Here is a 72,089-nt window from a genome sequence, read left to right as displayed (position 1 = left end):
CACTATGAGTGTGATTTGTTCCATACTTTTATGGACAAGAGTGTGATTTGTGGTGCCACTAGGCTCTTCTAAATAAGCAAGCTCCCTTTGGTTTGTAACTTTGTATGGCTGGTAGGGCAGGGCATTCAGTTTAAGCCGAAAGTTCGGTTCAGATTTTTTCAGTTTTATAAAATTTTGGTATTCTAAAACTCCGAACCAATCCGTATGCTGCGGAAACAAAAAACCGAGCAGTTTGGTGTTTGGTTTTTCGGTTTAAACCGGAAAACCAAACATCTAGATTGGTGCGTGTGCACATCCATCTAGATTAGTACGTTCGGTTGATGTAAACAGCGGCAACAACAGCTATGTGCTGCTGGTATTACAGTATCTTGCATGAGGATACGCAGCCACTGTTTAAACCACACACACAAGTCAGGTCCTGCCCGAACTTATTATATAATTCAATAATCTTTTGAAACTGAAGCTAGGAGGGACTGGCGGAGGCCCGACGAAACCAAGGCGACGCCATCGACGAGCTCAGCGACGCCGGCGCCGTAGCGAAAGCACCCACGCTCCGTCGAGGTTCGGTCCCCCAGACTCTCACCCGTGCTTCTCCCCGTCTGCGCTCTGCCCCACCTCCTACCGCTCCCCCCCCCCCCCGACGTCTCCCGTTCCCGTCCGTTCCCGCGCTGTTCGGTGGGCTCGCTCCTGCCGCCCACTGCTCGTCGTTGTCGCATCCCCAAGTGGCTTCCGCCCCCATTCGCCATAGCCGCTAGGGCGAACAAGGAAGTCGGCGAGGTCGTGGGGGATTGGGCGTCGCTGCTGGCATAACTGTGGGTGGGTAGCGCTCTGCCTTTTCCCCCATTGGTGAGTTTTGGGGTCCGTTGTCTCCTTGGGCGCTGCTGAGGGGTCCTTGGTGCTGGGTAGCGGTGGCTGCCGTTAGGGGTTGGGAGATGGAGTTTGGGCCTGAAGATGACAAGGTTGATGACGATTTGGATTTCACATTCTCAAGGGTGAGAATGATGGCAAAGCCAAAAACTGATATAGGCCATTCATGCAAGGATGCTCAACATGGCCTAACGATTTCCAAGATGGAAGTCGGTTCTACCACCAGGGATGGTCGTTTGGAAGTTGGGAAGGAGAAGCAAGGTTGTTTGGGCCTCTCCCTGGCCCAGATGTTCAGACATTCCTGGAGGCCCATTAACCCGAAATGGTTATGGGTGCCCAGGTCCAACATTCTCTTAGGTAAAGGATACCAGGCAAGACCAGAAGAGGTTCGCCGGCTAGGGCAAAGGGCTAGACGTATCAAGAGAGTTGAGACACCGACGCCATTTGTGCGATCCTTTTCTCAGGTGGTTAAAGAGGGAAGGATGGCGTGGAGAAGAGAATCAGGGGGAAATAGCTGGAAGCGACCCCCAAAGGATTGGATGGAAGAGGATGACTTACTGGATTCGGAGTTCAGCAGGGAGGAAGACCTACGATCCAAGCTCCAGAGGGCCCCAGGGGAACACACTGAGCATGATCAGCAAGATATGGGGCATCATCGTCAAGGAAGCTTTACAGGTAACAAAATTCCTCGGAGGGGTGGTTTCTGGAGAGGGCGTGGGAATTTTGTGCCAGCCAGGGGTGGCTTTGGGGGTTTTCGCTCTGTTGATAGGAATGAGACAGGGGGTAGGGGAAGCAAAAACCAAGAAAATCGTGATAGGGAACAAGGCTCTCAGCCATGTTCAGAGAGGGGAAGACCTTCTGGTTTTGGAGTTGGCATGCAGCAGGGCCTGGATTCTAAAATCCAGGAAGGTCTGGTCAAGGAGATTAGATGCTTCCGTTGCTCTCAATCTGGACACCATCAAGCTGACTGCCCGAATGACCCTCTATGCTACAAATGTAAAGAGTCTGGGCATATGGCGGCGGAATGCCAAAATAACAAGAAACTTAGGTTGTTTGGATTTGAATTCCGGAGCAGGGCTTCTTTGGTTTTGATATTCCTGAGAAAAAAGTGCAGGTGAATATGTTGAATGCTGTTATTCACATTCTTGAGGGGGAACCCACAGAAGAGAAATTGGACAGAGAGCTTAAAAATCTGGTGCAAGCTAACTGGGATTTTAGGGTTAGGAGGATGGACAAACATGATTTTAGTGCCTCCTTTCCGGACAAAAGCTCGCTGGAATCATATGCTAAACTGAGCAGTCTTGAGTTGCCTTTATACAGTTACAGAGTTCAAGTTACCAAAGCCAACTCAGATCTGATGGCTTCATCGATGCTTCAGTGTGTTTGGATCAAAATTTACAACCTGCCGGACATTGCGCGCGAGGAGGGGATTATAAGAGAAGTAGCAAGCCTAGTGGGTAAGCCTGTGGTGGTCGATGAGCTAAGTATTATCAAGGAGGGACCAGTTAGAGTCAAAGTGGATTGTCGGGACCCCTCTCGAATTAAAGGTTTCATTGAAGTCTTCTTCAACAAAGTGGGATATGAGCTGAAGATTGTGGCTGAGGGAGTTCGTACTCGATCTCCTTACTTGTCAGGGACGAGTGGATCTGGAAAACAAGATGATAAAGATCAAGATAAAGACAGGAACAGACCTGGGAGGAATGATGAGAAAAAAGGGGGGAAATTTGAGAGGAAAGGGAAGGAGTTAGAGAAAAATCAAGATTGTAGTTTTGGAGAGTCTCAGGAGGACATGGAGGAAGATGCTGGGGTGGAGGGGACACTGCAAGAGATTTATGATGAGATACCCATTGCGGCGTTTCATCCCACAAAAGGATTCTTTTCATCCGATCTAAAAAAAGTTGAAGATCACACTGATACGGTGAACTCATCTGAAGTCTTGATGCTTAATAAGGAAATAGAACAAAAAATCATCTCTGATAGTCAACTTTCTGATGTGCTGGATAATGAAGGTTCGGTGGATGATCGGGCCAAGGTGGCTCCAGAGAAATCTCAGATTGAAATGATGAAACAGAGAGTGGATGATCAGACTTTCTGCTCAAACAAAGAGATTAATACAATTACAAACAGTCGGGTCAACAGAAACAGTATTGGGCTGGATGGTATGAATCATTTTGGGGGAAGAATTAACCTTCAACTTGCTAACCAGGAGAAAAGGGATCAGGATTTGAAGCTCATGCTCGATGACTTTCCAACAGAGGACAATGAGGAAGATTGGCATGGGAACATAATGGAGCAAGTTGAGCTTTATCACACAGAAGAAGATGGTGAACAGGAATGGGAGAAGGCACTAAGCAAGAAAGGGAAGAAAAAAAGTAGAAGGAACTTTCCAGTGATAGCTACAAGAGCCAGCTCGAGAATTGCCAGAGATGGAATTCCCATACTTGAGAAAGCCACCAAAAGAGCTCGTGAGAAAAATCAGCTACAAGGTACTTCACGTCCAAATCCTTTTCTCATTCTGAATAATGAATCTAATGAAAACCTGTCTACTGTTATGAAAGATATAGGCATTGTTCTAGAAAATTATGACAATCAAATAGATTTGTTCAAAGCTGAAGAGCGGGTTAGAGCCACTATAGCTGAAGCTAACTATAACAAGTATGTGGATAAAATTAACAGTAAAAATGCCCCTCAAACTGAAGAGGACCTGCAAGAATTAGCCATGGAGGCTATAACAAATAAAGAGAGATTGGAGGCTCCTTTAATTTCCCAGGAAGGCCCAGGGGGGGCTGAACCTGAGAAAAATAAAAACACTACAGGAAACACCTAAATTTTCGTGGGCCAAAAGCCCACGAAAATAAGCCTAAACCGACGAAAATAGACTATTTTCGTCGGCAGACCGACGAAAATAGCCGCCGAAAATAAGTTCGACGAAAATAGGCACCTATTTCCGTCGGTACCGACGAAAAATACCTATTTTCGTCGGCTTTCCCGAGGCCGACGAAAATAATTGGTCGGACTGACTATTTTCGTCGGCCTTGGGAAAGCCGACGAAAATACGCCCAGGCTATTTTCGTCGGCCCGCTGATGGCCGACGAAAATATGTTCCCAGGATATTTTCGTCGGCCACCACCGAGGCCGACGAAAATTGATGGTTCCCCCCCCCAAACAGATTTTTCTGCACCTATTAATAATTCACAGCAAAATACACAATATCACAATTCACATATATACAGATTCACAATCAAAATACATAATTCACAAAACACATTCACATATACATATCACAAAACACATTGACATATACATATCACAAAACACATTCACATATACAAATAGTCCATAGTCCATAGTCCATACATAGTTTCAATACCATAAGTCCATAGTTTCAAACAAACTCACTACTCACTAATCACTCCTGCGGGCTATGAGAGTTTTGGCCACTCCCTCCTCCACCACCAGGAAGGTGGCCACTCCCTCCAGAACCATGGACGAGGAAGTCGTGGACGTTGACAGCACCCTCCTGAGCATGTGACGCTGAACCCTGCAATTCATCAATCATTCAAATAAGGCTGTGTTTTGCTATCCCTATACCTATACTGGCTATGTTTGGTCACTATTTGCATAAAACTAAACATGGAACGTCACCTGTGATCCATGGTGATAAGGAGGCTGTGCATGCATCCACGGGTACTGTTGTGCTGGCCACCCCTGAGGTGGTGGCACCCACCCCGTCGGTGGCGGTGCCATCCACGCTTGAAATGGCTGCGATCCTTGGGGTGGTGGAGGCGTCCAAGTGCCTGGAGGTGCCTGCGTCCACCCAACACCGGTCCACTGTGGCTGCGACGCTGGAGCTTGTCCTGGCCATTGTCCCCATCCTTGTGCCTGCGATCCATTTTTGATAATAAAAAAAGAGTTGCTATGGAATTGAAGTGTTCAGATAGTGTTACCTGGGGAGGGCGAAAAGCGGGCAAGTTCATATCAGGGCCGAGTCGAGTAGTCATTTCCTGCAAATGGATGAAACGTTAGAATCGCAACACTATACATTGAATTCAATGACACGTGATGAGATAGACGAATTACCTGAAAATAAGAAGTCATATACTGCGTCAGCTGTCCGACCTGCTCCTGCGCTGCTCGAGCCTGCTCCTGTGCGAGTCGAGCCTGCTCCTGTGCTGCCCGAGTCTCCTCCTCCAGCTGAGCCTCTCGAGCAGACTTGGAGCGAGAACTCCCTGCCGAAGACGATGCCTTCCCTTGACCTATGGTCCTGTTGTACTCCACAACGCCGGTGCCAAAGGCAAACCTGCATGATACACATAGTTGAGCCATTAAGTGGACACATTCTTGTTAATGAAATTGTCGAATCAAAGACAACCACCTCACCTGCCATGCTTTCTACCCCCACCACTGTGGTACAACGCCGAGGCATCTAAGTCTGAATGCATCCAGTCGAAATCAGGCCCATGGCGTTGAGTCATTTCCTCCCCATATGCATTCTGCAAAGAAAGTTAGAGTTGGAGTTAGACACAAATCATGCAATTTAATTCGTAAATACAAACTTGTTTACCATTTTCTCCCTTGCCGCCTCGCTGCATAGCTCATCAGGGTTCGCTGGATCAGGCCCACGGTGACCACGGACGTAAACCTCCATAAAACTTGGAGCAACTCCACTTTCAGCTTCCTGCATGAAAAAGAAGAGTTAAACCATAGAATTGTAATAGATGTAACATACAAGTTTGATTTATACACTTACCATGCGGCGTGCGGTACCAAGGTGTCCATCGGCGCCGTACCTATGCCCCGGTCCTTCAGTGCCACGGTTGGCACGGTGCTTGTTGGACTCTGCAATCCACTCAGGCGACGCCCATCTCTTAGCCAACCACCTCCAGGCTTCCATGTCCTTCGCCAGCCAATCCACAACGCTCTCCAAGTACTGCTCCTCTGTGAGGTAGATCTCATTGGCCCCTAATGCTTTGCTCATTTTCTGCCCCTTTATCTTCTTGTAGTAGTAGTTGACGGCCGCGATGCGAGCATTGTACATGGCATCCTTGATGACCTTATCAGCGCACTTCCGAAAGTGTCTCTTCACACGTGCCCACTGAGCCTGATCCGCCTCGATGTCATCCGGCAATTGGAACCTCCCCTACATATCAATGGAGAAGTTAAGTTAAAGTAAGATTAGGAGAAGCAATAATGCAGTGAATTGCTTATATACGAAAGTAAACTCACCCAGAACTCGTCCCACACAGCCACCTGACAAGTCCTTGGTTTTTGTTCTGAACTTCCCCCTCCGCTACTGCTTTCCCCTGGCTGGACATAGTCCTTCAGACCCCAGTCGGCCCACTGCATAGCCGCGAACCTCTCGCCATTGAGCTCCACCATGCCAGGGTAGTAGAAGCGACAGAGGCTACCCAACACCGCGTTCACCTTGGGACGTCTGCCTGTACCGTCCCAAGTCAAGTCTTCCCATGACCTACAAACATTAATAAAACAAGTAAACCAGTGCAATCACGTTCATATTAAAAAATTAACACAACAGAAATAAGCCCCACCATTCTCCATGCGGCCGGATGAGCCTCCTCTCAGCAGGCCTCGGACCAAGCGCATTGCTCTTCTTATACCTAAGTATACAAGTAAATTAAATATGATGAAATGATTTAAAATTAATATCAATTAAACTAATATGCATAATAATACCTGAAGGATGTAGAACCATCTGACGCGTCGCCCGCGCTGCCTGCCCCCATAGGGTCAACCTCCTCATCCTGCTCACCCTCCTCATCTTGCTCACCCTCCTCACCCTGCACATGAGCATCCTGCTGAGGAGCCTCCTGCTCACCCTCCTCACCATGCACTTCATCTAGACAGTCGAGAAGTTGCTGCTGCCTCTGTCGGCTCTGTGAGGTGCCCTGAAAAAGCCCACTGCCCGAGCTGTCCTCGCTGGCCGCGCTGCCCCCACTCTTCCTCGATCTCCTATGCTTGAACATGTTCAACTGTAGATAAATTAATGTCAAACCACAGTATATGAAACAAATAATATGAAAATTAATAATGTGAAAATTGGAATACATAGCTTAATTGATTAAATAAAAGAAACATACTAATCAAAAGTCATCTGCATCCGATGATGCTTCTTCGGCTCGTTGTTTATTCATACGCTCTTGATTTCGTTGGATCCTTACTGATCTTCTAACGACGACAGGTCGTTTGCGCTTTGACCTAGGTTCTTCAATTAAGTCGCTTGAATTGTAACAGAGATTTTCAAGGCCTTCTCCATTGGTCACATGGAATCGGTGAGCTATGTCTTGATTCGACACCGCTTCTGGTTGAAAAACAGCGTCATCGTTGTCCCTGCTCGTATTCACGTAGTCAGCACTCTCTGGAGCGACGACTTGTGGGTTGACTTTGATTGCAACCCACCAAGCCCTAAGGCTTGGGTGAGGATATGGCAGGTAGTACACTTGTTTTGCCTGATTTGCAAGGACAACATCGCTCATACTGCTCGGAATCCTAGAGCTATGCTTCACCTCGACATTACCATACTTGTCGACACGAGTCCCACTATGAGCATCAAACCAGTCGCACTCGAAAAACACGACTTTAAGTTCCTTGGGGCCATCGAAAATCAACTCTACAATGTTTTGAAGAACACCGTAATAGTCCACTACTTTGTCATCGTCAACATATGAACTTGCCAACACACCACTATTGGTGGTGGCTGCCAATGGTCGACTCTTCTCCAATTTCGCGGTTCGGAAGCGATATCCATTTACATCATAGCGAGTATAGTTCCGGACGGACACAGAGGTATGTGCCATTTGCTGCAAGTCCGGGTGCACAGAGTTTTTGGAAACCTATACAAGGAATTAGTATATGCATTATATCTTCGAAGTCCAAAATTCAAAGATTAAGTATGGACAATGAGAGAACGACAATTACTAACATAATTACGAAACCACTGCACGAAGTTTGGTCCACCTTTCAACCCATCACGTCGAAGATTTTCTAATTGGATGGCCGTAGGTTTACTAGTAGATTTCCAACATTCTTCATCAAACATGCTGGACATATTAGAAACATGGAGATTACACACTATAGAAATTATGAGATGAGAAAATGGAAGTAACTATGAGGAAAACTTACTCGAACGCCTCCTGTGTGCTGTCAATATTGCTATACATATATAGCATTAGCGTGTTCAAATCTGATCCTTCAATGTGACGTACACTCCCTTTTCCAACTGCTTTACCCGGATTCGCAAAAATTTGAAGGGTGCTTTGGGGCGATTCATTTTCGACATGAAGTCGCACTGAAGGAGCAAACACATTGTTGGCTCGAGCGAAATACCTGGTTGAGAATTGAGATATCTCCTTAAGGGCAAAAGCCTCCGCAATACACCCTTCGACTCTAGCCTTGTTGCGAACAGACGCCCTGAGCTTTTTCAACGCCCTTTCTATAGGATACATCCACCTGAATTGCACTGGTCCGCCTACCAAAGCTTCCCAAGGCAAATGCACAATTAGATGTTGCATCACATTGAAGAATCCTGGCGGGAAAACCTTTTCAAATTTACAAATAAGAATTGGAATTTCTTTCTCAAATTTCTGCATCAACCTCTTCGATACCGTCTTTGCGCATACTTCCCTATAGAAGAAACTCAGCTCTGCAAATATGCTCCAAAGCTCATCCTTAAAATAGCCTCGAAACATCACGGGCATCAGCCTCTCCATAATAATATGGTAGTCATGGCTTTTCAAACCGATCAATTTACCGGTCTTCAGATTGACTGCCCGTTTCAGATTTGCCGCATATCGATCTGGAAATTTCAGATTCTTCAACCACTTAAATATTTCTTTCCTTTCATCTGGCTTGAGGCAGTAATCAGCTCGCGGCCTACTCTCATGCCCTTTATCGCTTACTTTCAACTCGAGCATCGGTCTCTTACAAATTTCAGCCATGTCTTTTCTTGCCTTCATATTATCTTTCGTTTTATCAGTCACATCGAAACATGTGCTTATGATGCTTTCAGCAACATTACGCTCTTGGTGCATCAAGTCTATGTTGTGCGGCATGATCAAGGCTTTTGCATACGGAAGGTCCCATATTGATGAAATATGGGTCCAGTTGTGGTCCTCCCCGTAGCCTTGAAACCTATCATTTTCTCCTTGCTTCAGACAAGCATGCCATGCCATTATCTGCGGTGCAGTTTGCCTCTTTGGTGGCCCATTTCTGATTTTGGCTCCACTTCTGAATGCAGTAAGCGAATTCCTGAAATCATGCTTGAATGGAGTCCAACGTCGATGAGCATCAAAGAATGACACTTTCCCACCATGCTTCAATCTGAATGCATCCGTATCATTCATACATATGGGACAGCACAACCGACCATGAACACACCATCCAGACCAATCTCCATACGCCAGCAGATCATGCACTGACCACAAATAAGCAGCGCGCATGGTAAACTCCTTTTCAGTATGGCTGTCATAAGCCTTCACACCTCTCCACAATTGTTTCAGCTCTTCAATTAAAGGGCGAACAAACATATTCAGCTTTGGCCCTGGATGCTCGGGGCCTGGGATGACTAGTGCAAGGAACATGAACTCTTCTTTATTGACCAACTCAGGAGGAAGATTATATGGCACAATGAAGACAGGCCAACACGAGTAAGGGCTTGCACTGGTATTGAAAGGTGTGAATCCGTCCGTCGATAGACCAAGCCGTACACTCCTAGGGTCGTTTGCAAATTCGGGATCAAACTCGTCAATTGCCTTCCACGCATCACCGTCCGACGGATGGACCATTATGTCTGGATCAGTGACGAGACGTACACCATTCTTTGGCCATGTCATATGCAGAGCTATTTCCTTGTTGAGGAACAACCTTGAAAGCCGAGGAATGATGGGCAACCGACGAAGTTGCTTAGCTGCGACCTTCGTAACTACCAATTCACCCTCATCATTTGTCACCTCGACATATCTAGAAGCTTCACAATGCTTACAACGGTCCAGCTTGTCATCCTCCTCAAAGAATAGCATGCAACTGTTGGGACACACGTCGATCTTCTCATATGTCATCCCAAGACCAGCCAACATCTTCTTTGCGAAGTACATATTCTTTGGCAACTTATGATTCTCCGGGAGAACCTCGCCCATCAGTTGGACGATGTCGTTGTAAGCACTGTTTGAAATGTTGTGCTTCGACTTTATCGCCATTAGTCTTGTGAGAGTCCCAAGAACTGACATCTGAGTGTGCTCGTGCAGTCTCTCTTCCCCCGCGGCGAGTAGCCTGAAGAATTCCTGAGCATCGCGTGGAAGCTGCCCCGGCTCCTCAGCGTTCATTTCAACATCCCTACCAAGATCATGCAACATGTCGTCCATCCTATCATGATCGTCATCAAGTTCCACCTCCGCGTCAACGTGTTTAATAGACTCTCCATGCCGGTACCATACAAGGTAGTTCGGCATAAACCCACTTTTGCAAAGGTGTTTCTCCATTTCTTCCTTCTTCTGAGGCCACTTGTTCTCGCAGCGATTGCAAGGACACTTCACTAGACGACCAGTTGCATCTTTGAAAGCGTGCTCAAGAAAAGCCTTTGTTACACCCATCCATTCATTCGAATGTGCCCCATCCTTTCTCCACCCGTCATACATCACCCTCCGATCACCGTCCATTTCAAAGGCTAAACAAAACACAAAGAACATCAACGATCGTCCGTGGCTTAGGTGAACTCCCTATTAGGTAAAGGCCCTAAACCCACCCAAGAGTGTAGGCCGATGCTTGTGATTTGTGACATGTATCCTACGATTGCCGCGAAATTTCGGCAGCATAACCTCGCTGCTCTCCAAGCACACGCCTGAACATGGTGTGTTGGAGAACAACTGGGTTACACAACCGAAATTCCGCGTCAATCATAAGGCACATGTCACAAATCACAAGCATCGGCCTACACTCTCAGGCTGTCCAAAATACGTGGACAATTCCGGAACGGCGAACCTCACAAGCCAATGTGACGTTCGCCGTTCCCGAACGGGTGACGCATACGGTTCGCTATGGTTAACGATTAAAACTAAACTATAAACATTAAAAAATATCTCGGAGATTAAACAAAAGACATCACCCTCCGATCACATTGAGGATTAGACAAAGAATGCAACGACACAACCATAAGATAGAAGTGCCCTATACGCCAATGGCACAACCATAAGACAGAGGCTCGTCACGGCCGCCACGGCACGCGCACGGCACGCCACGGCACGCCACGACCGCCACAACCGCCATGAGCATCAAATATGGTGTGATAACAATCTTACAAACAATATTATATACGGGGAGGCTCACCGCGGTGAACGAGGGCGGCGTGGACGAACGGCGAGCGCGGCGTGGACGAACGACGGGCTCTCTTCTTCGCGACGGCGGCCACGGGCTCCCTTCGCGGACGACGGGCTCTCTTCTTCGCGGGCGGGTGAGGACGCGCGGGCTGCGTGCGGTGTGCGGCGACGTGGGGCTCGGCGGGGCGGGCGTGGTGCTCGGCAGGCGTGCAGGGGTGAGGGGCGCGGCGTGCAGGGGCGGGCGGCGAGGGGCGCGGTTGCAGGGGCGGCGTGCAGGCGTGCAACGGCGTCGTGGGGGCGCGGGAGCTCTGCGGGCGGCGTGCAGGGGTGCAGGCGGCGTCGTGGGGGCGCGGGAGCTCTGCGCGGCGGCGAGGGGCGCGGAAGCTCTGCCGGGCGGCGCGGCGGCGTCGTGGGGGCCGGGCGGCACGGCGGCGTCCTGGGGGCCGGGCTACGCGGCGGCGTCGTGGGGGCCGGGCGGCGCGGGACCTTGGGCGGCGTGGGGCTCGGCGGCGGTGGCGTGGGCGGGGGGCGGCGTGCGGCGGCGGCGGCGTGGGCGGGGGGCGGCGTGCGGCGGCGCGGGGCGGCACGGCGGCGTCCTGGGGGCCGGGCTGCGCGGCGGCGTCGTGGGGGCCGGGCGGCGCGGGACCTTGGGCGGCGTGGGGCTCGGCGGCGGCGGCGTGGGCGGGGTAAGGCGTGCGGCGGCGCGGTGGTGAGAACCGTTTGAAACGAGCGAGAGAAGGCTGGGCCCGACGATGTAGGGCCACTATTTTCGTCGGCCTCAGTGAGGCCGACGAAAATAGTGGTCGGTCAACGACGTATTTTCGTCGGTTTGGCCTCGGCCCACGAAAATATAGCTTATTTTCGTCGGCCTAGTGGCCGACGAAAATAATTTCCGTATTTTCGTCGGCCTGCCGACGAAAATATTAATAGGCCTACGAAAATACGTATTATATTCGTCGGCCACTAGGCCGACGAAAATAACTTCCTTATTTTCGTGGGCCGACCGACGAAAATATACCGGCCCACGAAATTTTAGGCTTCTCCTGTAGTGAAAGAAAGGGAGACCTGAGAAACAGTCTAAAAAAGGATAAATGAAATTTCTTAGTTGGAATATTAGGGGAATGGGTCAGTTAGGGAGAATCAATCAACTTAGGGAATTTCTGACTCAAGAAAAAGTGGACATAATTGGGATCCAAGAAACCATTAAGCAAGAATTTTCGGTTAGAGAGCTTAACTGGATCTTCTCTAATGGTTGTTTCTGAAAGGGAATTAGGCTTACACCTAGTTCCTAAATAATTTTGGTGGTTGAATTGCCCAACACAAATATTGGACTGATTAGTTTGCTCTAGTGTATAAGTTATACAGGTGCAAAAGGTTCACATCTAGCCAATAAAAAGATCAAGTGTTGGATTCAATAAAGGAGCAAAGGGGCAACCGAGGGCACCCCTGGTCTGGCGCACCGGACTGTCCGGTGTGCCACCGGACAGTGAACAGTACCTGTCCGGTGCACCAGGGAACTCAGACTCAAACTCTTCACCCTCGGGAATTCTCGGAAGCCGGCGCGCTATAATTCACCGGACTGTCCGGTGTGCACCGGACATGTCCGGTGCTCCAAGGAACCGCGGCCTCCGGAACTCGCCAGCCTCGGGTTCGCGCGGCAGCCGCTCCGCTAAAATTCACCGGACTGTCCGGTGTGCACCGGACTGTCCGGTGTGCCAGCGGAGCAACGGCTCCCTGCGGCGCCAACGGCTCCCTGCGGAGCATTTAATGCGCGCACAGCGCGCGCAGAAGTCAGAATCGCCCATGCCGGTGCACCGGACATCAAACAGTGCATGTCCGGTGTGCACCGGACACCCAGGCGGGCCCACAAGTCAGAAGCTCCAACGGCTAGAATCCAACGGCAGTGGTGACGTGGCAGGGGCACCGGACTGTCCGGTGTGCACCGGACTGTCCGGTGCGCCATCGAACAGAAGCCTCCAGCCAACGGTCAAGTTTGGTGGTTGGGGCTATAAATACCCCAACCACCCCACCTTCATAGCTATCTAAGTTTTCCCACTTCTCAACCACTTACAAGAGCTAGGCATTCAATTCTAGACACATACAAAGAGATCAAATCCTCTCCAATTCCACTCAAGCCTTTAGTGACTAGCGAGAGAGATTTGCCGTGTTCTTTTGAGCTCTTGCGCTTGGATCGCATTCTTTCTTTCTCTTTTGCTCTTGTGATCAACACTCAATTGTAACCGAGGCAAGAGGCACCGATTGTGTGGTGGCCCTTGTGGGGAAGTTTTGTTCCCGGTTGATTGAGAAGAAGGAAAGCTCACTCGGTCCGAGGGACCGTTTGAGAGAGGGAAGGGTTGAAAGAGACCCGGCCTTTGTGGCCTCCTCAACGGGGAGTAGGTTTGCAAGAACCGAACCTCGGTAAAACAAATCCACGTGTCACTCTCTTTATTTGCTTGCGATTTGTTTTGCGCCCTCTCTTGCGGACTCATTTATTATTACTAACGCTAACCCCGGCTTGTAGTTGTGATTATTTTTGTAAATTTCAGTTTCGCCCTATTCACCCCCCCCCCTCTAGGCGACTATCAATTGGTATCAGAGCACGGTGCTTCATTAGAGCCTAACCGCTCGAAGTGATGTCGGGAGATCACGCCAAGAAGGAGATGGAGACCGGCGACAAGCCCACTACAAGCCAAGGGAGCACCTCATCGGAAGAGTCCCGCACCAAGAAAAGGGAGAAGAAGAAGAACTCCTCCAAGCGGAAGGAGAAAAGATCTTCCTCTTCTCACCACAAGGAGAAGAAGGAAAAATCTTCTTCTCACAAGCCACATCGGAGTGGGGACAAGCACAAGAGGATGAGGAAGGTGGTCTACTACGAGACCGATACTTCATCGACATCTACCTCCGGCTCCGACGCGGCGTCCGTCACTTCTAAACGCCAAGAGCGTAAGAAGTATAGTAAGATTCCCCTACGCTATCCTCGTGTTCCTAAACATACACCTCTACTTTCCGTCCCATTAGGTAAACCACCAACTTTTAATGGTGAAGATTATGCTATGTGGAGTAATTTAATGCGATTTCATCTAACCTCTCTCCACAAGAGTATATGGGATGTTGTTGAGTATGGTGTACAGGTACCATCAATAGGGGATGAGGACTATGACACGGACGAAGTGGCCCAAATCGAGCACTTCAACTCCCAAGCCGCAACCATCCTCCTTGCCTCCCTAAGCAAGGAGGAATACAACAAAGTACAAGGATTGAAGAACGCCAAGGAGATTTGGGACCTACTCAAGACGGCGCACGAGGGTGATGAACTCACCAAGATCACCAAGCGGGAAACGATCGAGGGGGAGCTCGGTCGCTTCCGTCTTCGCCAAGGGGAGGAGCCACAAGACATGTACAACCGGCTCAAGACCTTGGTGAACCAAGTACGCAACCTCGAGAGCACAAAATGGGATGACCACGAAGTGGTTAAGGTTATTCTAAGAGCTCTTATTTTCCTTAACCCCACTCAAGTACAATTAATTCGTGGGAATCCTAGATATCCACTAATGACCCCCGAGGAAGTTATCGGGAATTTTGTGAGTTTTGAATGCATGATTAAGGGCTCCAAGAAGATCAACGAGCTTGACGAGCCTTCCACCTCCGAGGCGCAACCGGTGGCCTTCAAGGCAACGGAGGAGAAGAAGGAGGAGTCTACACCAAGTAGACAACCAATTGACGCCTCCAAGCTCGACAACGAGGAGATGGCCCTAATCATCAAAAGCTTTCGGCAAATTCTCAAGCAACGGAAGGGGAAGGACTACAAACCCCGTTCCAAGAAGGTTTGCTACAAGTGTGGTAAGCCCGGTCACTTTATTGCAAAATGTCCTATGTCTAGTGACAGTGACAGGGGCGACGACAAGAAGGGAAGAAGAAAGGAGAAGAAGAAGTATTACAAGAAGAAGGGCGGCGATGCCCATGTTTGTCGGGAGTGGGACTCCGACGAAAGCTCAAGCGACTCCTCCGACGACGAGGACGCCGCCAACATCGCCGTCACCAAAGGCCTTCTCTTCCCCAACGTCGGCCACAAGTGTCTCATGGCCAAGGACGGCAAAAAGAAGGTAAAATCAAGGTCCTCCACTAAATATGAAACATCTAGTGATGAGGATGATGATAAAAATGAGGAGGATAACTTGCGCATTCTTTTTGCTAACCTTAACATGGAACAAAAGGAAAAATTAAATGAACTAATTAGTGCCATCCATGAAAAGGATGATCTCTTGGACTCCCAAGAGGACTTCCTAATCAAGGAGAATAAGAAACATGTTAAGGTTAAAAATGCTTACGCTCTACAAGTTGAAAAATGTGAAAAATTGTCTAGTGAGCTAAGCACCTGCCGTGAGATGATTGACAACCTTAGAAATGAAAATGCTAAATTAATTGCTAAGGTAGATTCTCATGTTTGCATTGATCCTAGAAATGATAATGTTGATTTACTTGCTAGGATTGATGAGTTAAATGTTTCCATTGCTAGCCTTAGAAATGAGAATGAGAAACTGATTGCTAAGGCTAAGGATTTTGATGTTTGCAATGCTACTATTTCCGACCTTAGAACTAAAAATGATATGTTGCATGCTAAGGTTGTTGAACTAAAATCTTGCAAACCCTCTACATCTAATGTTGAGCATATTTCCATTTGTACTAGATGTAGAGATATTAATGTTGATGCTATCCATGATCACCTAGCCTTAATTAAAAAACAAAATGATCACATAGCTCAACTAAATGCTAAGATTAGAGAGCATGACTTAGAAGATGAAAAATTTAAATTGGCTAGAAGCATGCTCTATAATGGGAGACGCCCTGGCATCAAGGATGGCATTGGTTTCCAAAGGGGAGACAATGTCAAACTTAATGCCCCACCTAAAAATTTGTCTAACTTTGTTAAGGGCAAGGCTCCCATGCCTCAGGATAACGAGGGTTACATTTTGTACCCTGCCGGTTATCCCGAGAGCAAAATTAGGAGAATTCACTCTAGGAAGTCTCACTCTGGCCCTAACCATGCTTTTATGTATAAGGGTGAGACATCTAGCTCTAGGCAACCAACCCGTGCCAAGTTGCCTAGAAAGAAAACTCCTAATGCATCAAATGATCATGCCATTTCATTTAAAACTTTTGATGCATCTTATGTGCTTACTAGCAAATCCGGCAAGGTAGTTGCCAAATTTGTTGGGGGCAAGCACAAGGGTTCCAAGACTTGTGTTTGGGTACCCAAAGTTCTTGTATCTAATGCCAAAGGACCCAAAACAGTTTGGGTACCTAAAGTCAAGAACTAAATTTGTTTTGTAGGTTTATGCATCCGGGGGCTCAAGTTGGATACTCGACAGCGGGTGCACAAACCACATGACCGGGGAGAAAAGGATGTTCTCCTCATATGAGAAAAACAAAGATCCTCAACGAGCTATCACATTCGGGGATGGAAATCAAGGGTTGGTCAAAGGTTTGGGTAAAATTGCTATTTCACCTGACCATTCCATTTCCAATGTTTTTCTTGTTGATTCATTAGATTACAACTTGCTTTCTGTTTCCCAATTATGTCAAATGGGCTACAACTGTCTTTTTACTGATATAGGTGTCACTGTCTTTAGAAGAAGTGATGATTCAATAGCATTTAAGGGTGTGTTAGAGGGTCAGCTATACTTGGTAGATTTTGAAAGAGCTGAACTCGACACTTGCTTAGTTGCTAAGACTAACTTGGGTTGGCTTTGGCACCGCCGACTAGCCCATGTTGGAATGAAGAATCTTCACAAGCTTCTAAAGGGAGAGCACATTTTGGGACTAACCAATATTCATTTTGAGAAAGACAGGATTTGTAGCGCATGCCAAGCCGGGAAGCAAGTTGGCATCCATCATCCACACAAAAATGTCATGACTACCGACAGGCCGCTGGAGCTACTACACATGGACTTATTCGGCCCGATCGCTTACATAAGCCTCGGCGGTAGTAAGTATTGCCTTGTAATTGTGGATGATTATTCTCGCTTCACTTGGGTATTCTTTTTACAGGAAAAATCTCAAACCCAAGAAACTTTAAAAGGATTCTTGAGACGGGCTCAAAATGAGTTCGGCTTAAGGATCAAGAAAATAAGAAGCGACAATGGGACGGAGTTCAAGAACTCTCAAACTGAAAGCTTCCTTGAGGAGGAGGGCATCAAGCATGAGTTCTCTTCTCCCTACACGCCACAACAAAATGGTGTAGTGGAGAGGAAGAATCGAACTCTATTGGACATGGCAAGAACCATGCTTGATGAGTACAAGACACCGGACCGGTTTTGGGCCGAAGCAGTCAACACCGCCTGCTACGCCATCAACCGGTTATATCTTCACCGAATCCTCAAGAAGACATCATATGAACTCCTAACCGGTAAAAAGCCCAACATTTCATATTTTAGAGTTTTTGGTAGCAAATGCTTCATTCTTATTAAAAGAGGTAGAAAATCTAAATTTGCTCCTAAAACTGTAGAAGGCTTTTTACTTGGTTATGACTCAAACACAAGGGCATATAGGGTCTTTAACAAGTCCACTGGACTAGTTGAAGTCTCTTGTGACGTTGTGTTTGATGAAACTAACGGCTCTCAAGTAGAGCAAGTTGATCTTGATGAGATAGGTGAAGAACAGGCTCCATGCATCGCGCTAAGGAACATGTCCATCGGGGATGTGTGTCCTAAGGAATCCGAAGAGCCTCCAAGTACACAAGATCAACCATCCTCCTCCATGCAAGCATCTCCACCAACTCAAAATGAGGATGAGGCTCAAAATGATGAAGGATGCCAAACCCATCAAGACACCCATGGGAACTAATGGGCATCTCGACCTCGACACGGGAGGTAAGTCCGTGGATCAAAAGGTATACCGGTCAATGATTGGTTCATTGCTTTATTTATGTGCATCTCGACCGGACATTATGCTTTCCGTTTGCATGTGTGCAAGATTCCAATCCGACCCTAAGGAATCACACCTTACGGCCGTAAAACGAATCTTGAGATATTTGGCTTATACTCCTAAGTTTGGGCTTTGGTACCCTCGGGGATCCACATTTGATTTAATTGGTTATTCGGATGCCGATTGGGCGGGGTGCAAAATTAATAGGAAGAGCACATCAGGGACTTGCCAGTTCTTGGGAAGATCCTTGGTGTCTTGGGCTTCAAAGAAGCAAAATTCGGTCGCTCTTTCCACCGCCGAAGCCGAGTACATTGCCGCAGGACATTGTTGCGCGCAATTGCTTTGGATGAGGCAAACCCTGCGGGACTACGGTTACAAACTAACCAAAGTCCCTTTGCTATGTGATAATGAGAGTGCAATTAAGATGGCCGACAATCCCGTCGAGCATAGCCGCACTAAGCACATAGCCATTCGGTATCATTTTCTTAGGGATCACCAACAAAAGGGGGATATCGAGATTTCTTACATTAATACTAAAGATCAATTAGCTGATATCTTTACCAAGCCACTTGATGAACAATCTTTTACCAGACTTAGGCATGAGCTCAATATTCTTGATTCTAGAAATTTCTTTTGCTAAGCTTACACACATAGCTCTTTTGAATACCTTTGATCATATCTCTTTTATATGCTATGACTAATGTATTTTCAAGTTTATTTCAAACCAAGTCATAGGTATATTGAAAGGGAATTGGAGTCTTCGGCGAAGACAAAGGCTTCCACTCCGTAACTCATGCTTCGCCATCACTCCGAGCAACTCTCTCGTCTTTGGGGGAGAAATGAGCATCAAGGAAAAGGACTTCATCCTTGGGGGAGAGAGTAAAAGCTCAAACGCAAAAGGACTTCGTCTTTGGTATAATCTTAACTCACTTATTTATGACCAAAGGGGAAGATTGCACTTCGAGGGCTCTAATGATTCCGTTTTTGGCGATTCATGCCAAAAAGGGGGAGAAATGAGCCCAAAGCAAAAGGACCGCACCACCACCACCAAATTCAAAAACTTAGTGCTTTCCAAAAGTCTTTATCATTTGGTATCCTATTGTGTTCAAAAGGGGGAGAAAGTAGTATTTCAAAAATAGTATATCAAAACCCTCTTGAACACTAAGAGGTGGATCTCTTTTAGGGGGAGTTTTGTTTAGTCAAAGGAAAAGCATTTGAAACAGGGGGAGAAAATTTCAAATCTTGAAAATGCTTTTGCAAACTCTTATTTATTTACCTTTGACTATTTGCAAAAGATCTATGAAAAGGATTTACATAAGGTTTTGCAAAAACAAAACAAGTGGTGCAAACGTGGTCCAAAATGTTAAATAAGAAAGAAACATTCCTTGCATATCTTGTAAGTAGTTATATTGGCTCAATTCCAAGTAACCTTTTCACTTACATTATGCAAACTAGTTCAATTATGCACTTCTATATTTGCTTTGGTTTGTGTTGGCATCAATCACCAAAAAGGGGGAGATTGAAAGGGAATTAGGCTTACACCTAGTTCCTAAATAATTTTGGTGGTTGAATTGCCCAACACAAATATTGGACTGATTAGTTTGCTCTAGTGTATAAGTTATACAGGTGCAAAAGGTTCACATCTAGCCAATAAAAAGATCAAGTGTTGGATTCAATAAAGGAGCAAAGGGGCAACCGAGGGCACCCCTGGTCTGGCGCACCGGACTGTCCGGTGTGCCACCGGACAGTGAACAGTACCTGTCCGGTGCACCAGGGAACTCAGACTCAAACTCTTCACCCTCGGGAATTCTCGGAAGCCGGCGCGCTATAATTCACCGGACTGTCCGGTGTGCACCGGACATGTCCGGTGCTCCAAGGAACCGCGGCCTCCGGAACTCGCCAGCCTCGGGTTCGCGCGGCAGCCGCTCCGCTAAAATTCACCGGACTGTCCGGTGTGCACCGGACTGTCCGGTGTGCCAGCGGAGCAACGGCTCCCTGCGGCGCCAACGGCTCCCTGCGGAGCATTTAATGCGCGCACAGCGCGCGCAGAAGTCAGAATCGCCCATGCCGGTGCACCGGACATCAAACAGTGCATGTCCGGTGTGCACCGGACACCCAGGCGGGCCCACAAGTCAGAAGCTCCAACGGCTAGAATCCAACGGCAGTGGTGACGTGGCAGGGGCACCGGACTGTCCGGTGTGCACCGGACTGTCCGGTGCGCCATCGAACAGAAGCCTCCAGCCAACGGTCAAGTTTGGTGGTTGGGGCTATAAATACCCCAACCACCCCACCTTCATAGCTATCTAAGTTTTCCCACTTCTCAACCACTTACAAGAGCTAGGCATTCAATTCTAGACACATACAAAGAGATCAAATCCTCTCCAATTCCACTCAAGCCTTTAGTGACTAGCGAGAGAGATTTGTCGTGTTCTTTTGAGCTCTTGCGCTTGGATCGCATTCTTTCTTTCTCTTTTGCTCTTGTGATCAACACTCAATTGTAACCGAGGCAAGAGGCACCGATTGTGTGGTGGCCCTTGTGGGGAAGTTTTGTTCCCGGTTGATTGAGAAGAAGGAAAGCTCACTCGGTCCGAGGGACCGTTTGAGAGAGGGAAGGGTTGAAAGAGACCCGGCCTTTGTGGCCTCCTCAACGGGGAGTAGGTTTGCAAGAACCGAACCTCGGTAAAACAAATCCACGTGTCACTCTCTTTATTTGCTTGCGATTTGTTTTGCGCCCTCTCTTGCGGACTCATTTATTATTACTAACGCTAACCCCGGCTTGTAGTTGTGATTATTTTTGTAAATTTCAGTTTCGCCCTATTCACCCCCCCCTCTAGGCGACTATCAGTTTCCAATGGAATTGGATTCCCGCGAGAGGTCATTTTGGTGGTATTTTACTAGGGGTCAAGGAAGACTCTCTCGAGGTGGAAAATTGGGAAAACTTCAATTTTGCTATTAAGGCTACGGTCAGAAACAAATTCAGCAATTACCGTTGGGTGGTGTTGTGTGTTTACGGGCCTGCTCAGCACCACCAGTCTGCTAGTTTTCTGCAAGAGCTGTCGGAGATATGCGAAAGGGAGACCCTTCCTGTGGTGTTGGGGGGTGATTTTAATTTAATAAGGAATAGGCAAGAGAAGAATTCCCATAATATCGATCAGAGCCTCATGAACATGTTCAATGAATTTATTAATCTCTACAAGCTTCGAGAAATTGCCAGGGGGGCCCCTCAGTATACTTGGACTAATAATCAAGTTAATCTGGTGCTAGTTAAGTTGGACAGGTTCCTTGTTTCTACTGAGTGGGAGGAGAGATTCCCTCTTTGCTTTTCTAAAGGATTAACTAGAGTGGGGTCTGATCATTGTCCTATTGTGCTTGACTCTGGTGAGAATAATCCTAATAAATCTCATTATTTTTTCTTTGAGAATAACTGGCTTCTCCAACAATACTTCAGGGCTTTGATTTCGCAAAAATGGTCTGATTTTAAGGATCGTAGGCCTGAAGGTTCCTACTCGATGGATGGGTGGCATGGGAGCCTGGTTTCTATCAGAAGATTCTTAAGAGGGTGGAACAGACAAAAAAGAGGTGATCAAAATAAGATTAAACAAGATCTGTTATTAAAACTAAAAGGCTTGGATGATGGTTTGGTTATGAAGGACAATCTTCCCCAAAATTGGAACGAAAGATATAGAGTTGAGAAAGAATTAGAGCATGTGTATCATATGGAAGAAGTGTATTGGCAACAACGGGCCGGAAAAAACTGGATTCTCAAAGGTGACTCTAATTCTAGTTTTTTCCACCTGTTTGCTAACGGTAGGAGGAGGAAAAATAATATTCTACAGTTGGTGGCAGATTCTTGTACCTTGGTGGACCAGAAAGATATTAGCAATCACGTGGTTGATTTTTATAAACAGCTTTTTGGACCATCTACTCCTTGTGCGATGAAGTTACGCGAGAATTTCTGGGAAGGTAGAAGTGAATTATCAATTGAGGAGGCCATTCACCTGATTAGGCCTTTTGTTGAAGAGATAAAACAGGCGATTGACCTTATGCATGTTGACTCTGCCCCGGGTCCAAATGGGTTTGGAGTGGCCTTCTTCAAAAACTTTTGGCATATAATCAAAGGAGATCTTATGAAAATGTTTAGAGATTTCCATGGAGGAAATTTAGATATTCAGAGGCTGAATTATGGGGTCATCTCCTTGGTTCCAAAAATTAAAGATGCCACCTCGATTAAGCAATATCGTCCAATTTGTCTTCTTAACGTTGATTTCAAAATTTTCACCAAAGTCCTTTCTAGTAGGCTTGCCCAGGTAGCCAAGGTGGCTGTTGGGGGCAATCAAACAGGCTTCATAAAAAACAGAAACATTCTTGAAGGAGTAGTGATACTTCATGAGGTAATTCATGATTTGAAATTAAAAAAGCAGAGAGGTCTGATTCTGAAGATTGATTTTGAGAAAGCCTATGATAAGGTTAGATGGAATTTTTTAGCTGAGGTCTTAAAATTGAAGAAGTTCCCGGACAGATGGACCAATATGGTTATGAGAACAGTGGAGAATGGGAAAGTGTGTGTGAACATTAATGGTGAGAGGAGTAAATATTTTAAGACTTTTAGGGGTCTTAGGCAGGGCGACCCTCTCTCCCCTTTACTTTTCAATTTGGTGGCTGATGCCCTTAGTGTGCTGTTGGATGTAGGGATTGCCAAAGGGCACATCTCTGGAGTTTTGAACGATGTTCTACCAGGAGGTATTTCACATATACAATACGCAGATGACACAGTGATTATGATTGATGGGTCAAAAAAGTCAATTTTAAATCTGAAATTAATTTTGTATTGCTTTGAATGGTTATCAGGGCTGAAAATAAATTTTCATAAAAGCGAGGTCTTTGTGTTTGGAGCTGATGACCAGGAGGAAAAAGAGATGGCCAATATGCTTAACTGTTCCCTGGGATCCTTTCCAATGAAATATCTAGGTATATCTATCTCTGATCATAACATTAACTCAGTAATCTCGGAGCCTATTTTGGAGAAAATGAGGAAAAGGCTAGACCCATGGAAGGGCAAGCACCTCTCTTCTGGTGGGAGATTAATTCTAACTAACTCCTGTCTCAGTAGTCTACCTATGTATTGCATGGGTTTTTATCTTCTCCCTAAAGAGTTTCATTATAAAATGAATTCAATTAGATCTAACTTCTTTTGGCAAGGAGCTGAAAAGAAAAAATGCTATCACATGGCCAAATGGGAGATGGTAACTAGGCCAAAAGACCAAGGTGGTCTTGGCATCCTTGATAGCAGATTGATGAATGAATGTTTGCTGGTAAAATGGATATGGAAAATTGTTCAGGGGTCTAATGATACTTGGTTCAAACTTATCAAAGGAAAATACATGACCAAAGGAAATTTTTTCCTGTCATCGGATAGAGATGCGTCTCAATTTTGGAAAGGGTTGCACAAGGTTAAACACCTATTCAAATGGGGTGCTATTAATAAAGTTAGGGACGGGGAAGGTACCCTCTTTTGGAAAGATACCTGGTGGGGGGATGTGCCCCTAAAATTAGTATATCCCAGATTCTTTGACATATGCATGGACAAAAATGCCAGAGTTGTAGATTATTATGAGGAAGGGGAGTGGCATATCGACCTCAAGCGGCCCCTGACGATTGCTGATTTTCAGGTTTGGGATGAACTTGTTACTAAGCTTGTCGATCAGGAGCTCACTCATGGGAGAGATGAGGTGGTATGGGTACTGGACAAATCTAAAACTTTCACTACTCAGTCTTTGTATAGGTTTATGACTGATGGAGGGATTAGAAAAGATATATATAAAAATATTTGGAAGTCCAAGGTGCCCTTGCGGATTAAAGTTTTTTTGTGGCAATTATGTAACCGGAAAATTCAGGCAGGCGTGGTGCTTAAAAGGAAAGGTTGGAAGGGTAGTGATCGTTGTGCTTTATGTCAAAAGCAAGAAATTGTGGATCATATATTCTTTCAGTGCTCCTTGGCATATTTTGTGTGGAGTTGTTTGAGGCAGGTATTTGGAAGGAACAATATTCCCAGCTCAGTGGAAGAGATGTTCTGTTGCAGGGGTGAAGTGAAACCTAAGTGGACTTCTCTTTTTCGTTTATTTCTGCTTGCAGGCATGGTTTGGGCCTTATGGCGTAATAGAAATAAAATGGTGTTCGAGAGAGAGTTCCCCTGCAGCCCTTTTGTAATCTTCCGTGATGCTGTTTCGTTTTTGCAGAAATGGAAGGTGTTGCTATCTGAAGATGACCAAAGCATGCTAGAGAAGAAGGTAGAGGAGGTGCAGTCTTGGATCTTCAGCTTCAAGAGTGTTGATGGAGGGGGAAGCGACATAGTAGTGATTTGAAGTATTAGAAAAACTTTGTTAGAGATTTCTCAACGCTTTCTGGAGTGTTTCAGAGTGTTCTACTCTTAGCTGGTGGTTCAACTTTGCTGGGAGGAAAAATTCTGGTGGTTTTTCTTTTTCTTTTTGGAGGAGTTCATGGCTCCTGTGTGCTGTCTATATTACTTCTAGCTGATCGGTTCACTGGTTGAATCTTGGCTATGCTAGTCTATAGGTTTCTTTAGTTCTGGTGGTTGGTGGTCTGATGATTGTAAACTGGTATCCCCAGTATGTGTTTGAACATTGTTATATGCTTTCTTAAAAGCAGAGTAAAATCTCGTTTCAAAAAAAAAATAATCTTTTGAAACTTTTTTCTCCAGCACCTACAAGTTATAGGATGGTGTTGATGTAAGCAAACCTAGTTTGAGTTGGAGCATAAACGTTGGGTAATGCTGAAAACGACTGCGGGTAAACTAGCTAGTTCTGGTTACAGAAACACAGTTCAGTTATAGACTGAAGCCGCAGCGGCATCGTCTGCATCTACACAGTTATAGACTGTGCGGCTGTAGAAGTACTAGTATTAGCTACAATATTCGATAGTTCATCTCCTGCAGCTACATCCGAAGCTGTATCACAGCCGAACTGAAAACCATAGCATCGAGCGGCTGGCTATCCAATTTTGATAGCTCAGTAATTCTGGTAGTTCGGTTCAGTTCTATGGTAAAATCGAAGCCGTCACCATATACCGAAGTTCATAAAAACCGAAACCGAAACACCGAAAGTAGTTCGGTTCGGTTTTTCAAAGTTCGATTCGATTTCAGTGAAAAAAAATATCCACACCTAATGGTTAGGCTTCTTGACCCTGAAACCCACCTAACCAAATCACTCCAACACCTATAATTCACCAAAACGATTGCATCGAGAATTAACATACAATCAAAACTAACGATTTAGATCGCTAGATAACCCTCACTTTCTTGCACACTCAAATCCAAAAGATAATATTATTTGGCACTCCTCGTCCTCCCACTCCCCCACCACTTCGTCGCCTCCAGCCTCCCCCTCCCCCATGACAGCGCCAGCGCCACCCCTTCTTCCTCCTACTCATGCCGCTGTTACCGTTGACCCTTTTCCTTCCTTCCCTTTCCCTCGCGTTAACACTTTCTATATGCTAGTAAAAATAAGGGAAATTTGGATCCATACCATTAAAAGATAACCACTTTGGATCCATACGTACTATCTCACTTACATGTGGGTCCACATGAGTCAATGACATGTGGGGTCCATGGTATATATCTAAAGTTTGGATCTTTTAATGATATAGATCCAATTGTTCCTAAAAATAAAGTCTGGCGCTGAACAGTGAACATGCACTGCGCTCTCTTCCCCATTAGTGGATGGTGGGCCGGACTGGACAGTAGATTTGTGGCCCAACAAAAATACATAGCCCACAACCCTGACTTAGTGGGCCAGTATTGTCAGAGGCACCACCAGCCAAGGAGGGAGGGAGAGGGACGGACGAAGGCGAGCCGACCCGACCTCCTGCGGCGTGTAGGTGGAGAGAGAGAGAGAGAGTGACCCTACCGGGCGGGAGAGAGCCAGGAAGAGGAGGGCGACGATGGCGTCCGGCTGGGGCATCAACGGGAACAAGGGCCGCTGCTACGACTTCTGGCTGGAGTTCAGCGAGTGCATGAGCCGCTGCCGCCAGCCCTCCGACTGCGGCCTCCTCCGCGAGGACTATCTCGAGTGCCTCCACCACTCCAAGGAGGTGACCTATCTACCCCCCGCCTGTCCCTCGGCTTCCTCCGTTTCATTCGATTCGTCGCCTCCGACTCCGAACCCTAGCGTCAGATCCCCACCAATCCTCCCTCGTCTTAGCTGTGCGTGTTCGGCCGCCTAGATCTGCCGCGCTCTTGTCTTCCCTCCTTTGCCATGCGTGGTTTTTAGGTCTCCGTCGCTGTTGCCATCGTCTTTGTCACTGATAGTATGGAGGAATAGATGCGGCGTTTTGCCCCGATCTGTTAGCGGGATTTGATCACGAACTGACGATAATCCATTTTGGAGAGGTCTACTTCATGCCCGTTGTAGCGACTAGGGTACGGCATTTGTGATCCATGGAAGTAATCGGGCCTTCGGATTGGTCAGGAAAAGTTTGGATGATGTTTTATGCTAGAAGCTCGTGTCATTTGATAAACTAAAATTGTATCAAAGTTCTGATAGGAAGACTCTGCAGTACTATTCAGTACTTGCTTCGTTTCAAAATAAGTTTTTTCTAGCCATCTTTTTTCCGTTCACATTCGAATAAACGAGAATGGATGTAGACATACATACAAACCACATTCATAGTTTAATTAATGAATGTATGTTTAGTCTAAAACGATTTGTATTTTGGGACTGAGGGAGTATTTGCTGTAATTTTCCATTACTTAAACTACTTCTCTATGTTCATGCACTGGTAATTATAGTCGTTTCAGCCTCTTGCTTGAGTTGATCGGATAGCTAGATGATTCCCAAACCTTCTGTTTGAGAATGTGACTGGATATGAAAAGGTGCAGATGTGGAAATCACAAATCATACGTAGTACTCTCTCCGTTTCAAATTGTAACTTGTCTTGGCTTTTCTAACTCTGCATCTAGACATTGTATATATAGGTGCATAGCTCCAGATTGTAACTTGTTTTGGCTTTTCTAACTATGCGTCTGGACAGTATATCTAGGTGCATAGCAAAAACTATGTACCTAGAAAAGCTAAAATGATTTATAACGTAGATAGCTAAAATGATTTATGTACCTAGAATACTTCTTTCTCAACTTGTTCGATGACAACCTGCTGTCATGTTACTTTTTTCTGTTTTCGTTTCGAAGGATATGCATATGCTCCTGAGTCCACGTACCAAGAAAAGCTAGTGAAATATGTAAACGCTCGAATGAACTCTATATTTCTTGTTTATATCGTGTTGGGTTTACGTTTAAATAGCCGTGAGGAGCTTTCCATCTGGTAATTGATATTGGATGAAGTGATGGGAGAACATTGACTCTGGCTTTGTCATTCTTCTGCAGTTCCAGCGCAGGAACAGGATCTACAAGGAGGAGCAACGTCAGATCAGAGCTGCTGCTCGTAAGGCCAAGGAGGAAGCTGAGGGTGCCCCTGCTGTTGCAGCACACCATTAGTCTCCCTGTCTATTTTTTGTGTTGTTGTTTTCTGTTAACTCATCTTTGGTTCAGTTATGATGCTAAGGGCAAGGCAATAATCTCCAGCTGTTGGACTACACAGATTTTTTCCCCCATGACTTAAATATCAAGACTCATTTTGTGCTTCTGCTGGTTTCTGCTTGTTGGTTTACCCAATCGATGACATCTCTAGTCACCTCGTCTGCCCAAAATAGCTTGAGATATCATTTGATGGTTATAAAAAAGGCAATGTATCAAATGCACATGATTCATCTGGTGCACATATGCACATTAAATCTGAACCCTTTGTCTAAGGATCAACGGCTTAGGTGCGAAGGATTTTTTTTTTTTGCAAATATACAGCTACACGCGGATGAGTTAAGTGTCGAAGGGTTTTTTTTTTTAATCAAAGCACGATGTCATATAAAATAAAACAACTGTCGTTTTTTAGTTCGGATAGTTTGTCTTTCCTGCGTTAATCGCCTTTCTAGCCTTACCTGTTTATTGAAATCATAGCACTTGGGATGTAATTGAATCAGATACAGATCAATATTACTGAATATTACTCGTTCATCGCTCTATATTTGATTTCATATTTCATCTTTGAATTTGGATTGAATATTATCGAGTTGTGTCGGATAAAATTTGAATAGATGTCGATATCTTAAATATTCAATTTTAAGTATACGGATACAGTTCAGATATGAATCAGATATAAATACCCAAACTTAGATATGGATCGGATCTCATGTCCCTTAGACGAATCGAATGGATAGATAATATTTATTACATCTCTTTATAGCAGTCTTTCAGATTCACTCAAACAGAGATAGAGACGTAATCAACCTGAACTCAAATGTGGATCGAATCTGACCTCAAATGTGGATCGAATCGAATCTTAGCTTCGAATTTGAATACAGAGATCAAATTTGAATACAGACAGATAATATTTATACCATTCATATCCCTACTAGTCTTTCAGATTCACTCAAACAGAGAGAGACGTAATCAATGCATTGCAGCTGAGCCCGTCTAGTCCTGAATTCAGTGCTCAACGACGCTAATTGTAAATTATCTTCACATTCAGTAACAATTTGAAGTATGCGACACCTGCACTGCTAAAGAAGCAGGTTTTAAGACCTGTTGACAGTCTTACCCACAGTTAACATCAGGAAGGCAATGGCACTTGAAAAAATCTATATCGTTACAACTATAAGGAGGGATCAGGAACCAGTCCACGTGTCTATACCTTCATGTACAACATTTCCTTTCCAAGCAGGATTTGCATGGATCTTATTCTAAAGCTAAGAGTTACAAGTCGAACACTGTACTATCAGAAAAAGAGTAACAAACTACTACCGTCTTCCATGTTTCGCTTTATTTTGCTTATAGTATGAATGGCTTGCCAAACTATACAAAGGGATTGATTTCTATCTCGGTGGTTCCTACAAATTGCTAACTAACAAAGAACGCTGGAATTCCCTCACAGAAGCTTATAATACCATTGGAACAAAAAAAAAAGATCCTCCGATGCATATCAGGTACGCATCCTTAATTTGCTTTCCAGGTTATTCTGTTGATGCAGATTCGGAGGACCCAGACAGTGAAAAACTATTGAATCAAGGAATTTGTAAATACTCGTCAAATATGCATCATTGAGTTGTTTCTCAGCATTCTTTTGCTATTGATGCCGACCTGGAGGTGCCAACTACTGAAAAAATCCATTGGCAACTGCCAAGCGTGTACTGACACGGCTGGTTCATGATCAACTACTCCGGTCCAAAATAGCAGTCATGTATTGACAGCCGGTCAAAAGCATCAAAATTTGCCTTCAAACCAACAAACTGACTTCCAAGCTGTGCACACGGAGCATCTGGCCATCTGCACCCTTCTCTTGTGCGGAAGGGGCAGAGTGATTCGCAAAAATGGTCCGCCGGTGCATCCGAGACCAGGCTGTCCTCAATTGCTACAGAGAAGTCACCGTTTTCATCTTGCTGAGCTCTACCATCTGTGCCTCTTCCTAATGAACATGACAGCACTTCAGTTCTGTCCTCGTTTTCGCTTGTCGAAAATTTAATTGTGCACCCTATAGATTCTATTGCCTTCTTAATTGCAGCATTCTCCCTTTGAGCACTTCGGGCTGCGGCTAGAGCTGTACTATTAATACGTTTCTCCCTCTGCAGGTCTTGTTTCATAGATTCCAATTTCAATTTGATATCCTTTGCCCTCCACTCAGCAATATCCTTTGCCTGTTCATTCCAGGGTAAAAAGGAAAAATATAAGGCATATCTGATACACAGGCCATTTGAACTGAATGTTATAATAGTTCTCTCCTATGTTAGTTAAGCTTCAACCAAGAATTTGCTTTGTCCTTCAATCTTGTTTAATAGAAGTTTCCAAACAACTACCAAATTTAACAAATAATATATGGCCTTGTGTACCACAATAAAATAGTCACAACAAAATAAATAAAATGCAATGCTATAAATAATTACCTTCATTGTATCTGCATATTTTTTATTCATAGCATGCCACTGGGATTCAAGATCACCACCTTGTGACTCAATGGGGCATGTCCACCTCAAAAAAAACTGGGGCCAGAGTGTTGGGGCAAGTGCTGCAGCAGGGGGCAATAGTGCACCATTATGATTTACTGGGTCATAGAATGGATTATAGTGCTCATGGAAGCTGCCGCCAGAAGCTCTCAGATTAGCCAAATGTGACCACATGCAACGACAGGAGATTGTGACACCAGATTGCTCCCTTTCTCGTTCACTTCCATTTCAAACCAAAAATTAGATGAAGAATATTATACAATAAATATGATCGAGGTGTACAGGTGAAAAAATAATTAAAAGCTTTTTTTCTCTATACGTGTCATTTCATTAAGTAAAACAGACTACAAATGAGAAGTCAAGAGACCAATCCAGAAACCCCCAACACCAACGGAAACACACTCCAAATTACAGCGACTAGTTGCTGTCCAACACTACACACACCAACTCAGAACAGAGATCCTGAGGGAAACATTATAGAGGGCTTAACCTCCAACTGAACACCAGAGAGTCAGAGATCACATCCCTCTCCCACACATTCTCATACAGAAGGATAAGTTTGTCTCAGATTCAAAATACGTGGAAAGAAATTATAAAAGAAAGAATATATGGCAAATGGTAGTATAATCAATTAGAACATGTTTGTAGTCCTATTTTTACGAAACAAATGTTTTGGATGGCATTATTGCGAAGCGCGATGTTTGAAGTCCTAAATATGCAATTGTCTCCTTTTGCAGCATCTAGATACTTGGGCTAACTCCCTCAAAAACACTAAAGGCTGGTTCGGTGTAGGGGTGACAATGGGCTCTAAATTTTACACTATAAAAAGTAAGGATCGGATCGGGTTAGGATCGGGCCCTATTTCCATTGTTATTGAAGCGTCGCTTAAACGGTAAAACGTGATTAAGGAGTAAAACGTCCGCACGTTTTAAGAAAAAGGTTTAGAACGTCCGTTTTAGACATTTAAGCGTCCTCTGAGCGTCTGAAACACGTTTTACGGCGTTTTGGACGTTTTCTGGACGTTCTAGATGTTAATGGGCCTTCCTGGGCCTTTAGACGTCCTCATTCCTCAAACCCTAAATTCTAAGCCGCCACAGCCGTTGAGCCGTCCTCAGCCACACAGCCGACGTCCTCTGCGCTCCCCGCTACCGTCGTCCAGACTCCAGAGCTGCCAGGTACGCCGCCGGTCGCCGGCCCCCCTCCTCCCTCTTACCTCCGCCCACAGCTCAAAAATCTAGTGCGCAGCCGCCGCCAGCCGCCAGTGCTCCAGAGTCCGCGGCTGCCAGCCTCCAGTGCCCACTCCCCAGTCCCCACTGCGCTGCTCTGCGCAAGCTGCCAGTGCAAGCCACCAGTGCCCAGTGCTGAGCAACAGAGCAAGACGCCACTCCCCACTGCGCTGCTCTGCCTCACTTCTGCTGAGCAAGACCAGCAGCCAGACTCAAATTGAATTTGTTGATTTTGCTCACATTGAATCAATCTCTATTTGATGAGGATCTTAGAGAGAAGATTGATGCACAAGCTGTTCTTTATGAGACCAAAGAGAGGCATTTGCAAATCCAACGGCTATAAAAAATGCACAAACAAGGAATCCACGTAAGTATTCTAAAATTGATAGCCTTCCCTCCATTTTCAGCATGTAACATATAATCTTCTTTGTTCTTGCCATTTTAGTTGATTGGTGGCTTGCATATGGTGGTCGTACTATTGAATTATATAAGTTTGCAAGACGGATTGTTAGTCTTTGTGCTTCATCATCCGGTTGTGAGCGAAATTGGAGTACATTTGAATTTGTAAGTGAGCTAGTCAAATTATTCAATTTCTATTCGCCACTACTTTTTTATCCTCAGTTCTTCATTGGTTACTTTTATTTGCACTTGTAGATGCATACCAAAAAGAGGAATAGGTTAGAGCACAAAAGGTTGAATGACTTGGTATATGTTTCATACAACAGAAAGATGGCTGATAGGTTTCAAAAAATACGCGAGAAAGGAAAAAACTTTGATCTTTGATTTTAGAAGACTTTGATTGGGACAATGAATGGGTTGATCCATTAGCTAATTCTTCTCATGTTAGCAATGCTCTTGGAGATGATTTCAATTTATCATGGGACCAAGTTGATGAAGCTATTGGTGCATCTGCACATCTCAGAGGTCGTAATTTTCCTAGGAGAGTTGTTGGTGTGTGTGTGAGAAGGAATGAAGACCTTGAGGAAGAGGAGACTAATTTAGCGGATGAAGATGACGAGGATGAAGAATATATTCTTGATGATCTTGATGTGGAAGATGAAATTGAAGGAAGCAATAGTGGAAAAGATGGGGATGATCAAGGCGTGGATGCTCATGGTCTTAATATTGATGAGTTCGATGATGGTTACTAATCATGCATAAAAGTTGTAACTTGTGTGGTTGAACTTGTGTTGTTGAACTTGATTTGTTTCTTTTTATGCTAATGCTATTTGGTTTGTGAACTCAACTTATGTATGAACTTATTCTATATTTGAAATTCTATGTCAAGTCTAAAAAGACGTTTCAACGTTCGTTTAAACGTTTCAACGTTCGTTTAAACATTTAAACGTCGAAAAGTTGGTTCATAACGTTTTAACGTTTTACCGTTTTTTTTTCTCTCGAAAGCGCAAGAGAGCTGCGCGAAAATATATTAAGAAGGGGAAAAGGTCCAAAAAAGGACCCCAAGTTTTACCGTTTTAATAACCATGCCTATTTCTATCGATTTTTAAACTAAAAATAATTTAGGGCCCTAGCAATTTGTGAAGAAACATTTGGATTATGATCTATTACCACCCATAGTTTGTCGCGCCTAAGAGAATCTTGCAACACTTTTACAAGTCATTGACGAGTGGGACCTATGTAGCTGGAGAAAAATCTTGCCACAACAATGACTCCAAATCAAAGTTGCCTAACCTGAGGCGTAACAAACTATGACAAGTGAGGCAGCAAACCAAATAGCCCCCTAGTGACATAGGCTCCCACACGAATGGGGTCTGGGAAGAGATAAACCGAGGCAAACCTTCCCCCGCAAATGTGGAGATGCTACTTCAAACCCGCGACTTGATAACTCAGTGAGACTGATGGAATAAGTCTTGAGCATCTAGAGGACAACAGTCGCTTTTGACTGTCCTCTGTAGTCCTTTAGCATCTAGAGGACAGCTTGACTGTCCTCTATAGTCTCTTTAGCATCTAGAGGACAGCAGTCGCTTTTTGACTGTCCTCTGTAGTCGCTTTAGCATCTAGAGGACAACAGTCGCTTTTGACTGTCATCTGTAGTCTCTTTAGCATCTAGAGGACAATCATGTTGTGTAGTGTGTGTGAGAAGGTGTGGTAGTGCAGCCTCTAGGGCTATAAATATGGGTCTCCAACCCTTAGATGGGTATGACATTGTGTAGTGTTTGAGGAAATAAACAGAAAAATTGCCCCAACTCATAGTGTCATCCTCCTGATGAGAGTTAGAGTCCCTCTACTTACAATTGGTATCAGAGCCAAACTATCCTGCAGCCTAAACATCTCGTGCTCATCTCCTTCCCGCGCCTCTCCCCACACTCAGTCGGCAGCAAGAGCTCCAATTGTTCCTTCCTCCCCTGCTCAGACGAGCAGCCTTTCGTCTGAGACAGCCTCTTCCACACGCAGCGACCCCTCACTAGCCCACCATGTCCCTACGCTCGGCCACTTCGAGTGCGCGGCGCCAGCAGGAGGCCGAGGTCGCCGCGGCACAAGAACGGGAGCGAGCAGCAACAGCGGCTGCAGTGACAGCGGCGAGGGCAGCCCGGTTGGCGGCGACGGAACTGGCAGCGGCGAGAGCGGAAGTAGAAGCAGCGGAGGCGGCGGATGCTGCACGTGCGGCGGCAACAGAGCTCGAGGTTCTGCGCGGCAGTAGAGCTGGCAGCTCTGCTTCTGTCGAAGCCAACACCGACGAAGAGCTCAGGCTGGCGAGGGAAGCAGCGCGAGAGCAGGCGGCACAGTGGGCAGCCGCGCATCCCCACGGGGGCGCGCGTGGCGGCAGCCCGCATAGGCGCCGACGCGCTGACGGCGCTCCAGGCGGGGGCGCACGCGGCGGCAGCCCAGACGGGCGTAGACACGCCGGCGGTGCTCCCGGCGGCGGCGACCGAGTGGACGGAGATCGCGGCCTCTACAGGCGGCGCGGTTCTCCCTCCCCGGATCGGTACCATGGTCGCTGCATGGCCTAGGCCATTGTCAGGGACATCGGTCCCGGCGGTGGGTGGCCTACCCTCACCAAGACCAACTACGTCGAGTGGGCCGTGGTGATGAGGGTACGGCTCCAGGTTCGCCACATGTGAGAAGCAGTTCGTTACGACGACGTCGACTACCACGAGGATCGGCGGGCGCTGGATGCCCTCATTGCTGCAGTCCCGCCCGAGATGCAGTTTTCGCTTTCCCAGAAGCGGACTGCCAAGGAGGCCTGGGACGCCATCGCTGCGACCCGCATCGGCAGCGATCGTGCCCGCAAGACCACACTGCAGGCACTTCGCAAGGAGTGGGAGAACCTGGCCTTCAAGCCAGGTGAGGATGTTGATGACTTTGCTCTCCGCCTCAACACTCTGTTGCAGAAGATGGTGCAGTTCGGCGACGACACCTACGATGAGGAGAGAGCTGTTGAGAAGCTCTTCCGTTGCATCCCCGAGAAGTACAGGCAGATTGCTCGCTCGATCGAGTCTCTGCTAGACCTCTCCACGATGACGATCGAAGAGGCGATTGGTCGCCTCAAGGTGGTCGACGGCGACGAACCACAGGCTCTCTCTGGGCCTATCACTATCGCCGGGAAGCTACATCTCACTCGGGAGCAGTGGGAGGCCTGCCAAGGTGACAAGAAGAAGGGGGAGTCCTCCTCGACACGAGGCCGCAAACGCGGCAAGCCGCGCAAGGCGCGTGGAGGCGCCCAGGCCAGGGCGCGAGGACATGCTGAGGGTGGTGCACGTGGAGGTGCCCAAGGCGGCGCCGTCGGCAACAAGAAGCCGGCACGAGACGACGGCTGCCACAACTGCGGCAAGCTTGGCCACTGGGCCAGGGATTGTCGGCAGCCACGACGTGGCCAAGCCAACGTCGCACAGGCGGAGGCGGAGGCCCTGCTCCTGGCACATGCAAGCATCGAGCCATCTCCAGCGGCACCGGCTGCAGCAGCACTCCTCCACCTTGATGAGTCGAAAGCACGCGCTTTCCTCGGCGACGGCTCCAGCAAAGACATGATCGAAGGATGGTGCCTCGACACCGGCGCCACTCATCACATGACCGGCCGACGGGAGTTCTTCATCGAGCTTGACTCTAGCGTCCGAGGCTCCGTCAAGTTTGGGGACGCCTCCGGCGTAGAGATCAAGGGCGTCGGCTCAGTCGTCTTCACCGCCGCGTCTGGTGAGCACAGGCTGCTCACCGGAGTCTACTACATCCCCGCGTTGAGGAACTCTATCATCAGCTTGGGACAGCTGGATGAGAACGGTTCGCGCGTGGAGGTCGAGCACGGAGTCATGAGGATCTGGGATCCCTCTCGTCGCCTTCTTGCCAAGGTACGCAGGAGTCCAAATCGGCTATACATCCTCAATGTGAAGGTGGCACAACCTTGCTGCCTTGCTGCTCGTCGAGACGACGGGGCATGGCAGTGGCACGAGCGCTTCGGGCACCTTAACTTCGAGGCCCTGAAGCGGCTCAGTGCCAAGGAGATGGTACGAGGCCTGCCGTGCCTTGACCATGTGGAGCAATTCTGTGATGTCTGCGTGTTGACAAAGCAGAGACGGCTCCCCTTTCCCCAGCAGTCGAGCTTCCGAGCCAAGGAGAGACTCGAACTCGTGCATGGGGACTTGTGTGGCCCGGTGACACCAGCCACACCAGGAGGACGACGCTACTTCTTGCTGCTCGTCGACGATCTCTCCCACTACATGTGGGTGATGATCCTTGGTAGCAAGGAGAGGCTGCGAACGCCATCAGGCGTGTGCAGGTCGCTGCGGAGGCGGAGTGCGGCCGCAAGCTGCGCGTGCTGCACACCGACAACGGCGGCGAATTCACGGCGGCTGAGTTCGCGTCGTACTGCGCGGATGAGGGCGTTCAGCGCCACTACTCCACGCCATACAGCCCGCAGCAGAACGGCGTCGTCGAGCGGCGCAACCAGACGGTTGTGGGGATGGCTCGGGCTCTGCTCAAGCAGAGAGGAATGCCAGCTGTCTTCTGGGGAGAGGCGGTGGTGACAGCGGTTTACATCCTCAACCGCTCGCCCACCAAGGCTCTCAACGGGATGACACCGTACGAGGCTTGGCATGGGCGCAAGCCGGCGGTCTCTCACCTACGGGTCTTCGGCTGCCTCGCATTCACCAAGGAGCTTGGCCACATCAGCAAGCTCGACGATAGGAGCACCCCGGGGGTGTTCATTGGCTACGCGGAGGGCTCGAAGGCCTACCGCATCCTTGACCCAAGAACACAGCGTGTGCGCACGACGCGCGACGTAGTGTTCGACGAAGGGCGAGGATGGGCGTAGGACAAGGCGGTGGACGACGGCGCAACTCCGACGTACGACTTCACCATCGAGTACGTCCACTTTGAGGGAGCTGGGGGAGTGGGCAACTCTTCTCCGAGCAGGTCTACCCCAGCCCCCAAGTCTCCACCGACTCCAGCGCCAAACTCTCCAGCTCCTGCTACAACGAGCTCTTCACCACCACGCACTCCAGCCACGACTCCGGCTACAGCGAGCTCTTCGCCACCACGTACTCCAGCACCGACGGTACCCTCTCCGGGAACGTCCTCTCCGACACCAGCTCGTGTCGAGCACGACCCAGTGGAGCTCGTGACCCCTCTGTCCCGCGACGAGGAGCGCGTCGACGCGTGCTACGACGGCGAGCCGTTGCGGTATCGAAGGGTGGAGGGCCTTCTCATCGACCCGTCGGTGCCAGGCCCTGCATCTCGCATTCTGGCAGGAGAGTTGCATCTTGCATGCGACGATGGTGAGCCTCGGTCTTTCGCGGAGGTCGAGAAACATGCGGCTTGGCATGTCGCGATGCAGTCGGAGATGGACGCGGTTGAGACGAACCGCACCTGGGAGCTCACTGATCTCCCTCATGGTCATCGCGCGATCACCCTTAAATGGGTGTTCAAACTGAAGAGGGATGAAGCTGGCGCCATCGTCAAGCACAAGGCTCGCTTGGTGGCACGCGGTTTCCTCCAGCAGGAGGGGATCGACTTCGACGATGCTTTCGCCCCCGTGGCACGGATGGAATCCGTGCGACTCCTCCTTGCGCTGTCATCCCAGCAGGGCTGGCACGTTCATCACATGGACGTCAAGTCGGCGTTTCTTAACGGCGACTTAAAGGAGGAGGTCTACGTACACCAGCCGCCAGGTTTTGCGATCCCTGGTAAGGAGGGCAAGGTGTTGCGCCTGCGCAAGGCTCTCTATGGCCTACGACAGGCACCGAGGGCGTGGAATGCCAAGCTGGATTCCACGCTCAAAGGAATGGGTTTCACGCCAAGCCCGCACGAGGCGGCCATCTATCGGCGGGGCAATGGAGGAAGTGCCCTGCTGGTGGGTGTCTACGTCGACGACTTGGTGATCACCGGCGCCAAGGATGCAAAGGTGGCAGCGTTCAAGGAAGAGATCAAGGCCACCTTCCAAATGAGTGACCTGGGGCATCTCTCCTTCTACCTGGGGATTGAGGTGCACTAGGGAGACTCCGGGATCACACTTCGCCAGACCGCCTACGCCAAGCGCATTGTTGAGCTAGCTGGGCTCACCGACTGCAACCCAGCTCTCACTCCGATGGAGGAGAGGCTGAAGCTGAGTCGCGACAGCACGACGGAGGAGGTGGATGCTACACAGTACCGGCGTCTTGTGGGGAGCCTTCGCTATCTCGTCCACACACGGCCTGACTTGGCATACTCCGTCGGCTACGTTAGTCAGTTCTTGCAGCGACCGACGACGGAGCATGAGCAGGTTGTGAAGAGGATCATCCGCTATGTTGCGGGGACTCACGACCACGGTCTCTACTACCCGAGGTGCCCTGGGGAGGCAGACCTTGTCAGGTACAGCGACAGCGACCACGCCGGTGACATCGACACTAGCAAGAGCACAAGCGGGATCCTCTTCTTCCTCGACAAGTGCCTCATTAGCTGGCAGTCGGTCAAGCAGCAGGTGGTGGCCATGTCCAGCTGCGAGGCCGAGTACATAGCGGCGTCCACTGCTTCGACTCAGGCGCTCTGGCTGGCTCGACTGCTCGGTGATCTCCTCGGGAGAGACACTGGAGCGGTGGAACTCAGGGTGGACAGCCAGTCCGCTCTGGCATTGGCCAAGAACCCCGTGTTCCATGAACGGAGCAAGCACATCCGGCTGAGATACCACTTCATCCGAGACTGCTTGGCAGAAGGGAGCATCAAGGCGCGTTACATCAACACCAAGGATCAGCTTGCAGACCTGCTCACCAAGCCCCTTAGGAAGATCAAGTTTGTTGAGCTTTGCTCTAGGTCCGGGATGGCCCAACTTTCTCACAAGACGACGCCCAAGACTTAGGGGGAGAATGATGGAATAAGTCTTGAGCATCTAGAGGACAACAGTCGCTTTTGACTGTCCTCTGTAGTCCTTTAGCATCTAGAGGACAACTTGACTGTCCTCTATAGTCTCTTTAGCATCTAGAGGACAACAGTCGCTTTTTGACTGTCCTCTGTAGTCGCTTTAGCATCTAGAGGACAACAGTCGCTTTTGACTGTCCTCTGTAGTCTCTTTAGCATCTAGAGGACAATCCTGTTGTGTAGTGTGTGTGAGAAGGTGTGGTAGTGCAGGCTCTAGGGCTATAAATATGGGTCTCCAACCCTTAGATGGGTATGGCATTGTGTAGTGTTTGAGAAAATAAACAGAAAAATTGCCCCAACTCATAGTGTCATCCCCTTGATGAGAGTTAGAGTCCCTCTACTTGCAGAGACAACTCTCACCACTACACTAGGCCTCCCTAATTATTTTATTACAAAGAGATATGCACATACAGAACAAATGAACAACATGCTATGGGTTTTGGCCTAGGAACAGGACTCGTAACAGTTAAATCTTGTGGGTTATAATTTTAGAATGAAAAAGGATGTCTTCTACACTAGGATATAACACTATATTTGCCAAAATAGGACAAGCAATACCAAGCTCAAGAGAGCCACCGTTTTATCATTCAAATTAACCCTACCCAAATAGGTCCAAGCAAAATACATTGCTACTTAAGTTCAATATACGTACATACATACATACTATGTATTACTTAAAATGACTTAAAAAATATCATCTAACCTGAAATGACTTACAAATATCATGAATAACTTAAATTTGTTAAGTTGGGTGGCGAATAGAAATTATATATACCACTATATAATCCACCAGTTTAAACTTTGCAAAAATCAACCCAACCAAATCACCCCCACACCCATAACCTCCACTAAACCAACCAAACAAATTGCACCCAGACTTAACGCACCATCTATTAGGTTGCATGCACCAACCAATCCAACCCAAAAGCTTAAGCTGATGGGAGGATGTGGGCAATTCACTTATATTATATTCTAACACTCCCCCTCACGTCGAGCCTCTTTTGGGTCTCTGACGTGGAATATAGGAGAGAACAACAATTATTTTATTTACTTGTGCTAACCAGGATTCAAATCAAGACATCTGTCTTTGATACCATATTAAGTTGCATGCACCAACCAATCCAACTCAAAAACTTAAGCTGGTGGAAGGAGGTGGACAATTCACTTATATTATATTCTAACACCATCAAAACCATAACCTCCTATCCCTTACTCAAATTCAATGGACAATATTATTTAGATCATCCCTCCCCCTCCCTCCACCTTCGCGACCCCACCGCCCACAGCCTCCCCCTCCCCCACGTCCCTGCCACCCCCCCCCTCCCTCGCGCCACCGCTGACGACACCTCCCCTCTCCCTCCCCAGGATCATAGCGTTAGCATGGGGCTATACGGTAGTGTGTGTATACAGGGGAGAGAGAATTTGTGGTGGTGAGGCCATGAGGAATTGAGGACAACATGCTGCTTATCAGTTTTCCCTAATCAAGTAAAGAACACATAATATCATGGCATGATTGGAAACACTGGCACCAGAAACGTAATTTGAACGTGGACTCATGTCTCCTTACTGAGGATTGACATGATTCAATAATTTATTGCTGTTTCAATTCCAAAGTGGGTGTTAGAAAGATACATTAGCTCAGGTCACAAATAAGGGTACAAATGCATACCTATTGCACAAGAAGTTCCCAAAGCGACACGATAGCACACAATCCATAAAATCAACTAGGAATTTCTGCAAAAAAATCACTTTAAAGATTATGAGTATTCCATGGGACTTCTAGCTGACCCTTCTAATTGTGGAGGAAAAGAAGGCTTACAGATGAAAACTGAAATGCAGATGGGTACAGACGTAACAACTGTGAGATACAATCAAGCCACTGAAAAATAATACACCGTATTATAAACCATATTAAAAGACTCTAATTAAGAAAACATGGATATATCCAAAACAGCTAATAATGCATGAACATAATGACCGTTGGGAAGGAGTACATTTATTCATAAGCACAGCACTTTGCCACTGAAAGGCCAGTATTGATGCTGTTCTCCATTGGTAATCTTGTAGAGGATTAGTGATTAACATGCTGCTCGGTACTAACTGAATAAACTGATGTACTCCTAATTTCTTAAAAAAATCTTAAGGGGTTCGTTCTGGAACCCAAACCTAAAAGTTGAGAAGCCTTCAAACATGCCTAAAATATGAACAATCCAAAAACAGAGAAGCATGTCTTCAGACAATGAAGTAACACAAGGTCACAAGTTGTGATCATTGAATCAGAAGTTCAGAATGACAAATTAGCTATCAACACATCAGAAGATACTATTCATCAAGATACAAGGATAAGAATTATTAGAGTACTGAAGCAGATAAAGGAAAAAGAAAACAGCATTGTCAACCTACCTGTAACAATATTGGTGAAGTGTTGTTTGATGTCTGGGATTGCACTGGAGAATTAGAGGATGGCCCTGGCGGCCCTAAAGTGTTCCTACTCGGGGAACTGCTTAAATTTCCGAGCGAAGGTTGCCTTAGTAGCTCATACTGTGACCCCCCATTCTCAGCTACTGTTGGAACTCCCATTCTCTCTGCAAATGGATGACCAAATGCTAACCAATCCTTTTCAACAAGAGCCTAAACCAGTGGTGAAGTGTGTTATCAGCAATAAGAAAGGCAATAAGCTGATGGCATTACTGAAGCATAAAATTAAGAGCCAATATCAAGCATCAAGCACGACCCAACAAGAATATGTAAAACATTCCAAGGCAGACTGATACAGTATGAAATGCAAGCACGATGCACATCAACACAAGAAAGAAGGGAAATAAACTCCAGCACTATTTTTCCATTTCGGTGACATACATAGACAATTGAATAACCATATGTTGAGTGGAACACTCCAAACAAACTAAAAGTTATCATGGAATCACAAATGCGACAATAATTATTTTTCTACCATAAGTCTACTGCAAGCTTTTTTTTCTCAAACAGGCAGGAGACGTGTGCATCATTATATTAAGAAGAGAAAACAAAGGTTCAGAAAGGACCAGAACAGAAGTCTACTGCAAACTGTTTACCTGGAATCCACTGAAAGTTCGATAATAGGGATCAAGCAATAAACAAGCAAGTGAAACCAACTGGGTTGTGCGGTCCCATCCATCACTGCAGAAACAGAGAAGGAAAAAAATCATTCAGATGCTACAAAGACAAAGCTATAGAGATCACACAGGATCCTCAGATGACACCTAAAGGATTATTCATCTCAAAATACACCAAAAGGATTGTCGGTTAACTGCAGGCTACGGTATGGTAGGGGCCAAAGTTTGGAACACTGTAGGTTCTACTGAAATTAAATTTGGCATTATGAGTTACCTGGAACTTTGAAATGCCTAACTAATAAACTACATTGCTTACAAAATCTAGAGTGCAAAAACAATCAAACAAAGTAAGCCATAGGTTTTCAGTTACTCAGAGTACTCTATGAACATTAGGACAAGGATCTACAATGTTTCACAGCCTTGTGGGGGTAACCATGCCACGCAGACACAGCCGTGGGGTTAATCATGCCACACAGAGTAATGATCTTACCAACCCATTCACATAGTCACATTGTATGCATGCCAGGTCAACACACGTAAGGATAAAAAATTATCCATTGTAATCTCTACTTACCACAGTAAATAGATTAAATGGGAATTAGAGACTGAGGGATCAAGATAAAAACCTGCAATGTACAAGAACTGACGCTGCTTCTTCTGAAATTTGTGCAGCAATCCATGAAGCACCAACCAGAATATTCTGGATATGGTTTAGCCATTCCCCCAGTGTTGAAGAAAATGATGTCATGCTATTTAGATTGCCTCCACCCCAGGTTGATCCACGGTTCCTCTGCCAAAGAAAAATAATTAAAAACATCAGCCTTCTGTTTCTGCTTCATACTTGACGAGCTTGAGACAGATGTTACATGACAGGTTCAGAATTATCCATTGGTATGGCATGTAAAGAAATTGATACCACATTCCCAGGCAAAATTCATGTATGCATTATGGGAATAGATGCCAACCTCAAAACAGCCTAAATTCTATCAGCAAGGCAAACTATCAACTTACCCGATCTCCAACAACAGATACAGCTGAAGGGCTCCCATTTGATGAAATTGAGCCATGAGCATCCACATAGTCCCTAAGGCGAGAAAGACTCTCTCTCATGGTGTGGATGTTTTGTATTCCTAAAAACAGAACCTGGTCCCAGATCCAGTGGATTAAAGACAGCAAATATGTTCTTCTCTTGCTGGAAGAGAAGGGAGGAAATAACTATAATGCAAAGCAACGGCACCTATATACTAGAGTACTAGACATAACATGTAACATTACCTCAGATTTATGGTAGTTAGAAGATGATTCTGAGCCCCCTCCCTTTGCCCCATTTGCTATAGCATTTGCTCTTGGCCGGGCATCAATTATGTACAATTTCCTGTTTTACATCAGGAGAATAAGCACTATTTAAAATTTTTATTATGGATAATATCCAAAAAAAGTAAAGGTGGTTTAGAGAGAGCATCAAAGAATAATGGCCTAATAATTAACTGGCATCTGATCTGATCACTAAGCTGCTGATGCCCTTTTGTTGATGAATTGTGAGACACCACTTGTCAAGGGCATTAAACCCTTGGGTAGCGGGACCTTGGCTACGTAGTTCGTAGCCTTCGTCCGTCTTCTCCGGCGGGGTTAGACCCTAGGCCGAAGGCTTGGTTGAAGACAGAGAGAGATAGGAGAATAGATGAGTAATATCTTTGTTGCCCCCTTTTGATTGTTATCTTACAATATATATATGGCCGACCGGCCACAACTAACTAGAGTGATAGGCTCCTTTAATCTAGGAACTAACTAACCAACTAGCTCCTTTAATCTAGGAACTAGTAGATATTCTCCCTGCGCGCCCAACGCGCGTTCTGAGCGCTCCGCGTCTCGGCGCACGTCATGGGTCCGACGCCTGGAATACGTGTGCCCGACCATGACATCTCTCCTCCCGTCGTGGAGCAGCTCGTCCTCAAGCTAGAATTCCGAATACTTGACGCGGAACAGCTCAATGTCTTCCCGAGTAGTAGATGTTGCCAACTCGCCCTTCCACTGGACAAGAACCTGGAGCACCCCGTGAGCCAGACGAGAACGTATGGCGCGTTCTAGCTCAGGGGCAACAACGCCATGGTGCATAGGCGGCAGGGGGGTTGGCCCCTAGAACTTCTTGAGCAGCCCCACGTGGAACACATCGTGAATGCGGGCTCGAAGCGGCAAAGCGAGGCGGACGGCGACGTCATTGATCAGCTCGATGACGTGGTACGACCCGAAGAAGCGTGCCTTGAGCTTGTCGGCGACAGTTTGGGGAAGCGAAGACGCCGCGCGTTGTCGTAGGCGAAGGAGCACCCAGTGGCCCACCTGGTATGCGACGTGGCGGTGCACCTTGTCATAGTGCAGCCTTTGCGTCGCTTGAGCTTGTTCCAGCCGGTACCAGACGTCGACTAGGAACTCTTCTCGTTCCTCCATGCTTTTGGTGACGGCAACCACCCTCGCGGCCCCCGGTTCATATGACCAGATAGATGGCGGATCGCGCCCGTAGACGACACGGAAGGGCGTGTCCCGCAGCGAAGTCTGGTAGGCGGTGTTGAAGACGAACTCCGCCCAAGGCAGCCAACGTAGCCACTAGCGAGGCCTGTCCCCCGTGAGGCACCGCAAGTACATGATGATGACGCAGTTGGCCACCTCCGATTGCCCATCTGACTGACGATGGAACGTCGCAGTCATGTGAAGCTTGGTACCCATCAGGCGCATGAGTTCACGCCAGAACATCGACGTGAAGACCGAGTCCCTGTCCGACACCATGGACTGAGGCACACCGTGTAGCCGAACGATGTCGATGAAGAATGTCTGGGCGACCAACTCGGCTAAGTACGGGTGCGCCAATGGGATGAAATGACAGTACTTGCTGAACCTATCCACCACGGTCAATATTACAGAATTGCCACGAATGTGGGGCAATGCTTCAACGAAGTTGAGGGCGATGTCAGTCCAAACGCTCTAAGGCACCGGCAGAGGAAGTAGGAGCCCAGCCGGGTGCAAGTGCTCGGACTTGTACCGTTGACAGACGCCGCATGCGCGCACCAAGTCCTACACGAGTTGCTTCATGTTAGGAAAGTGAAAGTCGCGCCACAGACGGTGCAACATGCACTGAACTCGCTCGTGTCCCTCCTCATGGACCGCCACCACGATCTCCTGGACCAAGGGGGAGGTCGGCGGGATGTAGAGTCGCCCGACAAACAGAATCATGTTGTCGACGACCGTCCAGGGTGCCCGACGGGGCCGGCACTGATGGCTTCACGAAGGGCGGCAAGAGCCGGGTCGGTGCGCTATGCTTGGCGAAGATTGTCGATGAAGTCGAAGCGCGGTGCTAAGAGCGCGAGGAGCGCCCCCTCCTTCGTGTCACACCTGGACAGCGCGTCGGCCACAGTGTTCATCGCGCCTGACTTGTATTCGACGGTGAAGTCGAAACACAGCAGCTTCCCGACCCAGTGGTTTTGCGGGATGGTGGCCAGGCGTTGGTCCAACAAGTACTTCAGGTTGTAGTGGTCTGTCTTGATGAGGAAGCGGCAACCCCAGAGGTACGGCCTCCAGTGTCGTACAACGTGGACCAAGCCGATGAGCTCCCATTCGTACGCGGCAAGGGCGTGGTGACGGGGTGCCACAGGTCAACTGAAGAAGGCGATCGGGTGCCCTTCTTGAATGAGCATCGCCCCAAAACCATGGGACAAGGCGTCGCACTCGACGACAAAGGTCTTGGCGAAGTCTGGCATGGCAAGGACGGGGACCGTGGTAACCACGGCTTTGAGTGCAGCAAAAGCCACGACGGCCTCCTCGCCCAGGAGAAGTCGTCCTTCTTGAGGAGACTAGTCAGCGCGCGGTGACGGAGCCGTAGTTGTGGACGAACTTGCAGTAGTAGCCCGCCAAGTCGAGGAACCCCCGCACCGCTCGTGTCGAGCGAGGCACCGACCAGTCGTGGATGGCCTACACCTTGGCCGGATCCATAGTGACGCCTGCCTCCAAGATGATGTGGCCGAGGTAGGAGACAGAGGTGACACCGAATGCGCACTTGGAGTTGTTGAAGAGTTTGTGGTGACGAAGCTCAGTGAGGATGGCACTTAGATAGCGAAGATGATCCACCCAGGACTTGTTGTATATCAATATGTCGTCAAAGAAAACGAGCACAAAGCGACGTAGGAAGGGGCGAAGTACATCATTCATGAGAGCCTGGAACGTTGCTGGAGCGTTGCACTATCCGAACAGCATGACCAGAAACTTGTAGAGGCTGTCGTGAGTGCGAAATGTCGTCTTGTGGATGTCCTCCGAGCGCATGCGCACCTGATGGTACCCCAAGCACAAGTCGAGCTTGGAGAAGAACCGTGCGCCGTGGAGTTCGTCGAGCAGCTCATCGACGACATGGATCAAGAACGTGTCTTTGACCGTGAGCGCATTCAATTAGCGGTAGTCGACGCAGAATCGCCACGACTCGTCCTGCTTCTTGACGAGGAGGACCGAGGAGAACACCGAGTCGCTGCGGCGGACAATGTCTTGCCCGAGCAAGGCAGCGTACTACCACTCAAGCTCGCCCTTGTAAGCCGTCAGGTATCTGTACGACCACACCGCCACCGGGGCTGCATCGAGCTTGGGGACGATGCGGTGCTCACGGGCGCGCACAGGGGGTAGGCCAGTCGGCTCGGCGAAGATGTCGGTGAAGGAGCCCAACAGCCCGTCGAGAAGGGACTCGTCGGTTGTGGTGGCATGGAGGCTCGACGCGGTCGGTGTTGCTACGCCATGCCAGTAGACGTCGTGCCCGTCCTGCTTGAACGTCATGGTCCGGGCGGTTTAGTCCTAGACGATGGGCCCTAGCGTGGCCATACAATGCGTGTCGAGAACCACATCATACCCGGCTAGGGGCATCATGAAGAGGTCGACGCAGAATGTCAGACCGTCGATGATCACTAGGGCCTGGCGAAGGACACTGGGGCCTGGCGAAGGACACCGGGGCAGAAGATGTGCTCTCTGTTTTCCAACGTTGTTGTGTGCTTCGGGCGTGGCTCGATGCGCAGCCCCATGCAACACGCAGACGCCTCCCCGATGAAGTTGTGGGTGGATCCGGTGTCGATGAGCGCGATGAAGGTTGTGGCGCCCAGGAGCACCTAGAGTTGTACTGTGTTGCAGATGGGCACCCCGGCGATCGTGTGCAAGGAGAAGACCGGGGTTGCCGTGTCTGAAGCATCCTCGGTCGGGGCGTCGGCGGCGGAGGCGATGTCGTTGATGTAGAAGATCCGCTTGCAGATGCGGTTGTGCCCCCGCGTGTACTTCTCATTGCAGTTGAAGCAGAGGCCCTGCCACCGGTGCTCCTCCTGCTCCGGTAGGGTCAGGCGCTTGACTTGTCGACCGTCCATCGAGCCCGTGGGTGCGATCGCTTGTCGATCTAGGGAACAGGAGGGGTGAGGCGCGACGCGGGGGTAGGTAGAAGGCCACGGGACACGGCCTTGGACGGCGCTGACGCGTACTGCTCCCGGAGCTCCAACTGGCGCGCCAGGCTCAAGGCAACGGCAAGAGACTACGGGTTGTGGATCTGGACATCCAGGCTGAGCGGAGGAAGGAGGCCACCCATGAAAAGTTGAACCTATTACGCCTTGTCAAGGTGGCCGGCACGGGGAAGCAACGCCTGGAAGCGGTCTTGGTACTCCGCAATGGTCCCGGTGCGACGACAATCTGCAAGTTCGAGCAGCGCGGAGAGGAGGGTCGTAGCGCAAGTGGAGCAACTCCTTGAACCGGCACCACGATGGAGTTCCCTCGTCCGTCTGGACATGGATATATCACATCTGCACCCCGTCCTCCAGGTTGTAGGAGGCCATCTAGACCCTCTCTTCCTCCATGATTCGCTGCTAATGGAAGTATGATTCGCAGCGATTGATGAAGATGAGGGGATCGGTCTTGCCGCCATACCAGAGAAAGTCCATCTTCTGGAATTTCTGTGGCCGGTCATTGTGGTGCTTGCCAAAGCTCGTCTTGGTGCTTGAGGAGGACGTGCGGTCGGCGGTGAGGAAGGCGATGGCCTTGGCATTGGCCTCAACCGTGGCCTACAACGTCTTGAGAGTGTTGATGAGGATCTCGACCATGGTCTTGAGGTCGTTGGCGGCACACGGCGCGACGGACGTCAACGAAGATGTTGGCGGCGTAGGTGGAGGTGGGGTGGCGGCTGGTGGTGAGGTGGCTCGAGAAGGCGAGGATCGCTTGGAACGAGATACCAGGTTGTCAAGGGCGTTAAACCCTTGGGTAGCGGGACCTCGGCTATGTAGTTCGTAGCCTTGATTCGTCTTCTCCGGTGGGGTTAGACCCTAGGTCGAAGGCTTGGTTGAAGACAGAGAGAGATAGGAGAATAGATGAGCAATATCTTTGTTGCCCCTTTTGATTGTTGTCTTACAATATATATATATATATATATATATATATATATATATATATATATATATATATATATATATATATATATATATATATATATATATATAGCCGACCGGCCCCAACTAACTAGAGAGATAGGCTCCTTTAATCTAGGAACTAGTAGATCTTCTCCTCGCGCGCCTAGCGCGCGTTCTGAGCGCTCCGCGTCTCAACGCACGCAGGGTTTTTAAGGCGACGCCTAGGCGTCCAGGCACTCGGCTAAACCTAGACGGCTTGCCCACCTAGGCGCTAAGGCGCTCGGAGTGTTTGCTTGCTCGCCTAGGCGCCTTAAGAACACTAGGCGCACGTCACAGGCCCTGCGCCTGGAATATGTGCGCCGACCATGACACCACTGCTATTGAAATAAACCCTCAGCTTCAGTTAATCTGAAATATACACATGCCTTAGCCCAATATGTATCGTTTGAGGTAATTCCAAACGTTAATACTTAGTGCCATAAAAGAAGAGCGAAACAAGAGAAAAAGGTGGCCATGTTAGCTATTCTGACGCTCAAAGTACATCCCCGTTAACTAATCTATAATATCTACAAATTGAAATCGAAAGAGTGAATTGAAGGGGAAGAGGTACAGAAAAATTATAGAAGAGGCAGACCCCACTGACGGAGGCACCCACATAAGTGGGGTCTCGGAAAGGATAAACCGAGGCAAGCCTCCCCCCACCCCACCCAAGGTTGCTTTGAACCCACGACCTAGTGACTCGATGAGATAGCTCTCACCACTACACCAGGCCTGCCCTTCGTACAGAAAAAAATATAGGATGCAAAATTTTAATAAATGGCAATACTAAAAGATGAACCTATAGCGCATAAAATGCATAAAAATACCTTGGAGATCCTTTCTCATCGATGGTTCTGCTGCTGAGAGCACAGACAAGCTTCTCATCCGCATTGCTACAGACAATGTCCTAACATTAGACCAACCAAATTCAAGAAGAGACAGCAAGTGTTCCAGGCAATTTAGATAGATACAAACTCACTTTCTAAAGTTCATCATCAACCCCACCATCGGCTGAGATGACCTTGCCAGAACAGCTCCAGACCCTACGATGTGAAGAGGTTCAGGCTTTTTTCGACAATTCTTTTGCAACCATTAAAACATGGATGGTTTAATATTAAATGTAGGTTTAACATCCATGACCCCAAGTCCCCAACAACAGTGTCAGTAATATTAAATGTAGGTTTGGTTGAGAACATAAAAGGACCCCTAAGGTTGTTTAAGAAAATCCATGTAGCAGAACACAATCTATATTTCCTAAATCAGCTTGAACAATATACTAATACTGATCATCCTTTTTTGACGTAGGAACCCTGCAAAATCCTCCACTTATTCAAGCTAGGAACAAGTTGACCTAGTAGCTGGCAGCTGATTAAGGAGGATATTATGGCTGTAATTTCAGCAATATGGTGCAGGAAATTCTCTCATTTTAATAAGCTCAACTCAGCCTTTGTTACTGTCATACCTAAGATGGAGGGGGGCTAATGAGGTTAAGAATTTTCGGCCTATCAGCCTAGTTCACAGCATTGCTAAGTTAATCACAAAGATACTAGCAAATAGATTGGCTTGAAAACTGCAGAGTTTGGTTTCTCTAAGACAGAGTGCTTTCATAAAAGCGAGATTTATACAGGACAATTTCATGCTTGTACAGCAGACTGCCAGATTGCTCCATCAGCAGAAAAGGCTTGACATTACTAAAGCCTTTGACTCAGTCTCCTGACCTTTCCTTTTGGAAGTGTTGCAAAAACTTGGTTTTGGGCAGATTTGGAGAGATGTCCTTAGTGGTTTACTAGCCACCTCATCAACTCAAGTACTTCTTAATGGAATTCCAGGGAAAACCATTCTACACAGAAGGGGACTAAGACAAGGTGACCCTCTGTCACCTATGCTCTTTATATTAGTAATGGATGTACTTGGGCATCTGGTTGCTAAAGCTGAAGAAGAAGGGCTGCTTGAATCATTATCCCATAGACCCTTACAGCACAGAATTTCATTATATGCTGATGATGTGGTGTTGTTCCTACACCCTAATGAGAGGGATATCCAGATGGTTTTCAACATCTTACAGTTATTTGGTGAAGCATCAGGTTTGAAGACCAATGTCCAGAAAACCAGCGTCTATCCTATTCATTGTGGTGATGAGGAGATGGCATGCTTAAAAGAGCAACTCCCATGTGAAGTATCTTCCTTTCCTTGCAATTACTTGGGTCTCCTTCTGTCCTTAAAAAATTGTCCAAGAACAAGTGCAGCCCATTATTGATAAGATTGCGAATCAGTTACCTAGTTGGAAGACTGATCTAATGACTAGGGCAGGTAGAAGGGTGCAAGTGCAATCTGTGATGACAGGAATGATTGTTTATCTTGCCATGGCAGTGGACTTGCCACCTGATGCTCTAAAGGCTATTGATAATATTAGGAAGGGTTTTCTATGGAGAGGAAGGAAAGAAGTTCGAGGAGGGCACTGTTTAGTGGCATGTGGATGAGTTTGTCGCCCTATTGAAATGGCCTGGAATCTTTAGTCTCAAAGAGCTTGGTTGGGCCTTGAGAATGAGATGGCTTTGGTTGGCCAAAACTGACCATGGAAAACCTTGGGGCTCTCTCCCCATGCAGTTCCCTGATAAGTTAAAAGCATTCTTTTCCATAGCTATGGGTACTGAGATTGGGAGTGGTTCTTCAACTCTTTTTTGGCAAGATCGTTGGCTTCATGGTAAAAGAATTGGAGACCTTGCTCCAAGAGTGGTTGCTGCTGTGCCAAAGAGAATTACTAAAAGCAGAACGGTTCAGGATGTCTTATTAGATAGAAACTAGATGAATGACATTAAAGGGGATATAACTGTGGGGGTCCTTGCTGATTTTCTTACTCTGTGGGATGCTTTACTGGATTTTGAGCTGCACCCTGAGCAGGAAGACAAACATTTTTTTCAGATTGGCACCTAATGGCAAGTACTCGGCTAAGTCTGCATATGAAGGCTTATTTATTGGCTCAACCTCCTTTGAACACTACGAGAGAATCTGGCACTCTTGGGCCTCCCAAAGTGTAAATTTTTCTTGTGGCTGGCTGCCTTGCGGAGGTGCTGGACAGCGGATAGGCTGCAAAAGAGAGGACTGGATCATCCTGCCTGATCCCACTTTGTGACCAAGAACCCGAAAGCATAGACCTTCTTGTGGGTTGTGTTTTTGCAAGGAATTTTTGGTTCAGATTGCTTGAGCAAGTTAATTTGCAGGGGTTTACACCCCAACCTGGTGAAGCCGGCATTATGCAGTGATGGAGATTAACTAGTGACCAACTACTAGGGGCTGCCAAGAAGGGTTATAATTCTCTAATTGCCCTTGGTTTGTGGACTCTGTGGAATCATAGGTGTTGAAGTGTATAAGTGGATTGGCTACCTTCTCCCATCAACTTAAGCTTTTGGGTTGAATTGGTTAGTGCGTCCTCTCTAACTTGGTATCAAAGCTAGAGGTCTCGAGTTCGAATCCTGGCAGAGACTTTATTTGTGCCTTCGCCCATTTATTTCCACGTTTGCGCCTTTCTCTGATTGCACGTGAGTGGGGGTGTTGAAGTATATAAGTGGATTGGCTACCTTCTCCCATCAGCTTAAGATTTTGGGTTGAATTGGTTAGTGTGTCCTCTCTAACTATAGGAACTATTGCGTCTTTAATAAGCTTTCCCCTAACCTTGAGGCAGCCATCGGAAAAGCTGGGGAAGATAGGGAGCTTTGGGTGCTGGCCGGGGCTAAGAATTTGGCTCTTCTAACAGCCCCTATCCCTGGCCTGTAGTTGTTGTTGTTGTTTATAGTTTAATCATGGACCCCTTTGGGTTTGTTTCTGGCCACCGTAAGGTGCCCTTTTTTGGCCCTTTTTTGGGCTTGTATTGGTCTCTTTTTGGACCCTCACCTTCTTCTTAATATAATGATGCACACTTCTCCACCGCTTCGAGAAAAAAGTTGACCTAGTAGCATTTTCTAGTCAAAGTAGCTACTTGCTATCTTTTTAAACTGAAATAACCTCAGTACGGATGATATTGTATGCACAGTTGCACACAAGGGCACCATAGAATTACAGAATTGCTGGTGGAACTGACTGCATGGATACAATTGCAATCTGCAACATGAAACACTAATAATAGTGGTGGTGGCTGCATCTAAACTTTTGAGACTTTATCTATCTATAGGAACACGAATATAATATGAGTATATTTGCCTCAAGTAGTTCCATAATAGCATTGAAAAAAACTCGACCTGCGGGGGGTAAGACAGCCCTCGGGCATTGTATTAAGAAGAAGACCTTCTCACACAGGTCGAGAAAAACCCCGAACCCCTGCCCCACCCATACACAGCGGCATCGAAGCCCATGTGAGAACGACCACGACCGGGGCTGAGCCTTAGACCTGTGCTTTGGCGTGGGACAGACGAGGGGATTTTTTTTAACCACAGCCTGAAATTCGCTCCCACGGGGAGTCGAACCCAGGACCTGAGGAGTGCTACTCAAACCACCTAACCAACTCAGCTAGAGGCCCTTTCGCATAATAGCATTGACATTGATGGTTTTCATAAATCGATTAGATGAAATGAATGGTCCAAGTAACATTTGGGGGGCATGTCAATGTCCAAAACAATGTGTTCTGACCAGAGGGAATAACTAAATATTGTTATTCAGATGGTATTTCTCAGTGACGCTGACTAACTCTGACAACTGACACATGAACATGAAAACTCAGCCTTTTACCAGTCTATGGGAGTAGGGACCTTAAGATAACATACAGAAAATTATACATTCACTAAGGCAAAAGAAACAAAGAACCTTGAGGATACATACCAGGGTCACACCATGAAATAACAGGCAAGCGCTTGCCTGATCGAAATGGGGAGGCTTGAAATAAATCTTCATCACTAATGTAGTAGACAAATGGTAGTATCAATTTACCACATGTTATTGTCAATTCCTCATAATTCATAAATGTGTTTAAGAGAACAAAACTACCACATGTTATTGTCAAGAACATGGAAGTACCTTATGCTTCTTGGTACAATGAGTTCAGAGGGGTAAGTTGAACACAATGAATAACTAGAATTAACTCTAGTTAGCCTCCACCATTCATTACACAAAGAAACTTCCTCGACTCCCTGTAGCGGTAAACTTCTCCTAAAAAGACGAAAGTATTCCCTCAAGAGACGCCACTTTGGCTCAGAATCATGCTTAATGGTGGATGGATCACAAGAAAATGCATATAGATCCCACAAATTAGCAGGTTTAGTGTATCTCCTCAAAGCATCAAACACTTCATTTTTCTGAAAAGACAAGAATCACAAGTAAAATCTAAAAGATTCAGCATGCATGAAAATAAATATGCTAAAAGAAACAACTCCATACATAATTGAAATAAGGTACCTGCTGTGTTCTGGGGATAAAAGCAAACACAATGATTCTCATGTCTTTGCCTGAACAGAAGTAGATAAGTAAAACACAAAGATCATTACATAATCATTTAACAAATATTGTAAATAGAATAGTTAATGTGATCATTAAAAGAAAATTGTGAACCCGCAAACAAAATACAAACAAACTAATTCTAATTATCAGAATGGAAATCAGTACACAAACTTTAACAGAAATTGTAAATGGAATAGATATTGCAATTAGGAGAAAACCTGTAGATCTGCCACAAAAATACAAGCAAAGTAATTGTAAATGACATACATTAAAAACAATTTACAAGAAAGTTCAAGCTAAGAAGTTCTCTTTACTTTCTAATCCTAATCTTCAACAAAAAAAAGGGCGCATGGATGCAAAAAACAACGTCATCAACATAATGAACCCCTGACAACAGTAGTATCCTTTCAAGAGACATCTTTTCATTTTTCACAAAAATCTAATCAAGTTAATTATAAGGCAGGGTTGAAGTTGGGTACATAATTATGCTCAAAGGTGACCTCAGTACAGACTACAAACTTACCAATTACTTGAAGAAGTTCACGGGGGTGGTTCTTATCAGAGAGGTGGGGCAAGGGTTGGAGTTTCACATCCTGCAATGGAACTGATCTAGTCAATCATTTAAAGAATAGCTTGCAACTGTGGTAAGCACAAGGTTGAAGGTACATAACTATATAGTCCTGCGAAAGAGTCTCTAGCTGAGTTGGTTAGGTGGTCTGAGTACCATTCCTCGGGTCCTGAGTTTGACTCCCCGTGGGAGCGAATTTCAGGCTGTGGTAAAAAAAAAATCCCTCGTCTGTCCCACGCCAAAGCACAGGTTTAAGGCCCGGTCGCGGTTGTTTCTCACATGGGCTACGATGCCATTGTGTATGGGTGGGACAGGGGTTCGAGGGTTTTCTCAACATGTATGAGAAGTCTTCTTCTTAATATAATGTCCGAGTGTTGTCTTACTCCACGCGGGTCGAGTTTTTTTATAACTATATGGTCTTGGGCTAATAAGAGAAACATGGATAGGGTAAAGAAGCCCAACATATGTTACTTTAGACTTACGTCATTTAGCTTCTCAATTGTCGTCAGTGGAATGGTACCCAGCTCTATGACACATTTTTTTGCTTGGCTCTGCAAATGGTCACATGATTAAAACAACAATGAGAGGAAGATGGAGGAATCCCTGACAGCATAATTAGTATGAACAGTTGAACATAGAAAATGCAAGGTGTGATCTATCGCATATCCATGCAGAAAGCAAATCAAGTCATTTTTGGGATTCCAGGTTCAATGGAAAGAGTTGGAGAAAAATATCTTGCTAGAAATGGATCTTACATGGCAAAATCATATTATATTGAAAGTGCAGGAAACATCAAACTCACTTAGATTATCATATAATGGTCATAGTAGAAAAATAGCATGACTGCTTACCACAAAGAGAAGACGGAAATTTGTAACTGAAAGTGTACCAGCATCACGGTTGTTTAGTAGAACAACTCCATGGCCCTAAGAAAGGATAGAGATAAATTTCAAGATGGGCATGCACAAATCAAAAAAGTAAAACAAATCAGCATAAGGTCAAGTTTATGTCAGGAGGCTGCCTCTTACAAACTTAAGGCACGAAAAGAAGTCACTTGTTTTCTTAAGTAAAATAGGTAAGTCAACTAACCCCTAACATGGCAAATCATCATGAATACGCAGTTATAGTGAGGTGAACTCCTTGCCATTCTGAAACCCTAAAACAGAAATTAAAAGGTTCTATATATATATATATATATATATATATATATATATATATATATATATATATATATATATATATATACTTGGCGGGAACGTATCCTGTGCTCATATGAGCACTTTAAATCTGGTGCCTTTATTTCTCATCCAGGGGGTGAGGGCAGCAATGGCACACAGAAGAGACAGGCGGCGCGGCGCAACAAGGGTGGTCAAGGGTGGCACACAGAAGAAACTAGGAAATGTCTATTCACATTTGGATGATAAATGAAGGCACCAGATTTAAAGTGCTCATATGAGCACAAGAGCTCCATGAGCACAGGATACGTTCCATACTTGGCATAGTCAAAGTACATTTGACATTCAGATGTTCAATATTCTGGATGCTAAACAGTAAGCAAAAGTAGGAAACATGCTGCACCTGATATCAGTGCCAAAGAGTATCTGAAGAGCTTTTGATCGCGTCGTTAAACTTATTTCCAGTATGTACCAGAAAGAGGCTCTCGTAATGATCTATCGAGTAAAAATCATACATTCACAAAAACCTTACTCATTATTTTTGCCGCATTTGCTGATATGAAGCATTTGTTTGTCAGTCTGGTTTTGATAACCGGGCTAGTCATTTTCAGTTTCATCCTGAGCAACAACGTCCTCAGCTATACTTGCACCTTACCGGTAACATTGGAGGAGACATAAATGATATATGAACTTTTTTTCACTTTTTCGAAATTCAAAACTGACTCAAGTATGTCATTGGTCTGTTCACTCCAAGAGAACCCTCACACTAGCCCCATTGGGGAATTCACTGGACGCCTTGATCATGCTTTATTATTTATTTATTTTTTCTAAACTGACAGAGTAGAATTCATCTTATTAAGCTCATAGTAGAATTCATCTTATAAAGATCCACTGCTCTAATAATGACATCTGATAGTACGTGATAATATGATAGCATTTACGCCTGTGATGAATACATGAAAAGCATATGGATCAATAGTTGCAGAAACTATGAGGCTCTTCGGCAATGGCAAGTGATTCGCAGCAACGGCCAATGTGCATCATGGGTTAACCCAAGGGTAAGACAACCCACACGATTGTCCATACACAGCAGCGATCAACCAAAAGCATGAAAAGCTTGTGGAATCGGGGATTAGACGGGGTCAAGATTGAGGTTACCTGCGCGAGCACCTCCTCGTCCTCGAGCAAGAAGTCGTCCATGCTCTCCTTGACGGCCTGGCCCGACCTCCGCGGCCTCGGATCCTTGAAAGCGAGAGGCGGAAGCACGCATCAGTACGGAAATCGGAAACACGAGCCGGCTGCTAACCCTAGCGCGTAGCTCCAGCACGGGCGCAGCCCACGGGTGCTGCGCTGCGGTAGGGGGGGAGGACCTGGTGCGCGCTCGTGGCGGTGGCCACGTACGGCTGTGCCCCTAGTCGCGTTCCTACCACCTAGCGAACCGAACGCCGAGCCCCGTCTCTCCCCCACGCCCCCGCCAAACAAGCGGGACGCGTCGAGAGGCGCACAGACACGCGCGCGCAAAGGCCGGGAGGACAGGAGGAGGGGGTTGCGTGCGAGCGAGCGGAGGGGAGGCGGGCGTACCTCGATTTGGTTCCAGTCTATAGCGTCCCAGCTGCCGGAGCCATCCATCTCCGGCGAGCCGCGGCGGAGGCAGCGGGTAGGGGGGAGGGGGGTCCGTGTGCTTGTGCGTGTGCCCACGGCGTCGCGTGGTCGCGGCTAGAGCGAGGAGGAGAGCGAGAGCGGTGGGGGGAGATAGAAAGGAAAGAAATGTGTTCGCTTGCCTTGTTCTGGTATGTCCGTGCGTGTCCGTCCGTCGGGTTTTGGTTGGGCTGGCTTGGCTTGGCTTGCTGCGGAGGCGACCTGGCCGTGCCCGGCGACGCGCCCACGGCCCACGCCTGGTTGTCGGGGTAGCGTGACGCGGCCGGGAGTTTGGTTCCAAACATCTTGAGCTTGTGCGTTGCCACAAGTTTCCGTTTTCCTTCTTTTGTTTCCGTACGCACTTACCACTTCCGTTTTGACTCGGCGCTCGTTCGAATTCAAAACTCTGTTTGTTTGGGTTTTCTTTGGGGTTGTTTGGTTTTATGGGACTAAACTTTAGTCTCTCCCTTTTAGTCTATTTTAGTCCCTAAATTACTAAATATAGGAAATAAAAGGAAATAGATCAGATTTCCTCCCCTCTCTTTAGTCCTATTTTTGGTAATTTAGGACTAAAAAAGAGGGACTAAAGTTTAGTCTCATGGAACCAAACATGCCCTTTGTCTCTCATCAATCTTCATCGCGTGAAACGAAATTGCTAGTACTTGTGATTTCTGGAGGAAAATTATTCTGCTTCTGTAGACCTTGCATCGGCTTTATATTTTTTTTAAATGTATAGACTTGTATACGCGAACATACATATGGGTCATGTTTACTACCAAATTTTATGGATACTATAGTTATAGAATACCATGGTATGACAACAATACTATGGTTTAGAAAACTTTAGTCTAGACTGCAGCATCAGGGCCTGTTTGGGAATGCAGTTTTAAAATACTATAGTTTTGAGATACTATAGTTTATAATTGTACATGACATAAATACTACGGTATTGTTTTACCACAATAAAACTACAGTATTGTTCAAAACCGAGATCTGTTTGGTTCTATTGTAAAAACAAAGTATATGTAGAGAGAAGAGAAGAAAACTGAGGTCCTGAGTGGAGTTTCGAAAACTCCAAAAATACCACAGTTTTGGGTAAACTATGGTATTTAAAACTGAGTTTTGACTCTACAAACCAAACACCTTTTGAGCTCCAATACTATAGTATCATCAAATACCATAGTATTATTTCAAAACTGTAAAAATACTACAATTCCAAACAGGGCCTCATTACTCCAAAAAAAACATTCCGGCTTTGGTTAAAATTTACAAAGTTTAACTAAGGGTATGTTTGAGTATAATATTTCTTTTTATCATAGTTTTACAATACTATACTGCAATTGTCAGCGACAATATCGTAGTTTTGGTCAGCTCCAAAAATAACATAGTTTTGAGAAACATTGTTTGGATACAACATTATAGACCTTAGTATTAGGCAAAAGCTAGTCATACCATGGAAACTTTGGGAGTGGAGTTTCTCATACTCCAAAAATACCATGGTATCTATAATAATGTGGTTTTGAAAACATAGTTTTCAGGAATGCAACTAAGAACCTGTTTGTCAACAATGTTTCCCAAAACCATGATTTTATAATACTATATTTTGCATTTTCATGACAATATCGTAGTTTTGATAGCTCCAAAAATATCATGATTTTAAGAAACATTGTTTGGAGACAATGTATCAGGCAAAAGCTAGCCATGCCATAAAAACTTTGGGTTAGAGTGAAGTTTTCAATACTCCAAAAATATCATGATATCTAGAATATCATTCTTTAAAAAACATAGCTTTTAGGAGAGCAACCAAACACCTAATGGCAAAATACACCCAAAACCATAGTATTGCATAGATACTATGAAAATACTTCACTTTCAAATAGACCCTAAACACCTTATGTCATAAAATATTATGGTATTTGTCATGGTTTCGGAAATCGGAGGACAATGAGATTTGTGTTTGACATGGGATGCTAGCGCGGACTCACTTCGAATGGTGAGTCACTAGGACTCGTCGAGAAATCTAAGGCACGTGGTTATGCAGGTTCAGGCTTGCGCACTAGTCTAGTGTAGTGCTAACAGTAATATTGATGAGGGTGTGTTACAACTGGTGTGCTCGTGTGTCTAGAAAGAAAGTGGTCTTGCCCTTTTATACGTCAAGGGTATGACTTTACACTGGAGGCTTGTATTCTACGAGGGGTGTCCGGACGGTTGCCCTTGGATGGCGTAGTCCTCCTAACGTTGTCTGTTGGGTCATACACTGTCGTACTTATGGTATGCCATACCGCCTTGTCCACTTGGCATACGGGTCCTTGTAGCAAGTTCGATGTTGATGTAGTGGCATCTGGTGGGTCCCATAGGGTAGACTTATGGTGGAGCTCAAGGTCGTGCTTGGTGCAGCTTTGTTTTCTGTCATGGTTCCCATGTCACTTCCAGCATGCGTACGCATACACCCGATATGGCAATATTGTCCCGTCCTTTCATGTATGTGGGTCACTACAGAGACTCTATCACACCCGGGTTTTAGGGCACCAAGACCCGGGCGTGAAATAATCACCAGGTGTGCTGGGACCAAGTCTCACACATATGATGAATCATGGCACAGGATCGAATGTCACATCTTTACTACATAACAGGAGTTCTATACAAAATAAATAAATAATTACATTATAAGGAGACAACAGTCCAGCAACCCAAAGTTGACTGGGAGACGATGGCCTAGACCTCTCACGAACACATCGCAATATCCTCCATGCGCCTCATCCTGCGGTACCTGCTCTTGACCTGTGGGGGGTGTGAGACAGCAAGAGTGAGCTCACATACGTTCATAGCTCAACAAGTTGTGGGGAATAATGTGCATGAACTCGCCAAAGGTGGGAGCTCATAAAGTGTAAGGCTTACCAAAGAGGATGGTTGAAGCTGAGATTGCTTTTAGAGTTGGTCAAAATTTTATTAGCAATTACTAAGTATAAGTAAATACCAACCCAATTAAGTAATAGAACAAAAGTAACAACATCACGTGCGATGCAATGCATATGACATATTGAATTTAGTTCCATAAATTAATTATGTGAGTGTTCGAGCTGCTCATGACCGTGAGCACGGCTGATATACCAGTTTTACACTCTACAGAGGTTGCGCATCTTTACCCACAAGTCATGTTACCCATCTGCCACGGGGTTGTACGGGCCCCATACACCTCTACCAAGGAAGCGAGGAAGGGTAACACTACAAGGTCTTTACAAAGTTCCACTAGCTTCAGAAAACCCGCTACAGTTTATAGGAAGCTCCAATGCAGGAATCCCTCGCCTGACCGCCATCGCAGCAAAATCAACCCGAGGACTTCCCTACACTGACCACTCCCCTACTGTCCTTGCCCCTTTCGGGTAAGGTAGTCCTCCACTAGCTTTCCTAATTAGTCAGCCAAGGGCGTCCTATTCCACCCTTGTGGTAGCACTCTTTTCCCGGGTGGTTCTCGACGTTCCAATTAACATAATGATCTTATCATGAACAGTAAATAACAACTGATAACAAAAGTATGAATAATATGTATCTCAATGCCCAAATCCACATATAGCACTAGCAAGTACTACCCAAAAGTCCAGTGGTAAACAAGGCATAAAGATAGTCAAACTAGGGTAACCTATTGGGTCCCATCAAAATTAACCTATGCAGATCATTATGATTAATCAGAACATGACTGGGTAAAAAGAAGTGATCAAGGGCACAACTTGCCTGGCACTTGAGATTCTAGGTACCAACTTGCTTCTTAGATGACACGTATCCTCACTGCTAAACGTAGCAATACAGACAAACAGTGTATAGGCAAAATTAACATCACACCAAACATATATGCAAAGTTCATATTAATAGTCTACATATTAAAATAAGATCACAGGAACAAGAATTATTAATTTTGGAGTTATGGATTTCAAGTTATGAATTTCCAAAAGTTCTAGGTGAGGGGTACAAAAGAAACTAAGTATAAAATTTTAGTTTAGGTTTTCATAATAAAATAAAGTTACCAGGCGATAAACCATTTTAATATGAATTTAATGTAACTGGAATGGATTAAAAAGGAGCTAAGATGAATTTTCTATAAATTATTTAAGTCCTGGAATTATTTTGGCACTAGAAATCCATTTTCTAAATTATTTTCCATATTTTCACAGAGTTCTGGACTGGGCGCATAATTACTCGAAACCACATGGGCTAACTCGTAATATTTCCCAGACACAGGCTACTCACGTGAGGACGGCGCGTTTATTTAAATAAAATGCACGATCTCTTTAGCAATTGTTCTCAGCTGAAGAGGTATGGGCTGATCGCAGCCGTTCGATCCAATCCCTGCGGACCAGATTAGAACCCTGACCAAATGAATCGGTACACGCATACTACCGTCGAATTCGACATCTATGGCGCGATCTGATTTTCGTCGTATATACATGGATCAACGGTTCAGGATCAACTGGGCGAAACGTTATCCTCTACTCAAATCGTGGTTGTCGGCTCATTGATCTACGGCTCAGGCGCATCTCCTACCCCAGGTTGCACCAGTGGCGACGCGACCGCACCGGGCGACGCCACCCTCGCCGGCCAATGGACATCGGCCGCCGCAGAGCCCAAAACACCCAATTAACCGGCTCTACGTGACATGTAGGATGTGGCGAATATTATGGAAGAGGCCATACCGGCAGACTGCAACGCGGGAATACACAACCACGAACGAGGGTTGCTCCACCCCGAGCATTGAACTTCGACGAGAAATTCGGATCTGCCCTGACTTCAATCTTGCCCCGCGAGGCCACCAACACATGCGGCGTGATCAGGCAGGCCTTCATAACCTTACAGCTAAGGCCCGAACGACATTGGTGATGTGTTGTGTGTGCGGCGGTCCATCGCGGCGCTCTCCCTCCCTCGGCAATGCGGCAACGGACGAAGCAAAGCCACGGGGCAGGAAGTGGTGAAGGAGAAGGGCGTCGTGGCTCAAGCTTATATGCACAGGAGGAGGGGAAAGTCCAAGTGAATGTTGTTGGTTCACGGCGAGAAATTCGGGCGGAGTTTGGCTGAGGCGCCCGCGGAAGTCGCACATTTGGTTGGAGATCGTCACGGGGAAGAAGATAACACTGTCAGCTAGGACTCACAGTCATAGCCACGACCACGCTGGGAGCAAGGGGGTGAGGATGGATTTTGGGCCCCTCATGGCAGCAGTTGAAGGAATGTGGACTAGCGCGCACCCGGTTGTCCACACTGAATGGGTGCCTGATACGCATAGGGTGGCTGACGTTAGGGCCTCACCGGCCAGGGAGTGCGCACGCCAGGGGAGATGGGCCGCACGGGGAGAACAAGGTGTGGGCCGACGCGGAGGAATCTTGGGCCGAGGAGAAAATTGGCCCAAGCGCAGGTATTTCTTTTTTTTTCTATTTTCATTTTCACTATGAACTCAAATTTGAATTCTTGTTCGAGTTTAGCACTTAAAATATAAATGAAACAAATAATTAATCCCAACATGATATGCAATATGTATTTATGAATATATTTTTTTGTTGTGATGAGTGCTTCCCACCTGTTTTTCTGCCTGACATGCTGCACAAGGTCTGTCTTTCTCAAAACAAACATTGGTTAGTCCTAACACATGTTCTTCCTTTAGAAGTTTATGAAGGTTCTTCATCCCAACATGTGCTAGACGGCGATGCCAAAGCCAGCCCATACTAGTCTTAGCTATTAAGCATGCATCTAAATTGGCCTCCTCTTTTGAAAAATCAACTAAGTAGAATTTGTCGTCTAATACACCCTTAAAAGCTAATGAACCATCACTCCCTCTAAAGACAGACACATCAACGTTTGTAAAAAGACAATTGTAACCCATGTGACACAATTGACTTACAGACAAAAGGTTGTACCCAGGCGACTCTACTAGAAATACATTCGATATGGAGTGCTCGTTAGTGATGGCTATCCTGCCCAAGCCTTTGACCTTGCCTTGGTTTCCATCTCCAAAGATGATCGTATCCTGGGAATCCTTGTTCTTGACATAGGAGGTGAACATCTTCTTCTCCCCCATTATGTGGTTTGTGCATCCGCTGTCGATTATCCAGCTAGAGCCCCGGATGCATAAACCTGCAAGGAATTTAAGCTTGGGTTTTAGGTACCCAACTCTTGTTGGGTCCTACAAGGTTAGTCAAAATAGTTTCTGGAACCCATATGAAAGTTTTGTATCCCTTGCATTTAGATCCCAACTTCCTGGCAACTACTTTTGCATTCTTACATGAAATAACAAAAGAAGTGTTGCAAGCATGAAAAACAGTAGTGGGTTCATTGCACATTTTCCTAGGTACATGAGGCACAACACGATTTCTCCTAGGCCTACTTCTACCATGAATAAAAGTAGAACTAGAGGCAAACATAGCATGTGAATTATGAGTAGCATGATTATAACTCCTATTGTAATGAGAATGACAAGCAACTTTCCTATCATAAATAAATGCATGGTTCCTTTGAGGACTATTAGCCATAAGGGCCTTCCCTTTCTCCTTGTTGAGAACTGGAGTCCCTTGGCTTGTTAAGTTTTTGGTTCCTTTCGAAAATCAAGTCCATCCTTAATTGAGGGGTGTCTACCAACAGTGTAGGCATCCCTAGCAAATTTTAGTTTATCAAAATCAACCTTGCAAGTCTTAAGTTGAGCATTAAGACTTGCCACCTCATCGTTTAGTTGAGCAATAGAAGTAAGATATTCATTATAGGCATCAACATCAAAGTCCTTACATCTCTTACAAATAATGACATGCTCAACACATGATCTAGTTTCATTTGCTTCCTCTAGCTTAGCATTTAATTCATCATTTAAACTTTTTAAACTAGAGATAGATTCATGGCAAGCAGATAACTCAGAAGATAGCATTTCATTTCTCTTAGTTTCTAAAGCAAGAGATTTTTGCACACTAACAAATTTGTCATGTTCCTCATACAAAATATCCTCTTGCTTTTCTGACAATTTATCCTTTTCATTTAGAGCATCAATCAATTCATTAATTTTGTCTACCTTGGCTCTATCTAGTCCTTTAAACAGATCAGTGTAGTCTATTTCATCAATCATCATCGGAGTATTCTTCATCACTAGATGAAGTGTACTTGTGTGTGTCCCGAATACGTACCTTTTTCTCCTTGGCCATAAGACATGTATGGCGTTCATTGGGGAAGAGTGAGGATTTGTCGAAGGCCGAGGCAGCAAGTCCTTCGTCGTCGGAAGAGGAGCAGTCCGAGTCACATTCCTTTCCAAGGTGTGCCTCGCCATTTGCCTTCCTATAGTTCTTCTTTTTCTCCTTCTTCCCTCTTTTTTCTTGTCCCTGGTCATTATCATTATCGGGACATTGAGCAATAAAGTGACCAGTCTTACCGCATTTGAAGCAGGAGTGTTTTCCCCTTGTTTTATTTTTGTTGGGGTACTCATTGTGTCCTTTGAGTGCGGTCTTGAAGCGCATGATGATAAGCGCCATCTCATCTTCATTTAGCCCAGCAGCCTCCACTCGTGCTACCTTGCTTGGTAGCGTCTCCTTGCTGTTGGTTGCCTTGAGAGCAACGGGTTGTGGCTTGTAGACGGGTAGTGGACCGTTTAGAGCATCGTTTACGTATCGAGCCTCCTTCACCATCATGCGCCCGCTTACGAATTTTCCGAGGATCTCCTCGGGCGTCATTTTGGTGTACCTGAGATTTTCACGAATAAGATTGACAAGATGGGGGTCAATTACAGTAAAGGACCTTAGCATGAGTCAGACGACATCATAATCCGTCTATCTTGTTCTTCTGTAGCTTCGTATCTTGTTGACCAGGGTCTTGAGCCTGTTGTAGGTTTGTGTTGGCTCTTCTCCCCTAATCATTGCGAACCTCCCAGCTCGCCTTCCACTAGTTCCATCTTTGTGATCATGGTGGCATCATTTCCCTCATGTGATATCTTGAGGGTATCCCAGATTTGTTTGGCATTATCCAAGCCACTCACTTTATTATACTCGTCCCTGCAAAGAGATGCTAACAACACAGTAGTAGCTTGTGCATTTTTGTGAATTTGCTCATTTATGAAAATGGGATTGTCAGTACTATCAAAATGCATTCCGTTTTCAACAATCTCCCAGATACTAGGATGGAGAGAAAATAAGTGACTATGCATTTTATGACTCCAGAAAGAATAGTCTTCTCCATCAAAATGTGGGGGTTTCCCAAGAGGAATTGATAGCAAGTGAGCATTCGAATTGTATGGAATACGGGAATAATCAAATGAATAGTTTTGATTAACTATTTTCTTCTTTGAAGAGTCGTCATCGTCGTCGTCCCTTGGTGAAGAAGAAGATGCATCGCTGTCGTAGTAGATGATCTTCTTAATGCGTCTCTTCTTCTTCCCGTCCCTCTTCTTGTGACTTGAACCTGAGTCGGTAGGCTTGTCGTCTCTTGGCTCGTTGAGGAGGGACTCCTTCTCCTTGTCATTAATCACAATCCCCTTACCCTTAGGATCCATCTCTTTGGGTGGTTAGTCCCTTAAGTGAAGAGTACGGCTCTGATACCAATTGAGAGCACCTAGAGGGGGTGAATAGGTGATCTTGTAAAAATAAACACTAAATAGCCACAAACTTGATTGTTAAGGAGCTAGTGTAATCAAGTGGCTATGGAGCACGCTCGTGCGAACAAAGTGAAAGTCGCCTAGAGGGGGGTGAATAGGTGGAATCTAAAAATTATAAACTTAAGCACACACTACAAGTCGGGGTTAGCGTTAGAAATAAAATCGAGTCCGAAAGATAGGGCGAAAACAAATCACGAGCAAATGAAGAGTATGACACGGTGATTTGTTTTACCGAGGTTTGGTTCTTGAAAACCTACTCCCCGTTGAGGTGGTCACAAAGACCGGGTCTCTTTCAACCCTTTCCCTCTCTCAAACGGTCACCTAGACCGAGTGAGCTTATCTTCTCAATCAATCGGGACACTTAGTCACCACAAGGACCACCACACAATTGGTGTCTCTTGCCTTGATTACAAATGACTTGGGAACAAGAAATGGGGAAGAAGAAAAGCGATCCAAGCGCAAGAGCTCAAAAGAACACGGCGAAATTCTCTCTTCTAGTCACTATTGCTTTGAGTGGAATTGGGACTTGGAGAGATTTTGATTCACTCTAATTGTGTCTTGTATTGAATGCACTAGCTCTTGTATTGAATGTGTTGGCTGAAAACTTGGATGCCTTGAAGTGTGGTGGTTGGGGGGCATTTATAGCCCCAACCACCAAAGTGGTCGTTGGTGGAGGCTGCTGTCGACGGGCGCACCGGACAGTCCGGTGCGCCACCGGACACTGTCCGGTGCGCCAGCCACGTCACCCAACCGTTAGGGTTCGACTGTTGGAGCTTCTAACAACTGGGCCACCGGACAGTTCGGTGGTGCACTGGACAGGTCCTGTTCACTGTCCGGTGCGCCTTCTGGCGCCTGCTCTGACTTCTACGCGTGCAGTCCGCACTGTTCACCGCATTGTTCACTTTTGCAAACGACCGTTGGAGCTGTTAGCCGTTGCTCCGCATGGCACACCGGACAGTCCGGTGAATTATAGCGGAGAACATTTTCCAGAAACCCGAAGCTGAAGAGTTCGGAGTGATTCTCCCTGGTGCACCGGACACTGTCCAGTGGTGTACCGGACAGTCTGGTGCGCCAGTCTAGGGCAACCTTCGGTTTTCTTTGCTCCTTTGTTTTGAACCCTTTCTTTTAACTTTGTATTGGTTTGTTGTGAACCTCTTGCACCTGTAGAACATATATTCTAGAGCAAACTAGTTAGTCCAATTGTTTGTGTTGGGCAATACAACCACCAAAATTATTTAGGAAAAGGTTTGAGCCTATTTCCCTTTCAATCTCCCCCTTTTTGGTGATTGATGCCAACACAAACCAAAGCAAATACGTAAGTGCAGAATTGAACTAGTTTTGCATAAGGTAAGTGCAAAGGTTGCTTGGAGTGAAACCAATAATTATTTCTACTAGATATGCATGGATTGTTTTCTTCTTATTTAAAATTTTGGACCACACTTGCACCACTAGTTTGTTTTTGCAAATTCTTTGTAAAATTCTTTTTCAAAAACTTTTGCAAATAGTCAAAGGTGCATGAATAAGATTGAAAGAAGCATTTTCAAGATTTGAAATTTTCTCTCCCTGTTTCAAGTGCTTTTCCTTTGACTTAAACAAAACTCCCCCTCAATGAAATTCTCCTGTTAGTGTTCAAGAGGGTTTTACAAACTTTTGAAGATACTAGTACTTTCTCCCCCTTTTGAAAACATATCAAGATACTAATTTGAAAACTTCATTTAAAAAATCGTTGGTGGTGCGGTCCTTTTGCTTTGGGCTAATACTTTCTCCCCCTTTGGCATGAATCGCCAAAAACGGATACTTTGAGTGAAATATAAGCCCTTAAACTTTCTCCCCAATGGCAAACAAATAAATATGAGTGAAGATTATACCAATGTGGAGATATAGCGGAATACCAGCAAAGAGTAAATAATACCGATGGAGTTGAGTGGAAGCGTCGTCTTTGCCGAATACTTCATTTCCCTTTTGAAAGTCGCCTAGGGGGTGAACAGGCAGAATCTGAAAATTATAAACTTCAAGCACAACTACAAGCCGGGGATAGAGTTAGAAATAAGATCGAGTCCAAAAGAGAGGGCGAAAACAAATCACAAGCAAATGAAGAGTGTGACACGGTGATTTGTTTTACCGAGGTTCGGTTCTTGCAAACCTACTCCCTGTTGAGGTGGTCACAAAGACCGGGTCTCTTTCAACCCTTTCCCTCTCTCAAACGGTCACCTAGACCGAGTGAGCTTCTCTTCTCAATCAATCGGGACACTAAGTCCCCACAGGGACCACCACACAATTGATGTCTCTTGCCTTGATTACAATTGAGTTGGGAACAAGAAAGAAGGAAGAAGAAAAGCGATCCAAGCGCAAGAACTCAAAAGAACACAAATATCACTCTCTCACTAGTCACTATTTGATTGGAATGATCTTTGGACTTGGGAGAGGATTTGATCTCTTGTTTGTGTCTTGGAGTGAAGTCTAGAGCTCTTGTATTGAATGCAATGGCTAAAAACTTGGATGCCTTGAAGTGTGGTGGTTGGGGGGTATTTATAGCCCCAACCACCAAAGTGGGCGTTGGGGATGGCTGCTGTAGTATGGCGCACTGGACAGTCCGGTGCGCCAGCCACGTCACCCAACCGTTAGGGTTCGATCGTTGGAGCTCTAACATGTGGGGCCATCGGAACAATCACTGTTCACTGTCCGGTGCGCCTTCTGGCGCCTGCTCTGACTTCTGTGCACGCAGTTGCACTGTTCACGTTCACTGTTCACTTTTGCAGACGACCGTTGGCGTAGATAGCCGTTGCTCCACTGGCACACCGGAAAGTCTGGTGTTACACCGGAGAGTCCGGTGAATTATAGCGGAGCGGCTCCCCAAATTCCCGAAGCTGAGTAGTTCAGAGTTGATCCACCCTGGTGCACCGGACACTATCCGGTGGTTCACCGGACACTGTCCGGTGGCACACCGAACAGTCCGGTGCGCCAGACCAGGGCAGCCTTCGGTTGTCTTTTGCTCTTTTTATTTGAACCCTTTCTTGGACTTTATATTGGTTTATGTTGAACCTTTGGCACCTGTATAACTCATAATCTAGAGCAAACTAGTTAGTCCAATAATTTGTGTTGGGCAATTCAACCACTAAAATTCATATGGGAAAAGGTTTGACCCTATTTCCCTTTCAATCTCCCCCTTTTTGGTGATTGATGCCAACACAAAGCAAAGCAAATATAAAAGTGCAGAATTGAACTAGTTTGCATATGGTAAGTGCAAAGGTTGCTTGGAATGAAACCAATAATTATTTCTACTAGATATGCATGGATGGTTTTCTTCTTATTTAAAATTTTGGACCACATTTGCACCACGAGTTTTGTTTTTGCAAATTCTTTTGTAAATTCTTTTCAAAATCCTTTTCACAAATAGACAAAGGTATATGAATAAGACTGAAAGAAGCATTTTCAAAATTTGAAATTTTCTCCCCCTGTTTCAAATGCTTTTCCTTCGACTTAAACAAAAATCCCCCTCAATGAAATTCTCCTCTTAGTGTTCAAGAGGGTTTTATAGATTTTTGAAGATACTCCCCCTTTTTGAACACAATAAGATACCAATTTGAAAACTTCATTTTTAAAATTTGGTGGTGGTGCGGTCCTTTTGCTTTGGGCTCATACTTTCTCCCCCTTTGGCATGAATCGCCAAAAACGGATACTTGTGAGTGAAATACAAGCCCTTTTTACTTTCTCCCCAATGGCAAACAAATAGATATGAGTGAAGATTATACCAAAGTGGAGAACGATGTGGAATACCGGCAAAGAGTAGATAATACCGATGGAGTTGAGTGGAAGCGTCGTCTTTGCCGAATACTCCATTTCCCTTTCAATTCTATGATTAAGCATGAAAATACACCTGACAAACACATTAGTCATTGTTGGGTACCATAATTAGGGGTACCCCCAACGCTCCTAATCACGGCTAGTTAACACCCTCAGACCAACTGACGGGTGCGGTTCAAGCCAAGACTTTGTCTACCCGAAGGACGCGATCTTACCCGAGCCCAGCCTCGGGTCGGAATAGTGGTCCCAGATGAATTCACGCCTCGCCCGAGGGCCTCCTCAGACGACGGGCGCCCCCTCGGCTCTCCTGAGGCCCCGCTCGGGCAGGCTTCGTCGTGAAGCAACCTTGGCCATACCGCCTCACCAACCGACCGCCTCGCAGGCGCATTAAATGCTGGTGATGCCTGATGTCGTATCCTGACACACGTGCCTCAGTCGGCCAGGCCGAAGTGACCGCAGTCACTTCACCCCTCCTCTTTTCTGTCCGATATGACAGGAAAACAGCGCCGCCCGCTCCGCTCCGACTGCCGTGTCAGCCACCCCGGCAACGACTGGCAATAGGTCATGATCAACCACCAAGCTCAAGCCTCGGGCGCAACAGGAAGCTCCGCCTCGCCCGACCTCAGGCTCCAGCCTCGGGAGGAGGTCTCCGCCTCGCCCGACCCCCGGGCTCGGCCTCGACTCCGGTCTCGGGAGGAATCGCGTCCTCGCCCGACCTCGGCCTTGACCACAAGAGAAGTCTCCGCCTCGACCGACCCCGGGCTCGGACTGACCGTGCCGATAGGGGATGCATCATTCCCCTACTCCTAGTCTGCTCAGGCTACAAGGAACAAGACCGGCGTCCCATCTGACTTACCCCAGCGATGGGTAATGATGGTGCCCCGCGTGCGCCATGACGTCGGTGGCTCTCAGCCCCTTACGACAGCAAGGAGACGTCAGCAGGGTCCTCGCCGCGCTGCCAGCTGTGCTCCTACAGGACTCAGGCACTCCTCCGGCGGCCACGCCATCACATGTACAGCGCCCAAGCTCTCCCCCGACAGCCACGTTGACATGTACACATGGCTTAGGCACTCCACTGCCGGACACGTTAGCACATAGTTATGCCCCTCGTTGTACACCTGGACTCTCTCCTTGCCTCTATAAAAGGGGAGTCCAGGACCACCCTGAAGGAGGTTCGGGGGGTTCGTGCGGGGGAAGCGGCGTACGAGCCCTCTCTCTCTCTCTCCCTCACGCGACGCGCTTGTAACCCCTACTGCGAGCGGCACCCCTGGTGCAGGATAATACAAGGCTTGTCCCACATCTTGTGTTCCATCCCGTGCTAACCCATCTAGGTAGGGACACGCAACGACAATTTACTCGTCGGTCCAGGGACCCCCCCAGGGTCGAAACGCCGACAGTTGGCGCGCCAGGTAGGGGCCTGCTGCGTGTTAACGAACATCTTCCCGTTGAGATCTAGATGGGGAGTCTTCAGCAACATCTCCAGCCCGGGACGGTGAAGCTCTTCGGGAGTCTTGAGTTCATGTCCCTCGACGGCAGCTACGACGTGGTACTCCTCCCCCCGCGGCACGACGACAACGACGGTCTTCGATTCGCACGGCGACGACGAGCCCTACGACATCATCCCCCCGCGGCAGAAGAGGAGCACTCCGGTCGTCCCCGCCACCCTCCTCGTCAGAGGAGGCGGAGACGGGGCAACCATGGCCACGCAGGAGGCGGCACCTTGTCGGTTGTCGCACCAGAGCGAGTCGACGACGCCGGCATTCCCCCGCGGGACATGTCGGACATTGCCCTCGCACCTGAGGCGACGACAGGTGTCACTTCCCCGCGATGTGTCAGTCCCAAGCGGACTGATGACGCCAGCACCCTCACGAAGGACCTGCTGGGCGTTACCCTTGTACCTGAGATGACGGTGTGCACCGCCCCCGACGCGACTTCACCACCGTCTAATGACCAAGAGGTACCGTCCGTTTTCCATCCCATACCTTTTCGGTTCAGCTTCGATCCACCTAGCGACCCCGCAATGGTGAGCGCCTTCGTAAAGGCGTATCCAAACCTTCCAGGGTACCACATGTGGTCGACTTGGGACTGACTGACAGCCGTCTCGACCTTCGGACCGGCGGGTTCTGAGGAGGAGGACATCCCCAACTCTGGTTGGGATTTCTCTGCCCTCAGTGACCCCGGTGCCATGCGGGGCCTCATGTCCGCATGTGAGCACTGCCTCTCCGGTTGTTCTGACGATGGTCATGACCTTGACGACGAGGGTTACGGCCCAAGTCGCGAATGCTTCCACGTCGATCTGGGAGATCACAATGAAGGCAACCACCTCGGTATGCCAGAGGTTGACGATCCCCCTGGGCCCTCATCTCGCGTTGACATCCTGCGGGAGCTAGCTGTCGTCCTAGTCCCTGCGGAGGGTCAGGACATACAGCTCGAGCAAATCCGTGAGATGCAGGCCCGGGTCAACGGGGAAGCAGGCCGGCTTGTACAGCTCCGACAGAACATCAAACAGGAGTGGGCAGGCCGATCACTCGCCGGAGAAGCCTGTCACCGGGCCCAAGACATCCGACACCGCATCG

General features: G+C 46.8%; 2 protein-coding genes and 1 long non-coding RNA gene across 3 annotated transcripts; 2 read left to right on the top strand and 1 right to left on the bottom strand.

The window, feature by feature from the left end:
- The first annotated feature begins 25,965 nt into the window (after positions 1–25,965).
- LOC100285915 (uncharacterized) lies at positions 25,966–27,772 on the top strand. Its single transcript, NM_001291524.1, has 2 exons — positions 25,966–26,225; positions 27,517–27,772. The coding sequence occupies exons 1-2, from the start codon at positions 26,076–26,078 to the stop codon at positions 27,625–27,627; spliced, it is 261 nt and encodes an 86-aa protein (NP_001278453.1). The 5' UTR covers positions 25,966–26,075; the 3' UTR covers positions 27,628–27,772.
- Positions 27,773–28,789: 1,017 nt separating this feature from the next.
- Positions 28,790–57,270, bottom strand: LOC103643201 (phosphatidylinositol-3-phosphatase myotubularin-1). Its single transcript, XM_008666351.3, has 19 exons — positions 57,045–57,270; positions 56,622–56,705; positions 55,140–55,214; positions 54,771–54,839; positions 54,244–54,313; positions 53,679–53,728; positions 53,301–53,578; positions 53,106–53,179; positions 49,273–49,336; positions 49,121–49,186; positions 43,123–43,222; positions 42,859–42,990; positions 42,474–42,637; positions 41,827–41,911; positions 41,156–41,383; positions 40,572–40,631; positions 40,422–40,486; positions 30,123–30,402; positions 28,790–29,876 (listed from the first exon to the last, which is right to left on the bottom strand). Exons 1-19 carry the CDS (start codon positions 57,090–57,092, stop codon positions 29,397–29,399), a joined length of 2,472 nt encoding a protein of 823 aa, XP_008664573.1. The 5' UTR covers positions 57,093–57,270; the 3' UTR covers positions 28,790–29,396.
- LOC103643200 (uncharacterized) lies at positions 31,810–32,170 on the top strand. Its single transcript, XR_004855470.1, has 2 exons — positions 31,810–31,972; positions 32,063–32,170. It is a non-coding gene; the product is annotated as an uncharacterized lncRNA (long non-coding RNA).
- Positions 57,271–72,089: the final 14,819 nt, after the last annotated feature.

This window comes from Zea mays, chromosome 1 (assembly GCF_902167145.1).
Source record: "Zea mays cultivar B73 chromosome 1, Zm-B73-REFERENCE-NAM-5.0, whole genome shotgun sequence".
NCBI lineage: Eukaryota > Viridiplantae > Streptophyta > Magnoliopsida > Poales > Poaceae > Zea > Zea mays.
This window is presented reverse-complemented; position numbering and strand designations above follow the sequence as displayed.

Bases quoted from the DNA above. Each gene is read 5' to 3' on its own strand.
- LOC103643201 (XM_008666351.3), bottom strand. From the start codon at position 57,092: ATGGATGGCTCCGGCAGCTGGGACGCTATAGACTGGAACCAAATCGAG. The intron at 41,912-42,473 runs GTTTTTATCTTG...CTGTTTCTGCAG, and splicing joins TCAGTTCTTGTACATTGCAG to TGATGGATGGGACCGCACAA. The intron at 41,384-41,826 runs GTAAACAGTTTG...CCACTGGTTTAG, and splicing joins GAACTTTCAGTGGATTCCAG to GCTCTTGTTGAAAAGGATTG.
- LOC100285915 (NM_001291524.1), top strand. From the start codon at position 26,076: ATGGCGTCCGGCTGGGGCATCAACGGGAACAAGGGCCGCTGCTACGAC. The intron at 26,226-27,516 runs GTGACCTATCTA...ATTCTTCTGCAG, and splicing joins GCCTCCACCACTCCAAGGAG to TTCCAGCGCAGGAACAGGAT.